This window comes from Vicia villosa, linkage group LG1, assembly GCF_029867415.1.
Source record: "Vicia villosa cultivar HV-30 ecotype Madison, WI linkage group LG1, Vvil1.0, whole genome shotgun sequence".
Taxonomy (NCBI): domain Eukaryota; kingdom Viridiplantae; phylum Streptophyta; class Magnoliopsida; order Fabales; family Fabaceae; genus Vicia; species Vicia villosa.
In genome coordinates this window covers 247,530,855-247,602,943 of record NC_081180.1, presented here as the reverse complement: position 1 = coordinate 247,602,943, position 72,089 = coordinate 247,530,855, and the positions used below count along the sequence as shown (strand labels likewise).

The 72,089-nt window shown below is 35.1% G+C and overlaps 2 protein-coding genes and 2 long non-coding RNA genes across 4 annotated transcripts; 1 reads left to right on the top strand and 3 right to left on the bottom strand.

Annotated features, from left to right (window-relative positions):
* Window positions 1–11,553: 11,553 nt before the first annotated feature.
* On the bottom strand, window positions 11,554–13,718 carry LOC131598621 (uncharacterized). The gene is made up of 3 exons (XM_058871205.1): window positions 13,507–13,718; window positions 12,265–13,296; window positions 11,554–12,145 (listed from the first exon to the last, which is right to left on the bottom strand). Exons 1-3 carry the CDS (start codon window positions 13,716–13,718, stop codon window positions 11,554–11,556), a joined length of 1,836 nt encoding a protein of 611 aa, XP_058727188.1.
* Window positions 13,719–44,740: 31,022 nt separating this feature from the next.
* LOC131625171 (uncharacterized) lies at window positions 44,741–45,453 on the bottom strand. Its single transcript, XR_009290767.1, has 2 exons — window positions 45,306–45,453; window positions 44,741–45,199 (listed from the first exon to the last, which is right to left on the bottom strand). It is a non-coding gene; the product is annotated as an uncharacterized LOC131625171 (long non-coding RNA).
* A 6,405-nt stretch (window positions 45,454–51,858) lies between these two features.
* On the top strand, window positions 51,859–53,465 carry LOC131598613 (uncharacterized). Its single transcript, XM_058871197.1, has 2 exons — window positions 51,859–53,200; window positions 53,380–53,465. Exons 1-2 carry the CDS (start codon window positions 51,859–51,861, stop codon window positions 53,463–53,465), a joined length of 1,428 nt encoding a protein of 475 aa, XP_058727180.1.
* Window positions 53,466–56,115: 2,650 nt separating this feature from the next.
* On the bottom strand, window positions 56,116–56,816 carry LOC131625164 (uncharacterized). The gene is made up of 2 exons (XR_009290766.1): window positions 56,669–56,816; window positions 56,116–56,562 (listed from the first exon to the last, which is right to left on the bottom strand). It is a non-coding gene; the product is annotated as an uncharacterized LOC131625164 (long non-coding RNA).
* Window positions 56,817–72,089: the final 15,273 nt, after the last annotated feature.

The window sequence follows — 72,089 nt, the reverse complement described above, 5'->3', positions numbered from 1 at the left end:
TTGTTTTAACGTTGTTATGTTCTGTAGATGCACCTACGAAGTCTACCGCATGTGCATCTACGGAATGATTTTGGTATTATATCTCGCGTCAGACCCTTCCTCTCCCTCATTCTCCTCATTTCAAACTCTCAAACTCTTAAACACATTTGTTTCTCCTGAGCTCCTGAGCTCAGGCTACATTGTCAACACGAAGTATCAACACATTCCATCAAGTTCAAATCTCTATTTAATCGGTAAGTTTTCGATATTTTGAGTTATTTTAGAATATTTATGAAATCGAATAAGAATTCGATATTTAGGTGTAAAAATTATTGGATAGGTTTATAAATAGTGTTTATAGACAATATAGGTAATGTTTTAGGTTTAAAACGTGCGATCAAGCCACAAAAATGATCATTTGTATCTACCTCTTTTTAGAGGTACTCTGATTTAACAGTCAATTATAAACACCAAACAAGGGTTAATTAAAATTTTGCTTTTATTTTTACTTCTAGTTACTTGGTACTCACTTTTGACATTCTTATACCCCAAAATTTATTATTCCTAATTTCAGTATGTTTTTTTGTTTTCTTTTTTATTTAGTTTTAAACATGTGTGGGGAGAAATGAGGTTTCATCTATTTGTGAAGAAAATAAGTAGAAAAAAAATCACATGGAAGCGGAAATTAAAGAGAGTATAGGTCCTGAAAGTGTTATGTTTTATATTTTTTAAATTATATTTTTTATGAGAAAATTTTCATCTCGAACAATAGAAAATCGAGGGTATAGGTCCTGAGAGTGTCATGTTTTTTTTAAAACACACAATTACTTTTTTTTCCTCGGTTTTTTTTATCACAACCAACATAAATAGTTGCTCAAGTTTTGAGTTTCGATTTTCAGCTCCTACAATTTTATGTTTATTTAGAACTAAAAAGGCGCTTTTATATTTTATAGATTTACGTCGGATGTTGTCCCTCGGTTTTTAAATAAACCGAGATAAAAATTCTCTTATTTTTTATTTCTTTTGGAACCAAAAAGACGCATTTATATATTTTATAGACTTTATGTCGGATATGTTGTATCGGTTTTTAGCAAAATCGAGATAAAAACTCTCTAAACTTTTCATTTACTTAGAGTTAATGTTAAGTCTAGCTCATTCACTTTTTGAGCCCTAGTAAAAGAACATCATCTTTCTCCCACCAACGAAAGAACACCATTCTTCTCCAAAGAGGAAGGAAGCTCGAACACATTTCTTATATGTACAAGTTCTCCTTTATACTGTTTTGTCTTGTTCTTGTTGTTGTTTTCGTCGTTGTTGTTGTTATTGTTTTGAGTCTATCTTGTTGTTTAATGTTTTGTTGGATATATTTTAATTCTCAGAAGCTTTATGTGATTATGAATCATAGTTGGATAAATGATAATAGATTAAGTAAAGTGTGTCATACCCCAAAATTTTCCTTCCATATTCCATTCACAATTATTCAAAGTTCAAGATTCAAATCCAGAGCTTTGCTCCCTCAATGGTCCAGGTAACCCACAGTCAACTAGTTTGACTTAAAAGTCAACCATAATCAAAGCACAGTAAAAAAAACTCTCAATTTTGGGTCAACATAAAGTGAATAAGAGTATAACCATCATTTTATCAAAGATTGATCATGATTCCACTAATAGAAATTCAGAGATGAACAAATACAAAAAGGTTCAAATTAGGGTTTCTTAGGAGAAAGTCAACCCAACTTTGACTTGACATAACTTTTACATGGAACATCATAAATCCCCCACTCAAAGCCTATTTTGAAGGAAATTGGATTCCCTACAACTTTGTCTCTCACAAGCCAGGGCTAGAAATGCTTCATTTGAGAGGTATGATGCAAAAGATTACAGGTCATTTTCAAGCATCCTTCAAAAGCAGTTTTTTGGCAAAGAGGATATGATCAAGATAAAAGCTCCAAATGAAAAATATGTTCTAAAGTGGCTTAAAGAGGACCTCTTGAGGTTTCCAAAAAGTCTTAGAACTCCCTCATAGCTTGAAAATTGAGTGAGATACGCTTAATCAAAGTCGAGCAATTTTTGGAGGCAAAATGTGAAATAAGAAGGTTCAAATTGGAAAATTTTGCAAATGGGCCTATGGTATTATGATGCAATCTTGGTCCACAAGTCATTAGCATGCCCAGAATCATATGCCACGAAATTAAACATTTTATTTGATTTAATATGATTTTTTATTTCATTTTTTAATGATTTAATTAAGATAAAAATCAAATATTTTGGTAAGAAAAATATTTTGATTGATTCCAATCAATATTAATGGCAAAATATAATACAATTTTCGTGATAATGGGATTGAGAAAGATTGACACAATATTGGTCCAAATATAGCAAGTTTTCATTCAAGAATAAAGTGAATTTTCTCAAACATGGCAATATTGGATGCAAGGACTTTGGGCTCTATTTGTTGACCTAATTTTGTTCTCCTATAAGTATACAACACAAAGCAATGGAATAGGGGTTAAACATTCGGTGCAGAGAGACATATCCAAGAACTCAAAATTCTCCAAAAAGCTTGAACTCGGTTTTAAAGAATTAAGGTGCTTCAACGAGATTCAAAGGTTGTAAAGGCTTCTTGGAGGTATTCTGAAGGTGTTTAGATCACTACGTTACATCAACAACCCCAGATTAATCTCCCTCAAGCCAAGGTATGTCATTTTCGATTTTGGATCGGTTAGAATAATTCATGCATTCTCATTGAGATTTAAGTTCGTATTCTGGTTATTGTTAATGCTCTGAAGGTTCCTGGGTGGTTTAATTGAAGTCTGTGTGGTTCAAACGCGTTTTGCCATTGTTGGCCGAGTTAGGGTTCATAAATTTAGACTTGGGGCTTTTCGCTATGGGTGAAATTAGAGGGATTTAAGGGCATGTTCATGTTCGTGGGGTTCAGACGAAGAGGATAGGGGTTCGCGAAATATTTATTCATAGGTATATGTTGTTCGTTGTGAACAGGCTGATTTGCTACGAGATACATCCGTAGAAAAATCGTAGCTAAAATTGCAGGTTTCTTATGAATTTAGTGGAGAAGATGATGAGGTGTATCCATGTTATTGGGTCGTTTGAAAACTGGCGCGCGTTTCTGTCATGCTTTCTTGATTCTTTACATAATACACTGAGCGCATTTGTTGAACAACTAACTGACTTAGTTGGAGTGGTAGAGAGGCGCGTATGTGAGGGGGAGGCCGTGGGTTCGAGCCCTCCCTCCAGCTATATTTTTAATAACATGATTAACTACTTGATCCCATGCGCTGGCGTTCCACTAGTTTACCATGTTCTCCCAGATCTGAGCCTTTGGATCAATAGCCATCTTAGATCTAACGCCCCAGGATGAATACCCATACCATGAACCTCAAACCAACTCTATTGAATAACAATCTCTACTTAACTTATTTATTTTAATTAATTTAAATATTTTAGTTAATTATGTTTAATGTTTATTTATATAATAATTTATTTTTATAAATAAGTTAATATATATTATAAATGTTAAATTTCTAATTTATTGATTCGTTCCGATTAAATTCATTAATCGTGATGGGCAATAATTGATTTTCTTAAAATATTTATTTAATTAAAATAAATAGTTTTATTTGGCTAAATGGTTTCAACCATTTTTATTGGTTGCGATGATTAGCCTATTTTCCACACCTCAATTCATTATTCTTTTTAATCGAATCAATCGATTGCGAGGAGTAATGATGCAAATTAGTTCATAAAAAATTCTTAAAAATACTATAATTCATTATTAGTGATAATTGAATCAATCAATTAGAATTGGTAATGATACAACTATCAAACTGTTAACTATGGTAATTGAATCAATCGATTATCGCGGTTAATAGTGCAAATTAAAACTCGGGTTGTACGCCCAAACCTCAAAACACTTTACAAACCTTTCAAAACTTCAATATCAAACTACGGATAATCACAACTACGATAGGCCATTCAAAAGCCTCCTAACCCATATCAAATCAAACTTCAAACCTTAAGGGCGTACAACCCGTCGCCCGAACTACGTTGACTCTGATTCTCCCTAAGGAGATACGTAGGCACTTGGATAACCAAGGCGAGTCCCCCTCCCTAAAACCTCAATTCAGTCCAATCTCACTTTTCACCCTATTCAACTCTCTAGCTATTAAACCTTAACATTTTTAGCCATAAACCTTACCTTAGATTCAAATCCATAGGAAATGGTTGAGGGTGCCTAACACCTTCCCTCAACCTGATTATAATAACTTACCCTGATCTCTAAACTGCGTAGGGTTTCCTATTCGCCCTTCTGAATAGGTGGCGACTCTAAAGCTTAATTTTAGGGCAGGTTGCTACAGCTGGCGACTCTGCTGGGGATAACTATAATGGTGAATACTATGCTCCTATAGGTTTTAGGTTTTGGCAGGGTTTAGGTTTGGCAACTTTTTAGGGTTTGGCTAATTTGCTTTTTTTTAGGGTTTGTAATTATTTTTTTTATTTTTTTAAAATTTTGATTATCTGTTTATTTTTATCTAAAAATATTTATGTGTTTATGTTAATATATTTATATTTAATTGCTTGGTTGTTATATTTTTATATGCATTGCTGGGTATATTACGTTGTGTTAAAACCTAAGTTTGGGAGTTATCCTTGAGATCAGGGGGGACTTGAATCGCCTACGAGTCTCATTGATAACTCCACTTGGAGTGGGTTGAATATCCGGAAATGTCCAATACGAGGCTTGACCTTGTTGAGGGCAGGACTTGGTAGTCAGCTGATCTCTCCGAGAACCTACCCCAAAAACTCGAACCTCATTGGATAAAATGAGTTGTTCTAAAATCCGAAGAGACAAACAGTCTCGAAGGCTACGAACGACCCCATGAGACCCGTGTCTAGGACATACCAATGAAATGGGTAGGCTCCCTAAAAGCCGCTACGTCGGACCTATGAACCTATGAACCTAGGGCCTATGTGACTATGTGCTATATGTATATATATGTGTTGTTCATTATTTGTTTTTTATTTCTTTTTTCCATCCATCATGCATCATGTGCATTCTTGCATCATGTCTTATTCAAAAAAAAAAAAAAAGAAAAAAAGGATATCATGCATATCATTCATGGCATACACGTCATTTTCATGGCATTAAGAGAAGATTTCTCTTCTATCTCCAGAACAAGGGACCATTGGGAAGGATAACCTAACATCCCGACCATATTATCAAACAAGATTTCAGTAGAAGAAATCAATGGATCAGGTGGAAAAGAATCAAGCCGCCCTTCGTGAGGAAGTGGATCAACTGAAGGTTAGTATGGAAGAGGTTAAAGGAGGTATGACTCAGATGCTAGGATTCATGAAGGCCCTCCTAGATAAACAAGACAAGGCAAAAGAGGTTCAGTCTGGGGATACCCTGGTTCAGGATGAGATCCCTAACGACGAAAACCCGCTGCTAGGATTTGTTTCAGGCTTTGGCCCGGCTAAGGACAAACCTCAGGTCCGATCTGTCACGAGAGCTATTCAATTCCAAGAGAAAGGAGAGACCTCCCAAGAAGGATTTGTCCCCACTCCACAAACGAAAGGGACAACCCGCACAGTTTGCATTCCTGCTAACAATGTCCCTAAGGATGAAGATTACCTGGATCTACAATGCGGAGTACAAGAGGTGGACAACACAGACCAAGCACCTCAGACGCATCAGTCTAATCCCAACTCTGGGGAAAACTCCAAGGACAATGAACAAATCAAGGCGCTAGAAGAGAGATTAAAAGTGGTAGAAGGGTACGATGTCTTCGACGTGAATACCTTCGAGATGAGCTTGGTCTCAGACTTGACTATCCCACACAAATTCAAGATTCCAGACTTCAAGAAATACAAAGGGCTCACGTGTCCGAGGAATCACTTGCGCATGTATGTGCAAAAAATGGCTGCTTATGCTCACGATCAAAAGCTGATGATACACTTCTTCCAAGAGAGTTTAAGCGGAGCATCTATTGACTGGTACATGCAACTAGAGAAATCCTATATCAGAAGCTGGAATGATCTGGCTAACACATTTTTGAAGTAATACAAGTATAACCTGGACATGGCACCCAATCGGATGCAATTACAAAATATGTCACAGAAGAAGGATGAATCATTCAAGGAGTATGCCCAAAGGTGGAGGGAAATGGCTTCTCGAGTCCAACCTCCCCTAATGGAAAAAGAACTGGTGGACATATTTATGAGCACTTTGCAAGGACCGTACTACGACAAGATAGTCGGAAGCATATCTTCAGGGTTCTCAGACTTGGTAGTCATTGGTGAGAGAATTGAAGATGGAATCAAAAATGGGAAGATACAAGGGGCACCCTCAGGTTCCTATCACACGAAGAAGTCATATGACGGAAAAAAGGAATCCAACACTGTGGGGGCAATCATGGGTAATCAGACCCCAGTATCACAGCAAAGGGATCAGCAAAAGCAATAGGGTGGCCAACGCACCTGGAAGTCCAAGCCAAAACGATCATTCACCTCGTTGTACATGCCACTGTCTCAAGCTTTGCAACGTCTGCTCAGTCAGAACTTGGTAACTCTGCTACCTTCATACTCAGCTTTAGCTAATCCCGCTCCTGGGTACAAGCATCATGCTAGGTGCGCTTATCATTCAGATAGTCTTGGCCATGATACAGAGGATTGTGGGCCATTGAAGCACAAGATCCAAGATTTGATTGAAGAAGGGCTCATTGAGTTCGAAGATCCTCGCAAGTCTAATGCCATAGGTGGCTAGAAGGAGGATTTCTTAGATCATTAGTTTTGTTTTAATTCGCAATTTCTTTCCGTTTGTTTAAACATTAGTCTTACGACATGTACTGTGTACTTTACAATAATAATTAATGCATTGCTTACGTTTGTCTTGATTTACTCCTAGTGTTCTCACTATATTTAAAACTGTGTGTTTACTCGGTTTTCTCATTTGTGATATTCAACTCTCGTTAAGAGTCGTACACCTTTAGAGGGAGAATGACGAAAACGATACCATAATTTCATACACTACGCTTTCGAACAGACCGTGTTGACGATGCACAAGCATTGTTTCAATTCCTAAATAACGGAGATATAAGGATGTTAATCCCTCGTCAACCCCTTTGAGCCTAAAGAAGTAGAGTTTTCCTTCATATAAAATAAAACCCTCCATACATAACCTAGGGTAGGGTAGTTGCTCAGTTAACTTAATTATTCCAAGTTGTTCCTTTGAACATAATCACCGATGGTTCCCCGTCATCATTAAGTTTGGCAGTCAATATCCGCAAAGAAAAAAGAGAAAGCAATGCAAGGGCCTGCTAAGTCAAAACCTATTAAGGAGACTTAGGCAAAATTGGGGCATCCCGCTGACTGTAGTTTTAAAACGAACAGTTCATGCAAAAGTTAGGGATAACAAAGTTGAAAAGAGGTTACTATATACCTTCGACAAATGGAAAATATTACAAGAAAGGGAGATGGCTGCCTTTGCAAATAAATCTTTGGTTTTTAAACCATCATGAACATCAGTATTCCCAAAGTCTCTTGGAGCTTAAACACATAGTTAACTGAGCATAGGACTGGAGAACATCACGAAGAGGGGAATGGGTACAAATAAACTTTGAGCCACTATCCTTTGTTTCTTAAAACCGCGAACCAGGCCACGTTACAACCCTTAAAAGTCCTAACTGAAGCATGGTTAGTTTGAAAGCATACCGTTACCAAAAGGTATCCCGACTCCTTAAGGTCTACCATAAATCTTGGGTTGATATCACTTTCTTACAAAAAAAAACTTTGTTTTACTCAAAATTGTTTTCAAGCTTTCAAGACAGACATATGCATTCGCATCTTATGAATTTTATTAGTACGCCTGTCTATGTAGATTCAAATGTTTAAACATCAGGGAGAAGTTGCATGGGCCATGGCTAATGGCTAGAAATCCTACTAACTGATGAAGTAGCTTTAAAATCTTGTCAAAAGAAGAGACATCTCTTACACATGACTGAGAAAGCTAAGGTGTACACGGGGCATAACCCGTCATTATCCCATTTACATGGGGCAATCTAATCAAGATCCATGGAATCTCTCAAGGACGCTGAATAGCCCATGGGGCAAGTCCATTACCTGGGGGCATGTTGCAAAGGTCACTCAGTATCAGACGGTGTCAATGCCACTCTTACATCCTTTCCAGGAACCTTTATAGGATATTTCTCAATCTGTCCATATAATCTTCTTTAAGACATGCGACAATACTTCTTACCCTTTCTAGGAGCCTTTTTCAGATAGTCTTTTTAAGACCCATCTTCTTATCCTTTCTATTTTCAAACCCTTTCAGATAGTCTTCTCCAAGACATATTCCTTTCTAAGAACCTTTTCTAGGTAGTCTTTTGTAAGACATCTCTTAACTTTTTTCAGTTAGTCTTTTTTAGACATGTTCAAGCTTCTCCTATGCTTCCAAGAACCTTATCAAACTTTGTTTAAAGTACAGAGTCTTCTCTAAGACAGTTCACCATCCTTTCTAGGGTGATCTTCTTCAAGATGTTTTTCCTAAGTTTTGTCTAAAACCCCACATTCCTTAAAACAGTCTTTTTCCTCTATAGGAATATTTTTGACCATCTGCACAAACATATCCCTTTGAGCTTTGTTTAGAGCGCAGTCTTGTTTAAGACAATTTACCATTCTTCCCAAGGACCTCTTCAGGTAATCTTATAGAAAACATCACCTCATTCTGAGTACTCAGCAAATCACCGTCCGTCGGATGCGACCGAAACGCATGACTCACTCTGAAAAGCATCTGCTTTACATTCAAATCAACACTTAGCATCAAGGATCCTATTGACTAGGGGCATATCTTTCAAGAATTCAAACACTGGGGCAATGCATATCAGGCAAGACATGGTGAAACTCGAGTTCCCTCTAAAGATCCCTCCTTCAGATTAAGGGGCACGTCTCTTAAAATTTCTGATATTTGGGAAGTCACACTAGTATCACACAAGGAGCATTGTTGCGTAATTGATCTTCCCACGCCTGTACTATTCGCATCCCGCAGTGTGGGATCGGCATACATGCATAATTCCCATTTATTTTGAGAATCTCATTACATGACACATGCATCATGACATTGCATAAAACTAACGCTGCCTTTTCAGGTCACTTCATAATCAAAAGGATGTTATCATCCAATTACAGTGCAAATACGATCGTATCGACGATTCAATCTTAACAGATACAATTCTAATACCTCATTCCAAGTCTTTCTCCAAAGACAATCCAGAAGCAATCAAAGAATTTCTTACCTCTCCAGGTAGTCTTATCCAAAACGATTATCAACCTTCTCAAGCAGTCTTCTCTAAGACCCTCCTTGATCTTTCTAGGCAGTCTTGTTTAAGACGTATCTTATCCTTTCTAGGTAGTCTTGTTTAAATCTCTCCATATCCTTTATAGGAACCCTTTCTAGGAAGTTTTGTTTAAAATGTATCGTATCCTGTCTAGGAACCTTTCTAGGTAATTCTTATTTAAGGTATCCCATATCCTATCTAAGAGCCTTTCCAGGTGAGTCTTGTGTAAGACGTATCACATCCTTTCCAAAAAACTTTCCTAGGTTAGTCTTGTGTAAGACGTATCCTAATCTCTCTAGATAGTCTTGTTAAGACATTTCATATCCTTTATAGGAACTTGTCTAGGTAGTCTTGTTGAGACATTTCATATCCTTTCTAAAAAACCTCTCCAGGTGAATCTTGTTTAAGATGTTTCATATCTTTTTAGGAGCCTTTCTAGGTGAGTCTTATTTAAGACATATCATGCCTTTCTAGGTAGCCTTCTTAAAATGTTTATCCAATCTTTTCTAAGACACACTTAGTTCTTTTAAAGAACTCCTTAGTTAGTCTTCTCCAAGACATTCTTCCTAAGCATTGTTTAAAGCCTAAGCTTCTTCGCATCAACCTTCGATATACCCTATTCAGGAACCTCTTCAGGTAGTCTTATGTAAGACATTACTTCCTCTCTCCTCAGATACAATCAAATGATCCAGGTCTGAAAAGCATATGCTTTAGACAAGTACCCTGCCATGCAAATAGGTGGCATCTATAAGCCCATCTCCCACAGAACTCCTTCCCTACGCAAGCAAATTTTAGGGCATTTCAGTGTCCAATCATCTTCTACCTCTTTAGGTTCAAGAAGATTGAACAGGGGCAGCTGTCATACCCCAAAATTTGCCTTCCATATTCCATTCACAATGATTCAAAGTTCAAGATTCAAATCCAAAGCTTTGCTCCCTCAATGGTCCAGGTAACCCACAGTCAACTAGTTTGACCTAAAAGTCAACCATAATCAAAGCACAGTAAAAAAAACTCTCAATTTTGGGTCAACATAAAGTGAATAAGAGTATAACCATCATTTGATCAAATATTGATCATGATTCCACTAATAGAAACTCAGAGATGAACAAATACAAAAAGGTTCAAATTAGGGTTTCCTAGGAGAAAGTCAACCCAACTTTGACTTGACATAACTTTTACATGGAACATCAAAAATCCCCCACTCAAAGCCTATTTTGAAGGAAATTGGATTCCCTACAACTTTGTCTCTCACAAGCCAGGGCTAGAAATGCTTCATTTGAGAGGTATGATGCAAAAGATTACAGGTCATTTTCAAGCATCCTTCAAAAGCAGTTTTTTGGCAAAGAGGATATGATCAAGATAAAAGCTCCAAATGAAAAATATGTTCCAAAGTGGCTTATAGAGGACCTCTTGAGGTTTCCAAAAAGTCTTAGAACTCCCTCATAGCTTGAAAATTGAGTGAGATACGCTTGATCAAAGTCGAGCAATTTTTGGAGGCAAAATGTGAAATAAGAAGGTTCAAATTGGAAAATTTTGCAAATGGGCCTATGGTATTATGATGCAATCTTGGTCCACAAGTCATTAGCATGCCCAAAATCATATGCCACGAAATTAAACATTTTATTTGATTTAATATGATTTTTTATTTCATTTTTTAATGATTTAATTAAGATAAAAATCAAATATTTTGGTAAGAAAAATATTTTGATTGATTCCAATCAATATTAATGGCAAAATATAATACAATTTTCATGATAATGGGATTGAGAAAGATTGACACAATATTGGTCCAAATATAGCAAGTTTTCATTCAAGAATAAAGTGAATTTTCTCGAACATGGCAATATTGGATGCAAGGACTTTGGGCTCTATTTGTTGACCTAATTTTGTTCTCCTATAAGTATACAACATAAAGCAATGGAATATGGGTTGAACATTCAGTGCAGAGAGTCATATCCAAGAACTCAAAATTCTCCAAAAAGCTTGAATTCGGTTTTAAAGAATTAAGGTGCTTCAACGAGATTCAAAGGTTGTAAAGGCTTCTTGGAGGTATTCTGAAGGTGTTTAGATCACTACGTTACATCAACAACCCCAGATTAATCTCCCTCAAGCCAAGGTATGTCGTTTTCGATTTTGGATCGGTTAGAACAATTCATGCATTCTCATTGAGATTTAAGTTTGTATTCTGGTTATTGTTAATACTCTGAAGGTTCCTGGGTGGTTTAATTGAAGGTTTCTGCTTTGCTGACTGATGCTCCAGATTTGGAAGTTTCAACCGATGTCATGACAATGTCTGGAACATGTTTACCCTGAAACAGTTTATAATGAAATGCCAAGGGACTTTCTCTTTTGCACACTACATCATGTTCATTGAGAATGTTTGGATAATGATCTAGAATTATACCACACAGGAGGGATGGAAAAGCAATTAGACCCTTAATACTGAAGCTTCCAGCATGCTTCATGGTTTGGTCAAAAATATATGTTCCATAGTCGAACTTTGCCTTTGTTCCTACAACATATAGAAATCTGCCAAGCAAAGTTGAAATAGTGGACTTGTGATTCGTTGGTACCCAATTAGCTGCTCCTATCTGGTGAAGCATTGCATACTTGATGCTCAGCTTACTTGCAGTTAGCTTCTCTTTTAGGGGCCAGCTGTTTACCTGCTTGGCTGTGAATACTTGAAAAACTTTGTTGTCTGTTACTTCAAGCTCAGTTTGAGCTTCATCTGTTCTTTCCAAGAAATTATTAATCACAGACGGAGAGAATGATACACACTTACCTCTCACAAACACCTTTTTGTAGTCCACACTCCTGTTGCTTCCACAGTCTTCAGATAAGTTTACCACAAATTCTTTGACCAACTTCTCATAACACTTGGAAAGATTGCAAACACTCTTCAATATTCCGGCTTCTTGAATTAGCTCAAATACTCCTTGTTCTCAAGAACATTTGGAGCCAATTCCCTTTCAAAAGCCAATCTCTTTTGGAGTACATACTTCCATCTGCTGGCACTAGAGGCATAGTGGAATGACACATTATCATTAGGAATTTCAGGAATACTTGTAGCAAGCTTGTTGGTTGTAGGCTTCTTCCTTGATGGGATGTCAGGGACATTCACTTCAACATCAGACTCAGGATCAACAATTTCCCGCTCCTTTCTTTTCTTTGGAATGACCTTGCTCCAAGATTTTGATGGACCAACCCCTGTACTCTTCGTTACAACTTTGCTCTTGATAGGACCAACAGAAGTACTCTTCTTCCTGACAGTGTCTTTGGCATGGCTTTTCACTTGTGTGCTCCTTTTAGGGGATCTTTGGACAACAACTTTGCCTTTTCTTCCTGTCATTAGCCTATTGGCTACACTAGGATTCAAGGAGGTAAGTAATTCGTCGTCAAAGTACTCATCTAAGTCTACAACATTAGTACTAGTTTCAGTATTTGCCTTAGGGTGCTCATTATCTTCTATGTCATTGACATCCTCAGTAACATTGATATTCTTAGCAATACCTTGTCCATCCTTGTTGATCTCCTCTTCAGTTGGGTCACTATCAACGGTGTGAACAGCTTTAGTCTTACTGGTGTTTTTGAGGGGATCAACCATTATGGTTTGAAGAGGAACAGATATTCCAAGTACTTGATGATTTTCCTTCAAAATGCGAGTAACAATCCATGTAATTGTGCTATCAACATATTTGGATCCTTCTTTAGTAAGTTCCTCCATGGTAGCAGATGAAGAGGGTTTGGTGCCCTTGTTACGAATACCCTCCTTGGGCCATTTTGCATGTGTCGTTTTAGACTTTGTGGCCTTTACTTCTTCACTGCTAATTTTCCTCAATGGGACAACCTTAAGAATCCTATTAGGGTTAGAGGACTCTTCCGGTGTTGCCGAGTCAGATACGGGAGATCCATCACTCGATTGCTGAGAGATTCTGAAACTTTTTGAGACAGAACATGTGTCACGCCTGTGAGAACAATTCGAGTAGTTCAACCTTAGTAAGTAGCAAGAATAACTAATAGGGAAGTTTTCCGTTTTTAGAATAATAGGGGATCGAGGGAGCTTTATAAGCACACTGAGTGAGGGAAGTTTCAAATCATGGATATTTAAAAAGCCCAAAAAGTATTCCCCCATGTAGGTTAATTGCTATAATATGTTTTGGTAACAAATACCTAACATACCCTTTACCTTTACAATATCTTCAGATGTTGTTAAAACATTCTCTGTGACATTACTTTCAGATAGACTTTTAGGATCATTGCTCACATTTGACTTGTCTAGTTTTCTTTCCCGATCTGTAACATCTATCATAAGGCTTACTCTTTCTTCTAGCAGAAATTTATTGATACTTTTGTACTCCTTTACTTTTGCACACAGTTTCTCATTCATTAAACAGGTCTAAGTGAAACCAGCAGATAGTTCACTTATGGTGAGGTCTCCAATATATGATTCTTCATCATATTCATAAGACTCATCAGACTCATCAGATTCATCAGATTCTTGATAGTAAACTTTTAGTTCTTCTTTGATCATGGAGTATTCAGAGGAGTAGATAGGGTTGTTAGGCTTCCATAGATAGCAATTATCCTTATACCTAAATCCCTTCATGACTTCCTCATTCGCTTCATTAGTGATAATGCACTCCTCTTTAGTGAACCTGACACTGAATCCTTCATCACATAGTTGACTGATGCTTATGAGATTTACAGCCAGTCCTTGTACAAGTAGGACATTATTTAGATTAGGAATACTCTATCCTTCTGTCTTTCCAATACCTTTGACTTCTCTTATTTCCCCATCACCCAGAGTTACATAATTGTTTCCCTCCAATTTGAGATCTACTAGAGAGTTCTTCGTCCCAGTCATATGATTTGAGCAACCACTGTCAAGGTACCAATCTTCTTTTGCAGGCATCCTTAGAGAAGTATGTGCTACCAGAGCAACATTCTTAGCTGCCCATTGTTACTTTCTGTTACAGGTGTCATATTCAAGTTTGGCTTGATGATTTTGGTATGGATATCCAAATAGTCTGAAATAGAATGGCTTTATGTGGCCAAATCTTCCACAGTGATGACACCTCCATTTTTGGAGTTTCTTCTTTGAAAGCCTCCTTCTTCTATTTTCTTGATATTGTGACATTGGAGCTGACTAGAGCTGTCAAATAAGCCCAATTTTTCAAAGCCCCAATTTTTTGGCCCCACTAAAACCCCACTTTATTAAGCCCCCTCTTAATGAGAAAATTTTTAGGCCCTATAATTTTAGGCCCCTTAATTAATATGTTATTTTTGGGCCCTATTGAAGGGGCTTATTCTATTTCAAAATTTGCACCTATGCACTAATTTCCACAGATTGCTTCGTTTTTCATCTTGTAAACTCCATCTCTATTATTGAGACATATTTAAAGTAGATGATTTTTTCATAGGAACTTTGTTATTTTCTTTCAGATGTAAGAGTTATATATAAAAAAATAATACTCATAAGACAATTGAAACTGGAAAAGCAATGAGAGTTGAAATTTATATATGCTCATATTCATGTTTTTCCATATTTATTTCATTCCTACATTTCTAGTTTGAAAAATGTATGAAAGTCGTTGGGACATTTAACTGTTTCTAGCAAAGCTCTATGTCCATGAGTTTAATGGATATATTGTATTATACTTAGAAAATAAAAGAGGTGATTTATGTGAATAGAATGAATTTATTTATAATGCACTAATTTACCTAATTATATAGAGTATCTTAAATGATTTATATGAATAAAAGTAATCCACATAATTTATAAAAAAAAATTTCTTTTTAAAATTTTATATTAATTTTTTTATTTGAAAATATTATTTTTTGAAATTAAAATATACTTTTTTTAAATTATTAATTTTTTATTTAAGGGCCCAAGGCCCCATTCTAAATTTTTAGGGCCTTATATTTTTGGGGCCTATATGTTTAGGGGCTCATTATTCTTAGATATTTTTAGGCCCACTCATTAAGTGGGCTAGAGTTCAAATTTTTTGGCCCCCTAAATTGACACCTCTAGCGCTGACATCTGGTTGGTCACACAAGTCTCAGACTTTGCTCTCCTGAATCCAGAGATGAACTCCTCTTTAGCCACAAATCTCACTACAAACATGTCTCCTGTTCTTTGTCTAGATTCCAGAATTTCTTCTAGAGTATCAATTCCATTGTTCAGCAATTTGAACGACTTGGTCATTTGATCAAGTTTGTAGTTTAACATGCTTACTTCACTACTGAGGGAGTCTATGGTTGCAAGATGTTTATTCTTCTTAGTTTCTAGCTCTCTTATGATTATCTCTTACTTCTCCACTTGTTTGCAGACTCTGGCATTCTTCATACACAACTTCTTGTATGAGGCAGCTAATTTATCAAAGGTTAGTTCATCATCACTAGAATCATCATTAGATTCATAGATTCTTGTTGAAACTATGACATATCTTGCAGTTTCTTCTTTTGAATCTGAGTCTTCGTCAGACCAAGTGACAGACAATTCTTTCTTTTGCTCCTTGTGGTAGGTAGGACATTCAGCTCTTATGTGTCCAAATCCTTCACATCCATGACACTGAACCCCTTTCCCTTGATTGGGCTTCTCCTCAGCTTTGAATCTTCTGCTTGGATCATAGGTCTGGTTGATGTCATTAGAAGCGTTCTTGACATTTGGTCTGGACTTCTCATCAACCCTCTTAATAAGTCTGTTGAATTGTTTTCCAAACATGGTTATGGCGTCCGACAAATTCTCATCACTTCCACCATTGCTTTGTCTTGAATTATCCCCTGTGTTGGAAACTAAAGCTATGCTTTTGTTCTTCTTTTCAACAGGCGCACAAATGCTTGACTCAAAGGTTTGTAGAGACCCAATGAGTTCGTCCAGCTTCATGTTGCTGATGTCTTGGGCTTCCTCTATGGCAGTTACCTTCATATCAAATCGCTTAGGCAGTGATCTAAGGATCTTACTTACCAATTTTTCTTCAGTCATATTTTCTCCTAAGGCTCCTGAGTTGTTTGAAATCTCAAGGACATTCATATAGAATTCATAAATGGTTTCATCCTCTTTCATCTTGAGATTTTCAAACTTAGCGGTAAGAATTTGAAGTCTCGACATCTTTACCTTGGATGGGCCTTCATGTGTTGTTTTAAGGATATCCCAAGCTTCTTTAGCTAGCTCACATTGTTGCACAAGCCTAAATATGTTATCGTCAATCCCATTGAATAAGGCACTTAGGGCCTTGGAATTGCCCGAAGCTAGCTCTTCTTTAGTTTTGCCCCATTGAGTTTCAGGAATTAGAACAGTGGTTCCATCTTCCAAAATCTTCTCAAGATGTTTCCATCCGTTTTCCACAGCTCTCCAGGCCTTGTTGTCCACAGATTTTATGACTGCTACCATACGAGGCTTCCATTAGTCATAGTTAGAGCCATCCAGGATAGGTGGTCTATTCCCAAACACCAACAGTTCCTTCTCCATAGTACCAGAATTTTGTTATCCCTAGATCTCACCCAGACGAAAACAGGCAGGGTGCCTGCTCTGATGCCAATTGAAAATTCTAGTAACACATGCTCGATGTCTTACTAGATGTTATGACATCCACAATTACACAACACAGATAATTATAACAGAATAACATAAAAACAATAAAGAACACACCGAATTGTTTACCCAGTTCGGTTAAAACAACCTACTCTAGGGGCTACCAAGCCAGGGAGGGAATCCAATATAAGCATAATTAATTCGGAGTTAAACTCCCCCGTTTACAACTCCTCACTTAAAACCTACCCAATGCAATTCCAACCTATTCCTATACCTGAGTATCTCCACTCACTCCCCTTCAATCACAGCAGTGATTACAAATAAACATATAACAATTACAGAGAGAAGACACTCTTCAAAAACACACCTTGATCTGCTTAAAAGCTTCAATCAAGAGACACACACTCGTACTTAAAAGTTTAGAGTGACAATAAACACACACAACCTATTCCAACGCAATCATCAAGGACAATTGTTTGGATCACAAGAGACATCTACAGAACTACGGTTCTTCACAATGCACAAAATCTTCTGTCTGCGTTCCAAATTCGGATTGCAGTCTTTTTATATGTAGCTCTTGGGCCTTGGGCTTTTTTAGAAACAAATTAGGGTTAACCAAGTTAACCTAATTTACACGCCTTCTGGTTGTTACAAAATGTGTTGTCAGCATGATCCTCTGGACGAAATATTCAACACACAATAAAAGGTTTCCTAAACTGATAATTGAGAGAAATCAGGAAACACATTTAATAAACAAATAACTGGTCCTGCGGTCACACACGGATGTCATGACATCGATCATGACATTCACTACAGAACCTGTATTAGCTTAACACAAATGTAGCCTGCATAACACAATATCAACCAGGTATGTTTTACCACAAATGCAGCCAACATGAAAACACCTTCACATGTGTTAGAGTTCGGGGTTCCTTTAGATACTTATGTATCTTCAAAGAGTTGGAGTAAGAAGAACCATGATTGTCCTATCAACAAGGGTTGTGGTAAAGTAGTCTCTAAGGGGAGTTAGGCGAAGATGAAAAAGTCAAATCAATATGGTTCTTATTTGATTATGTTAGAACAAGAAATGTTCTGATCAATATTCTTAGTTTTGATGATAACATTATGTATGAATTTTGTATAAGAGAATGTGGTACTCTAATTATTCACGTTTTCCATTTCACGAAAAGTATAAAAGAGTATTCACAAATCAGCATTCAGAAGCACTGACTCAGAAGTTTTGAATGTCTTCATCAGAACATGGTCTGGAAAGACATCAATAGATGGTCCTGCGGAATCAGAACATGATCTGGAAAGCATCAGAAGATGGCAGTCAGAAGCAAATCTCTGAAGCTCTAATGGTATCAAGCTCAAAGCACTTCTCAAGTCTGAAGACAGAAGTTGCATTCTGCACCAAAGTTAAAGACTCTGAAATTCAAACGTCTATTCTACACATTCTGAGTCCAGAAGAAAGTACAAGTACAAAAGGCTAATACGTCAAATCTGTGACTGACAAAAAGAACGTTAGAAGCTACAAAAGGAAAAGTCAGTAAAAGCAGTGAAAGCATGGCTCGAGGTAGTTGACAAAAGTGTGAAACATTAAATGCAGCGTTGTACTATTCACGCAAAGCATTAAATGCTCCCAACGGTCATTTCCTCTTAGCGCCTATAAATAGAAGTTCTGATTCAGAAGCAGTAATCCAACTTTTATGCGAATACACTGAAACGCTGTCAAACTAAAAATCAAAGAAGAACTTCATCTTCAACCTCACAAGTTTGTAATATCTTAGTGAGTGTTAAGAACTAGAACTTACGAGAAATATCACTTGGTGATTACAGCTTTATTAGAAGCAATCTATACTCTTGTAATATTTAATTTACATTGATTGTAAAAGGATTTCCTAGAGTGATCAAGTTGTGATCTATAGACTCTAGAAGACTTAAAGGGTATCTAAGTGGAGAACCATTGTAATTAGTTTGATTAGTGGATTAAATCCTCTGCTGAGGTAAATCACTTTGTTAGGGGTGGACTGGAGTAGTTTAGTTAACAACGAACCAAGATAAAAATAATTGTGTTCTTTATTTTTATCTACCATTTTTTAGAAGTTACACTTATTCAATCCCCCCTTTCTAACTGTTTTTCACTCCTTCAGATTATTCATATGAAGGATACTCTAATTCCCTTGTGTTCTATGATGGTTGTATGTTTACCAAAAACTACAACTAAGATGAAGGTGTGTGTGTCAGTATATGCCTACAAGCATATTCTCGAACTCCCCTTTGTAGGAAAATCCAATTTGTTGGCAGAATCAACTTATAATGTCCTCCGGGTTACTCCTATTTTGAAACAGCTTGCAACCAATCACATGGGCCTTCTATTTCCCAATTCCCCTTTGTCATACCATAAAATTTTCCCATTATATATCAATATATTTTGGCTCAAGCAGTCTCCTCAGACTCCTATACATCTCCATACTCCTCAAGGGTTGAGTAGACAAGCCCTCTCCTAAGCAATCAACCCACAACTAGGGTTTTACTTCTCTCAAGGTAAAAATGGACTTCATGGATTCTCATATGCTTCAAAGAATCCTCCTACCAAGTTTCAAGCTTTGGATCACAAGATTGCCCAGTCAAATGCTTAAAAATTCAACAGTCGACTAGTTTGACCTAAAAGTCAATTGTGGTCAAATATAGTCAAAACTCCTGATTTTTGGTCAACATCAACATTTTGAAGTTACATTCATCACTTGATCAAGGTTTGATCATGATTCATCAAGAAAAGTCCAGAAATCAACAAAACTCAAAGTTTCTAAATTAGGGTTTTTTGACTAAAAGTCAACTGAACTTTGACCAAGCATAACTCTCACATGGTTCATTATAAATTTCTCGACCAGAGCTAAATTTCAAGGAAATTCAATTCTCTACAACTTTGATGTTGGGCCCAAGATCAAGAAATGCATCATTTGAGAGATATGAGTCAAAACATTACAGGTCCATCTAGAAGTCCAGCAAAAGCTATCTTTTTTAGGAGCAATATCATCAAGATAAAATTTCCCAATGCAAAATATGTTTCAAAGTAGCTTGTAGAGGATATCTTGAGCTTTTCAAAAAGTCCTAAAACACCTTCACATGACAAATATTGAGTGAGTTATGGTTTGCTAAAGTTGGTCAATTTTGGAAAAGTGCATAAAAGCCAATAAGAGCAAATTGGATTTGTTGAACCAATGGGCTTGAGATATGGATTCCTAAAGTGACCATGGCCAATATAATGACTCTTAAACCTACTATCTTATTTTTATGATATTTATTTTTATTTATTTGAATTTTTATTCATTTAAGCATTAATAAATCATATAAAATATGAAATAAATGGTTTCAAATCAAAGATTAACTTTCCAATCAGTTCCAATTGATTAATATGTCAAATATATGGTCCAAATTTGTGCAAGGGATATTGGAAAGAGAGGATTAAGATTGAATCAAAAATAGAAATTTTTGGCTAAAAAATTAAATCATATTTTATCATTCAAGGCTTGATTCTTTTTCCAATCTTCTTAACCTAACTCTTTTACTCTATATATACTTAACACAATCAGAAGCAAATGGGACGATTTTGGCAGCCAAGAAAATAGGGTTCTAGTTTCAAATTTTTCAAGAAGAGTTGCACCATTGAGTTTCACATTGTAGCTAATCTCAATCAATTTAAAACGTACATTCAGACTCCTAAGGTAAGGTTGAGTAAGTATGGAACTAATTCCATGGCTATAACACACAGAACCATGCATACATGAATTCACTTTCCTTGTATTTTTCTATCAATCGTATTTTAGATTGTAACCTATTTCGATTGAAACTAACTATGCTAACAGCCTAATGAGATGTATTAAAACATGTCTGGGTCATCGTTTGCGAGCTTCCGTGGCTAGAACATGATATGCCATTGCTAGGGCTTCCAAGCTGTAAAGCTTCATAACACAACTTCAAGGCACTTTTAGTACGAACAAACATCACCATCATGTTCACCATACTCGAAATATGCGATTTAGGCTGTTATTTTGTGTTAAATGATTGAGTTTGCAGGTTTTTACAGGTGGAGGTGATTGGGGACAAAGACCCGAGCCCTAGCTCTAGTGACCGGCGGCTGCACTGACTCATTGACTGGAAGCGTGGCACATTGGTGACTTCTAATTCGAGCACTGACCTTGATGGGGTCCACATCAGCTAAGTGTTGAAGTCAAAACACACGCGTGGCAACTTGCTTTCTTTTGATTCGCATGTCAGCAAATGAGTGGGTCCCACCACTGAGTTTGCTTTAGAAACCATCAGGAATGTTTATCCGTCATCATCCAACGAACGCAAGAGATTGTCAACTAATCTACACAGCGCGCTTGGCAAGGCACACATGTTGGTAGTCTTTGGGACCTGGGTTCGATACCCAGCGTCCACACTCTTTTTCAGCATTTTTTCCAATTCTCTTCCTTTATTTTAATCACCCTTTAAGCAAACTTTCACTACTAAATACCTTAACTTAGAATTAATTTAGAATTAGAGGAAAAATAACCAACCATTTTAATTTTACCGCTTTTTATTTTAGATTTAGATTCTTCATTTGGTTTATTTTTAATTAGTTAACCAACCCTAAAAATAACTGACTGGTAGGTGTTGGCCATTAACATTCAATTAACATTAGGTTTTTTACCCATAACCTTCGCTTAGGTTTTTAACCATTTAGGTTTATTTTATCCATTAGGTTTTTTACCCATAAGCTTTGCTTAGGTTTTTTACCCTTTAGGTTTATTTTATCCATTAGGTTTTTTACCCATTAGGTTTTCACAAGGTAGGGGTTATCTATTAACTTTCATCTAGGTTTGTTAACCCATTCCTTTTTTTACCAACTTAATTTTTTCACTTAAATCTCATTAACTCTAATTTTCTTAATTGTTATTTTTTATTCGCGATCTTCTCTTCTCATCCCTAATTCTGTGATTGTCGCATGGCTGTTTAATTTTTATTTATTTACTTATTTATTTATTTAAATTCTAGAAATCGATGTATAGGTTGCAAGGGTTTTTTGTAATAGAATAGTTTTATTTCTTCGCCCTTTTATTTCCGCATCTTACTTTCCGCATCCCCCGGTTTTTGGTTATGTACCCCCTAATCCTGAAGCCCTATAATAGCGTAGATTTATTTTCCCGCATTTACTTTCCGAACATATAAACTGCTATGGAATGTGGACTTTAAACTGTTTAGATGCATGATTAATAGGATTGTATGGCAAGACTAAAATCAACCTAGAATGACCCTAATTTTCAGGATTAAATTAATCAATCACTTTTTTTCTCACACACTCACCTTTAAGGTAATCTCTCTTCTGTTGCCTTTCGAATAATAGTCAAGTCCCTCGAATTTAGGGATAACTTACCCTGTTGCCTTCGATTCAAAAATCACCATAAATATTATAGTCCCTTCGAGTTTCCTATGATAAAATGATCTTGTCCCTCGATTAAATGATGATAGTCCCTTCGATTGCTAAGGTATCCTTACTTGTTGCCTTTATAACTATTCTCATCAATTCATAGGACTTCCTACCCTCCTTATGGTATGGATAGCCCTATGGCAATACGATGACCCTCGATGTCCCTTTACATCCAATGAAAGGACTTCCCACTAACTAATGGTGTGGATAGTCTCTTTCCCTTAACGAAAGACTTTAAGAACAAGAAAGACTTTAAACTTAGGGTAGGTAGTTCTTAATTGCTTGCTCAATTCAAACAAATTCAAATGCTCTTCATACACTCTGTCATACCCCAAAATTTTCCCATCATATTTCAAAATATTTTGACTCATATGATCTTCAATTGCTCAAGACAATACAGGGATTGGGCAGACATACCTGGCTCCTAAGCAATCAACCCACATCTAGGGTTTCCCTCTCCTCAAGGTGAAATCAGTTTCTGAGGCCTCAAATGAACCTCATGGATTCTCATATGCCTCAAAGGATTCTCGTGCCAATTTTCAAGCTCTGATTCCCAAGATTACTCAGTCAATTGCTCATATAGTCAACAGTCGACTAGTTTGACCTAAAAGTCAACTATGGTCAAAGTAGAGTCAAAATTCCTGATGTTTTGTCAACATCCTTATCTTGAAGTAACATTCATCATATGATCAAGGGTTGATCATAATTCATCAAGGAAAGTTTAGAAATCAACATAACTCAATGTTTTTAAATTAGGGTTTTTGGACTAAAAGTCAACTGAACTTTGACCAGCCATAACTTTCACATGGAACATCAGAAATTCTCCATCCAAAGCTCATTTTTAAGGAAATTGAATTCTCTACAACTTTGTCTCTCACATGCCAAGTCTAATAATGCTTCACTTGAGAGATATGGATCAAAACATTATAGGTCCTTTTTGAAAGTCAACCAAAAGTAGTTTTTTCTCAGGAGCCATATCTTCAAGATAAAATATCCAAAGGTAAAAAAGGTTCCAAAGTGGCTTGTAGAGGACATCTTGTAATTTCCAAAAAGTCCTAGAACTCTTCCATATCTTAAGAATTGAGGGAGATATGTCTTGTCAAAGTTGGACAAATTTAAGTGAAAAATGTGAAACAAATATGGTTCAAAAGGAGTTTTCTTGCAAATGGGCCCAAGTTTTTAAGATCCAATATTGATTCTCAAGTTATATAAGACATCTAATTAGGTGGCCACGAATTATTGAGATTTACTTGATTTTATATGAATTTTTCATTCATTTAAAAATGATATAATTCATAAAAAATCAAAGGAAAATCAAATATTTGATTAGAGATATTGTATGAATCAATTTCAATCATCAATTACACCTCATAATCAATCAAATTTCGTGCAAAATATATTGGAAAGAGATAATTGACATTGGAACCAAAAATAGAAAGATTTTATCCAAATTGCAAATGATTGAAAACACAAAGATCCAAGCCCATTATCTTAACCTAATGGTATCCTATTATATACCTAATAATACTACAACCAGAAGGGACGAAAATTAGAGAATTTTGGCAACCAAGGAATAGGGTTTCAAAGAAGAAAATTTTGAAAAAACTGGGGCACGATCATCTTTTGTTTCTAGTAAGTTTCAGAGCTTCTCACTTGTTCCATTCTGCTTCTCATAACTCATACCATGCATTCTTCATATTCATGTGTGTTCTGTACTTTATATTTCAATATTTAACGCGTTTAAATGTGAGTTAACCATATGTGCAAGTTCTGGTGATGGTTAGATCAAGATTGAACCCTCACCACGAAGCTTGGGAGCTTGGATCATGAAGTTCCATTGTTAGGGCACAAGATTCCATCCCTTTGAATCTCTTCATGCAGGGGCTTTTAGATCAAACCCAGGACGCTATCATGCTCGAAACATCCCCATTAAGTGATCTGGGCAAGGTTTGGAAGCATACAGTGTCGTTCATGGACAATTTGGGATCACGGGCAAGAAGAAGGTGTACTTGCGGAAAAATCCGCAGGTAATTCCATGGGAAAAAATCGCAGAAGAAGTCGCAGGTGAGAGGAAGAAGAAGATGAACCGGGGATAGGGATCTGCGTTCGCAAGCGTGGACGCGTTTGGTTGGTCGGTCGAATTCTCATCTTTCTCTGTGTGCGCATGGGATTGCTTGATTGGCTGGTCAATTGGTCACTTCTTTATCTCCACATGCCATTGGTTGCAACAGGGCCCACTCACCTCACGCTTTGACTTTCCTATTTTCCATCATTATTCAAATATATTTATTTCAAGTTATTTTACTAACACTTAATTTCAGCATGATGGTAGAGTGTATTTTTGGTAAACGCATGATGTTGGGTTCGATCTTTGCAAAAGACATGATTTTTATCCTTTACAAACCTTGCGAATCCAGTGTGTGACATCTCAACGCAGTTAGGATATAGTCCATCAAAGCCAGCCGTTGGATCATCCCTGCTACACATCTTAAGGACCAATATTGAAGCACCACGGTACACCTCAAACAAGGGATAGCACCGGATCCCACACGCCCCAGGTTTGTTTTATTTTGTTTCTTTCAGCTTTTTACTTTTGTTTTTATTTTATTTTCTTGTTTTATTTTAATTTAATTTTTATTTCATTGTTAATTAATTTTACCTACTTTAAATTAGGATTAGTTTAAACCATTAAAAAATCATTTTTTTTAAATAGAACTTAATTATTTTAATTTTTAGGATTTAATTACTAATTAGAATTTTGATAAATTTAATTAGGTTAGATAATTAATTTTAGAGTATATAATTAGATAAATTTTCTAGGTTAATTATTCGTAGACTAATTTTAGGATAAACGACTTAATTTTAGGTTTTCATATTTAGCCTTTCTAATCAAAACCATTAGACTATCAGTAATGTAAGGGTTGTCTATAAACTGTAAGGCTTAGGTCTTCCCCTTGGATTTTTACCCTTAAGTTTTTTTTTAGCCATTAAACTTTAAAGTTTAGGTTTGCCCTTGTAATTAAACATTGAATTTCTTCATTTCCGCGAACTGCTCCTATCATCTCATATTCCCTTGATTGTAACATGTGCCTTTATCTTAATTTTTCCTTATTATTTTGAATTTTATTTTATTATTCACATTACTATCGCTTGCTATTATTATGTATCTGCCCCAAAGCCTGTAAAAAGTTTTCTACCTTTCTGCCTTTAATTTTTGTTACCCTCAGGGTTTTATTGTAATAGTAATTAGGTTTATTTTCTGCCTTTCTTTTCCGCACCTTTATTATTTTTGCACTTTACCTTTCCGCACTTCCCCGGGTTTTTGGCTATGTAATCCCCCATCCTGAAGCCTTGTAATAGCGTATGACTTTATTTTCCACATTTTTATGTTATTGTAAATATTAACTGTGTGGTTAGTAACATAGGGAGTGGCAAGACTAATAACTGGACTTAGATCACGAATTAAAAGATAAATATCTGAATTGAATCACGTGATTGCTGCACCCACACACTTTTATGGTAATCCCTCTTATTACTGCCTTTCGATCAAATAGTCAAGTCCCTCGAATGCGAGGATACCTAAGCAAAACAAATATTACTCTCAGTTCATCATCATAAGATCATAGTCCCTTCAAATTTACCTACGATAAATAAATGATCTTGTCCCTCGAAGTTGCCTCGGAATATGATGATTGTCCCAATTGCTAAGGTATCCTCGTTGGTTGCCTAAAAAAGATTAATGACTATTCTATCCTTCCCTAAAGACTACCTACCTCTACATGGTAGGGACAATTTTATGGCGAACGATATTTCCTCGATGACCCTTTAACATCCAATGAAAGGGCTTCCTACCCTCTTATGGTATGGATAGCCTCTTCAAACTGAAAAGCTGAAAGAACAGATTTCTTAAACTCAAGAGTAGGTGCTCCTGATTGCTTACTCTTTTCAAATCCAAATTCAAATATTTTTCCCACTCTTTTCGAATACTTTCAAAAAAGGCTACGCTTATTTACAAGCTAAAGTCCTTGTCTTTTTCCTATTCACACACTGCACTTCAAATATTTTGAAGACAAGTGAGCTAAGAAATTAAGAGCCCTTGAATAACCATGGATACAAAGGGTGCTTACACCTTCCCTTCGTATAACTTACCCCCCGTACTCAAAATCTTTTTAAGGTATTTTCTTGTTCTTTTAGCCTTTCTATATATTGGATAAAATAAAAGTCGGTGGCGACTCTTGCTATCCGCATATTTCAAAAATTCAGTTCTCCCACCGTATTACACACTCCTTCTCCAAACCTATTTTCAAAGACTATACTTTGTATACATCCGTACGAATATCATTACAAAGTTAAATTTCTTTTTCAAAACGTTTTTCTAAACACACACTACACACAAATCAAACATTTCAAACAAGAGTGAGCTAAGCAATGAAGAGCCCATGGATAACCATGGATACAAAGGGTATACCTTCCCTCTGTATAACCTACCCCCCGAAATCAATCTCTTTCAAAGGTCTTTCCTGTTCTTTTTGCCTTTCCAATTGGATAAAATAAAAGTCGATGGCGACTCTTGCTATCCGCACACATTTAAAAAGTCAGTTCTCCCACCGTATTACACCCTTCTCGAGAGATTGAGAGTTTGAAAGCTCACTATGACTTGGTCGAGGATAATATGTCTAGTTGCAAGAGGAAGTGTTATATGTTGTACGTCCACTTGAGCAAAGTTTCTTCTCTTCTGGATGAAGTGAAATAATTCAGGTCCTTAAAAGCCCAGGTTGATTGTATAATAGAACTTGAGAACCTCTTTGGAGACAAGGACTAAGATGTCTTCTAGAAGAAAGTTGATTTATAAGTTTTGTCTCATGTTGTTTGGAACCTCGTGTTAGAATTTGAAGAGAAAAAAGTTGATATAGATAGAGATATAGAGGCTCTTCTGGGAGAACAACCCACCTTAATAAACCAGTTCTTTCTCACGATGATCTAAAAGAGGTTATATTTATTAATATTTTTGATTAACTGGATTCTCTAATTCCTGTTCTTAGAGATTTCCACAACTCTTTCTCTTTGTCACAATCTTTATGTAATCTATAATTTTGATATATCATATAACCTTTATTTCGACGTCATTTTGATATTTTTTGGCTTGTTATATTGATGTGTTGTACTTAGGACTTTTGGATACCACCTCGCATTGCAGTGGGGCTTGGGTTCACCAAGATGTGGTTGTGCCTTTGGATTGTGCTCTATCACATAGGACTGTTCATCAACCACCATGATATGGTGCACGTAATGTGTTTAAAGTCGTATCATATATGAAATAATGCATTCAATCTGTATTGGATACACATGAATGTGAGAAATGCGTTTTAAATCATATCATATACGCAATAATGCGTTTAGTATATATCGGATACGCATGAAATGAAGGAGATGCATGAAATACTGTGGAAAGAAGTTTACTAAGAAATTCAATGAGGCGACACCTTGAATTATAGTTTACAATTGTGGTGCTTCTTGACTCAGAAAAGTTGATCTTGAATTGGTGTTACTAATCTTCTATTCGATGGATTAAAAAGGGGGTACTTGAATAGTTAGTACTCTAACACCCAAGTCAGTATAGGGTTCAAGATAATCATAGTGAGACTGGAGATTATAGATTGTGTACATGAAAACTCTTTGTGAAAGTATTTACACATTGGGCTTAATTAAGCTGGTTGGATAAGTGGGCTTCATGTTATTGGGCCTTTTGCGGACACTAAACAATTTCCCCAAGACTTATCGGGTAATCTGGATACTAAGGGATCCTTTATAGCATTTGTGGCCGACCTTTCATGAATGGATGTTCGTGCGTTGGTGTTCATGCATCTCTTTGGTTTAGCCAAGTATTAATGGGGAATAGGAGCATTAAATGTGATTCCATCATAGGAACATTTTGTTGTTTTTCTCTTGATGCGTTTCCTGAAAAGGTAGAGAATGGTGTGGCGTTGCTTACAGTGGACTCGAGTGCAGTTGAGTTCAATTGTGTTTCCAAGGTAGTATCTGACTTTTGATTGAAACCTCCTTTTTACTTTCAATCTGATCTGTCAGATCATCTTTTCCTATATAAGGATAAAGGAAAAAATGAGAAACTTTTCACAATCTTTTTGGACTAAAATTTCCTTATTTCCTCTGACTCTTCCCTCTTCTCTAAGAGCGTTTTGCATGAGTAACCATCTTCATATATTTAAAGCTTCAAAGATTCAAAGCTTCTATTCTCAACCTTATTTTTTCTTTCTTGCTTTTGAATTTACATTTCAAGGTACCTTTTCTTCACCTCAGCTTTTTATTCAAGCATTTTTTTCTAGCTTTGTTACGATGAACGATAACCCTATTATCATATAGAGTAATTTGGAGGATAGTGTTTCCTCTCATTCGACAAGGAGAATGGAACCTGAATCACACTCTCTTCCCTCTACTAGTGCGTATTTTGGATCAGAGATCACTTATCAGCTTGAGGGTTTCAAAACAGAAGGAGCGTATGAGTATTCCTTTTAAGAGGGGACTTCTTATAGTAATATTTCAAGAGCTCTTCCTTTAGGAAAAAATGGCGGGGTGAGGATATTATCAAGAAACCGATGTTTGTCCTTGCCTTAACTGAGGCAGAGATAGAAGTTTTCCATCAAAAGAGGGAACATATTAGTAACTTTATCAAGTTATTTCGGGGAATGAATGGTCATGAGCCTAGCTATGCCAATATCCCTTGCCATTGGGAATGTTAAGGACAATCTAATGTTGTGTCTTGGATCAATCCCATTGATCATTTCAAAGCTAGTGATCTGGAAGGGACTTTAGTTAGTTGATTAAGCTAACGCCAATAGATATCACTGAGTGGTTACCGAAGTAGTTTGGACTCCTTTCACCTTGAACACTGTTGAGGTTATAGAAAATGCTGACATCATGGTTGGCAACCCCATGGATTGGTTGATTCTCCTAGTAGGAGCAACAGAGTGGATATGCAACTATTTTAAAGGTTTCCCCTTTTCTCTATATGAATGCCTCTTCACTGAGTTGGTTATATATTTTCCCTTCTTTGATTTTGAGGTGGTTGAGATGGACCGCTTGAGAGTTACCCCCTCGCAGCTTCATCCTGAAACTTTTGATTTCATGAAGGTGTTCAAATTCTACACCATGTATAAATCTAGGAAGCCTTATTTTGAGCTCTTTTTCGATTATTTTTACGTGGCCCGTACCTCCCAGGATGATTCCCGGGATCAGGGATTGGTTTTCCTTCGTTCTTGGGTACCATGGTTTGACTCTTTTACCATCGATTGGGGTAACTTTCTTGAGCGTTTCATGCTGGCAAAACCTATTACTCCTGAGGCTCACTTTGCCTTTTGTTTGTCTTAGGCCCGAGTGGGATGTGCTCATTCTTGCAAAAGTGGTTTTCTAAAGTACTAGTTTGGAACTCATTCTCGTCAACCTCTTTCTTCTTACCACTCTGGGTTAAGTTCTATATCTTCCAAGGAAGTGTAAATGAAAGAGGATATGTGCGCTCGCTATCAAGGGCTCAACTAAGAAGAAGTATTTGGTCCTGGTGAAGAACCCCTTCTTATCGAAAGAGGAAACAAATAAATAATGTGATTATTAGTATGCCTGGAAATTCTGAGAGACAAAAACATTTTGTTTATGATGGCGACCCGAGTCACACTCTTTTTTTAACAAGTGTAACTTGTGTCTTGCATATAACATGGATTATTTGTAAAAGGTTCTTAGGTACGCAAGGATTAGGATCTTCTGGATGGCTTATCTGGTCGGCTGAAGGAGACTCATGATACCACGACTACTCCTACCCTTGTGGTATGAGACCCAGTTACACTTAATCCCCCTGACACAGTTACGACTACTACCTCACATATAATTCTAGAGGTGGAACAATAGACCATTGTGATGACTGACTTCTGTCAGTGAGCTTTCACCATCTCCTTCTCCTATCAAGAGGAGTCATGGTGATAGCCCATCCACTCTTGTTGAAAGAGGATACTCTAAACGAGCTCATCTATATGAGGGTGCTGATTTAAATTTTTTACTATTTTATTCTTGCTTCATGCTATTCTTCCATCTCGGGCGCCTAACATCCTGGAGGAATTCGCTATTATCATGGATATCGAGGATCAGTATTTCGTTTGGGTCTATCTACAACTGATAGGTGGGGTCTTTTTGCAGATGCTTCCCATACCTTGTTCAGGTCTATATCCTTATTTTCTATGGTAGCTGCTAGCCAAGATAAAGTATTGGGCTTTAGTGGCCTTTCTAGGGAACGGGATGAGCTGAAGGAGAAGTGTAAGACCCTTAAGCGAGAAAAATCCACGGCTGAGAAGGAGTTGTCTGAGCTGCAGGCAAAGGCCATGATTTTTGACTCTTTGCATGAAGAATTGGATTGGTATGATTCACTATCAATTTTAACTACTCAGATAACGAAGTTGAAGGCTTTTCTTGTCGAGGGAGAGAAACGTTGGAATAAGTCTTTTGAAGATGTGGTGTAAGCATGTTGTAAATTCAAAGAGAATCAGAAAGCTCTTTAGCATAAAAAGGATGATAGGGCTAAAGTTTTGAAGGGTCTTAAGGAAGATCATATTGTTACACGGCAAAAATCTTGGGAGTTCCTTCAACTGGATATGGATACCAAGTATTGAGTTTGAGATTAGACGTTTGAGCAGGCACGATGATGTTGCCTTGACTTTTCTGTCACTGCCAACCAGTTGGATCTTTTCCGAGTTGTTCCTAGAGAGGGCACTGGGTAAGGTTTAGGCGCATTGGATCTGGAAGTTGGCGTTTATTGTCTTTCTGCCCTATTTCTTTTGTTCCCATAAGATTTAGTCGGGCTTTTGGTCCTTGGCTTGTAAACAATATTGATATTTATGTATATTATTAACTTTTGCATGCTTGTGCTTTTTGGTTTCATAATACGCTCTTTTTAATCACAATTTTCCAATGATTGAGAGCCAGAGAATGCCAGAGTCTGTTTTTTAGCCCTACAATGTATAGAGTTTGTCTGCTACACAAAGAGGTAAAGAATATTTTCTTAAAGTGTAAATAACCTTAAGTTATTTGCAAAGATATGTTAATATGCTTTATTTGTGAGCATGTTGTGTTAAGATATACGCGTTTTCTTGGAATGATGCTTGGCTGGTCGATTGTCACTACAATCGAAACGTTCTTGCGCAGGTAAAGCATTGGCTCGACTTGATGTGCATGTACGTTGATTCGTAATTGCGAGACATGAGCTCAGATCCAGGCATTTATTCTTTGAATCACACTTGTAGTAATTTTGCATTGAACCAATTATACACACATATGCTTTGAAATTTGAATCATATCATTAAGAATAAAGTATGAGTCTAGTTAAATGTGGTAATGATATGAATCATACTTAAAGAAGAGGGACATGAAAACGGCTAGATGTGGTCATGATTTTTAAATGGGTTCCACATCACAAAGGATTATTCCTCGACCTAAGATAGATGATCCTTGTCCCTCTCTTCGAGGTAAGAGCTTGGATTGAGGTGGACGTCTCCAGGCTCCACCACTCATGTCCCTTTGATTGGCTATATGTGGACAGGGTGCACCAGCTACACAGAAATGCGTCTAGTTCTTTGACAAGGGGGTATTTGATTGTTGTATTCTGACTTGCAATGTGTCTTCGATTGCACCCCTATATGAACTGGTTATTATAGTTAGATGTGCAAAGCGTCTCTAACAACACATTTGAAATCTTTAGGCGCGCCTGGAATTGAAGGGGATTGATTGCTTTAGTCAGACATGTAAAGCATCTTTGACAGCAACCCTGAAGTCTTTTGGCACGCTAACAACTAAAGGTAATTGAATTCTTTGGCTGAACGTGCAAAGCGTCTTAGACAACAACTTTGAAATCTTTAGGCGCTCGAAGCTTCCTAGGAGATTCATTGAGGCGACACCTTGGATCAAAGGTTATGATTGTGATGCTTCTTGAATTGGAGAAGTTGATCTTGAACTGGTGTTTCTAATCTCTAGTGCAACAGGTCAAGTGGCGGGGTAACTTCCTAGTTAGCTCTCCAACATCCGAGGTTGTTTAGGGTTCAAGATAATTGTAGTGAGAATGAAGATTATAGATTGTGTACCCGGAAACTCTTTGAAAATGTATTTATACCTTATGCTCAACGAAACGAGTTGAATAAGTGGACCTCGTGTTATTGGATCTTAGGTCAGAATGAAACAATAGGTATTAGATGGCCGCCAACTGATATATCCTTTGCAGCCAACCTAACATACACATACCGCATATATGAAAATGCAACTTAAACATTTCTTAACACACAATTTATATATTTTTTTCAAAATTCACATGAAAGCTACATTCACAAGTGTATCACCATGATGCAAATCCAAATTCCAAAATGGGCAATAAATAAATAATTCATTGAAATTTGGGTAATGACGTGTTTCTATCTCATAAATGTGTGGGAGAGGCTTTCAAATACGGAAGCCATGTTCTCCCGAATATGTGTGCATCATATTAAACAAAAAGCTAATGATACTATTGAGAACTACAAATCCGACTTTATAGCTAATGTCTACACTTAACAAGATGGAGTAACATCCTTTCTTTTGATTTTAGCTAAATGTCATTTGTCTTTCACTTAACATTTGAGTCACTATGGAATTAGTTCTTAAAAATTTGAATGGAGATTTTTTCACAGTGATTTAAATGAAGAAGAGTATATAAAGTTTCTACTCGGTCTCCTTCCTATCTCGCTTTTGTCTTTGATCGGTACTGTCTTCCTCCCCCTTTGGGAAAGTACTAATTGGATATGAAACCATCAAAGAGCAACTTACACAAATCATTAAGAACCTTACATAAGCACATCATCAATTAGAAATTCTTTAAAATTTTATGAAACGGAAATTTAGTGATGAGCTATCTATTTTCAATAACAATGCATCTATAAATTAGTTTTCATAGTATTTTTTTATGTTAATAAGTGAAAGTATAATATTAATTTTTTTTTGCGTTAAAAAGTGGAGAAATGATACTTGTTTTTCATGTGATAAAATGGATGTGTGATAAGAAGTATTGTAGCTGCTAAATAATTTAACCATTATGTTTGACATTTGAAATTATCAATTTATTGTAAAACATTTTTTTAGTTTTTAATATTGTTTTGAAATCATCAAAATTTACTAATATAAAATAAAAATAATTGATTGGTTTAAAAATAAAAACTATTTAGCCACAGTCAGCCCGTGGTTAATAAATTCTATTTAAATAGTTTAAAATTTGATTAACAACTAGTAAGAAACCCGTGCGACACTAGTAAGAAACCCGTGCTGTCGCACGGGTCTCGTTTGGATCCACATTACACGTTTCAATGATTACATTGTGACCAGCTTATAAATATTCACGTAATTTTAATTATATACTAATAATATATACTAACTTTTAAGTCTTGATTCATATTTATAATAAATCGTACAATACCAACTTTTAAACATTGATTTATATTGATAATAAATCGTACAGTCATTTTTATAACTTCAATTATATAAAACAACTACAAAAAAAATAATTAAAAGATAGATATTAAAATGATCAATAAATGATGCATATCATAGATATGTTCACATCTACCCGTGAATCCAGATTAGTTAACAAATCCATGTTGAATCCAAATGATTTAACTTAAAAAACTTATTAACTTATTTTAGATATTACCCCATTTTTTCAAACCTAAAATGTATGACAGCTCCCGTCAAATTTCAATTTTAAAACTTTCTTATTATATTGTATTTATATTTTTTTTACAATCTACAATGTATGACAGCTCCTCATTAAATTAAAATTTTCATTTTTCTCATTAGATCATATTTACAAATTTAGAAATGTAAAAGTATGATAGTGACTACATTGTGATCGGTTCATAAATATTTACGTAGTTTCAATAATATACTAATAATATATAAAAAAAATTAAGTATTGATTCGTATTTATAATAAATCGTACAATACCAACGCTTAAGCATTGATTTGTATTTATAATAAATCGTACAACCATTTTTAAAACTTCAATTATATAAAACAACAACAAAAGAAATACTTAAAAGATAGACATTAAATGATCAATCAATAGTTGGTATATCATAGATATGTTCACATCTATCCGTGAATCTAGATGAGTTAACAAACCCCAGTTGAATCCATAAATTTATTAAACCTATTTTAGATATTAGTCAATGTTTCCAAACCTAAAATGTATTCCCGTCAATTCAACCTCACGATCATAGGCAAAAAGGCTGATAGTACATTTTAGGCCTCAACCACAAAAGGGTTAATAGACATTTACACCCATGTAATGTTAGTGAATTTTGATTTTCCCTCCTCCGTTGTCAAAGGCAGGTTTTGGTAACGATTTTTTTGAAAAAACCGTATAGTGGTAAAGATTTAACTATAATAAAATAATTAGAGGTCCTATTTAACTCCATTTTAATAGTGGTAAAGATTTATGGGGTCCTATTTAGTTACAATTTAATTGTAAAAAATTTGAGGCCCTGTGCAGTAACCCGCCTTGCACGCCCTGAAAGACGGCCCTATAAATTTCACTACAACACGGAAGACAAACAAAAGCGCTTTTTTTGGCCTTTAACAGCGCTTTAAAGCGCTGCCAAAGCCAGCGCTGGCGTAGGCTACGAAAGCGCTTTTAAAAGCGCTCTGGTAGACCCCCCTATAAGAGCGCTTTTTCCAAAAAAAGCGCTCTGGTAGACCCCCCTATAAGAGCGCTTTTTTCAGAAAAGCGCTTTCGTAGCCTCCTCTATAGCAGCGCTTTTTCTAGAAAAGCGCTCTCGTAGCACCCCTATAGCAGCGCTTTCTTAGGCCTACTTTCACTAAAAAAATGTGGCTGATTTGCGGGGTTTTTTAGCCTTTTTGTGGGGGTTTTTAACCTCCCTTATATATTGTAAATATGTAAAAAAAAGAATACTCAAAATTTTATTATTTTTCTTTACTTGTGAATATTGTGTTGAACATGAATGTAAATTCCTTTATTGAAACAATACTAGTTACAAATTCCAAGTACTTTTCTCCCTGTTGTTAAATATATAATATAATATTTTTATGATCTAAATCTTCACAGTCTTCATCTATATGCTATGCTTTATAATACATTTGCAAAACTTTAGAAACTCTAATTATTCAGCATCAGGCTGCTGCTCATATTCAACTTTCAAATTCCTTCAATCTAATTGTTCATCTTCTGCGTTCACACCTTACATGCTCTGTGCAAATTCAAAAAATTGGATAAGTCAGTAAATTGGAACTCTGCATAAAAGGCTGAGGTGTAACATCAAATTAAATCAAGTAAATTTGTAATAGTGTAATGAGATATGGATTTCAATGACAAACTTATCACAACCAATTTTCTCATGTTCTATATAACATGTAACAATTTGAAAAAATAATCACTTCTATAAACTTTAGTAACATCTAATCAAATAAATTAAGCTTGTAATAGTGTAATGAGATATGGATTTCAAAGACAAACTTATCACAACCCATTTATTAATATTCTAAGTAGCAAGTGAAATCTTACCAATCCACCTTCATAATCATCAAATTTGCAGATTTTGCAATTGTATCTTAACTTCCTACATGATCTCTAACAGATGAAACCTGAGATTGATGGAATTTGCAGATTTGACCAAATCCAGTTTAACAAAACCATAAGCGAAATCACACTAACACCACACGAAGGGTCGATATTCAGAAAAAAGTGGAAGAAGCGAAGGAACTGAAGTGTAAAGAAAGATTGAATCGTACCCTTCGGTTTTCTTTCAACAATCTGCACTTCGTGCTTCATGTATGTTTCCGAGCCCTATCCATCTTCATTTCTTCCTTCTGTTCTTGACACTATGACATAAGCTTGGATTCTCTGAACCAGTCCCCCATGGTTATTACTCAAGAAGCTCCGAGATTTTCGTTCAATTTCAGATTTAGGTTAGGGTTTTCTGTGATGTTACCAAATTAGAGAGAAGAGTGAGATTGTGTTGAGGTCTATATTGAGGATGGAAACGAGATGGAGGTTACGAAGGAAGGGTGGCGTTTCGAAGACGTTTCTGGTGAGCTCAGGAAGCGCGCCGCTTCATCGTTTGAGAGGAAGAAGAACTTCATAAATCCAATCGACACATTATAACCCTAGTCCCCTTTTCTTTTATTTTTTAATTAATTTGTTTTAAAAAAATTAATTTGAAAATGAGCTACGCCAGCGCTTTTCAGAAAGCGCTCTCGTACCCCCCCTCTTTACCAGCGCTTTTTAGAAAGCGCTTTCGTACCCCCCCCCCCCCTTTACCAGCGCTTTTTAGAAAGCGCTCTCGTACCCCCCTTTTACCAGCGCTTTTTTTCCTTGTTTTTTTGTTTTATTTTTTGCGCAACCTATAGCAGCGCTTTTCCCAAAAGCGCTTTCGTAGATGCGCTGTTAAAAGACAAATTTGTTGTAGTGTTTGGTGGACAAAATTGAAATTAAAATCGGTGGAATCTTCATTGAACATATAAGATAAAACATGGACCTAATTTTAGAGGATCTAGAGTAAGATTGTTTTAAATATTATTATTTATTAAATTTTAATCCTTGTTTGTAAGTAAAATGTTATTATATAAAGTAATTCAAGTTTTGATTGGCTTTGTTATTTATAGGGTAAATAGAGTTCACTGCACGTAGTGGAACCATTAAGGCATTAAGCAGAAACCATAGAAACTTTTTTTCGGGCATATAAAACATTTGACCCATTTATCTTAATGCTTCAGCTATGTAAAATGAAAATGTTTCTTTGTTAAAAGATTTGGTGAATCTTTTGTTTTGGTTTATAGAAGTGTATTTAATAATTAGATATATAATTATTATTCGATATAGAATATTTTTATTTACAATTGTCTTTTCAATGTACAATTTTTAAAACAATTTCAGTAATTAATGAAATTAAGCCATCAGATTTGTTAATAAAAATTAATTATTAATTGATTTCAATAAATAATAAATTTATATTAAGTGGATATTAATTTTGATTAAAGTATTGAGCTTTTTGTAGATAGACTTATTAGTCTGATTGCTTAAATTGATTAGCAGCAATGTTACTCCATCCTACAAAATGGGAAAAAAAAGAAAAGAATGCTGCTAAAATAAAAACGGAAAATACTAATGTCTAATCTGCCAATTATAATTAGTTTAATTGTTAGTTTTAATTAGAAGGTAATTAATGAATTTTATAGTATTTAAATTTTTTATAGATATATATTAAATTTAAAAATAGAAATAATAATCCATTATTGATTGTTAGTTATCAATTTAATTTTGCAGTAAAAACTACGAATTTTTTAAAAATCCGGTGATGATGATTCCGACTCTACTATTCTTCCAGCAAAATACAATAACTATCTATAATAATAGTATTAATTAATAAAAGTACTATTTTTTACACTGAGCTATTATGCTTGGATAACGGGTGGTCCTAAAAAGCCATTGTAAGTAGGCACCAATAAATATTGTCAATGGACAAATAGCTGTAGAAAAAAAAACCTTATAAAGTACTGTATTTTGTTTTGTTCTGGAAGTAAGCTTGAATCGAGGGTTTTCTTCCTAAAAAGTCTGATATCACTTCAGTAGAATCCTTCGCTTCTCCCGGGGCCAATACCTGCAAAAAAGCATCAACTCAAGCACATGAATATATACAAAATTTCTAATAACAATCTCTGATGTCTGATTCAGAAAAATTGGAATGTCATTGTCATTGATTACCTGTTCCTAAATTGCATGCCGGGAAGCTGGTTTGAAACACCATTGCAAAATATTGAAGCGAATATTATATTTGCAGCAAAAACATGAAACATTGCCTGAGTCATTTTTTATTATTCAACTCATTGATTAAGGAAGACTCTCAGAGACAATAATCTTAAGAAAAACTACAGGATGATTGGAATTTTGAATATGTTTGCAATGAAAAATAATTATCATGAAATAAGACCACTATTGTAAGGCATTAATGGAAGAACGGCGGAAGGGGAATGATGTTGATTAGCCATGGGTTATGGCTCCACAGAATTTCAGAGCCTAAAAACAATTTTCCTACTCAAGAGTTTTATGAAAGTTGTACCTTGGTGCTATTTTGACACAATTTTCATACACCGTAAATCTTACACCGTATATTTCAACAAACAAAAATGATCATGCACAAAAACCAAGGTTCAACTAGTAGGAAACCCGTGCTATCGCACGGGTCTGGCGGGACTTCACATTACATGTACCTAATTATGACTTGAAAAATTCCTTTATATATATCAAACATATATATTTAACCAAAATGCAACCCAAACTTAGTCATGTTAATCTCAAAAACTTAATAGTTAACAACAAAAGTGCTAATAATACATCTAAACTTTTAGCTCTTTAAATAAAACAATAAAACATATAGATGATACAATCTTCAAATGCTATATTCTTAAATTATCAGAACCAATAAGTAACAAAACCTGCATCATATACCTGCATAGTAAAATGTATAAAATAAGATTTATATTTATCAAAACTTTGGAAATAAATAAATAAAGTGTGTAACATATATAGATACAAAGAATGAGTAACATTAATATATTTATAACTTATAATCATTTATCAAATTTTAATTCACATGTTAGAAATATCAAACATAATATAACTTATTATGTCGTTCATAAATATTCACGTAATTTCAATTATATATTAATAATATGTACCAGCTTCATATTTATAATAAATTGTACAATTATTTTTATAACTTCAATTTTATAAAACAGTAATAAAAGAAATAGTTAAAAGATAGACATTAAAATGATCAATTAATAACTGGTATCTAGATACGTTCACATCTACCCGTCAATTATTTTTATAACTTCAATTTTATAAAACACTAACAAAAGAAATAGTTAAAATATAGACATTAAAATGATCTGTCAATAACTGTATCTCATAGATACTTTCTCATCTACCCGTCAATTCAGATGAGTTAAGAAATCTCAGTTGAATCCAAATGAGTTAATTCTAAAAAAAAATTAAACGTATTTAAGATATTAGCCCATTTTCCCAAATATAAAAGGTATGACAGCAACCGTTAAATGCTTAAAAGTTTCTACATTTAATGCATATTATTATAATATAAAAAATATAATTTATAAGTTTAAAAATATATAATTTTAATTAAGAAATTAAACATAGTTAGAGAATATAATTTATCAAACCTATTTGAGATATTAGCTCATTTTTTTCAAACCTAAAATGTATGACAGCTCCTGTCAAAATGATCTGTCAATAACTGTATCTCATAGATACTTTCACATCTACCCGTCAATTCAGATGAGTTAAGAAACCCCAGTTGAATTCAAATGAGTTAATTCTAAAAACAATTAAACCTAATAGTTAACAATGTTAATCCCAAAAACAAAGTAGTTAACAATGTTAATCCCAAAAACAATTCTAAAATTCTAAAAACAATGTTAATCCCAAAAACATAATAGTTAACAATGAAAGAGCTAATAATACATCAAATTTTTTTAGCTCTTTAAGTAAAAACAATAAACATATGAATTCATATTACACGTATCAATGACTAAATTATTAAATATGACATCATATTTTCAGTTAGATAACATTAATATATTTATAACTGAATTTACTTAAATTAAATATGACATCATATTTTCACTTTACATTAATATATTGTTCATCAATATACTTAAATTCATTTATAAAAGTCTATAGTTGTAACTTCTATAAAATTACTTGTGATTTATGCCCGTTTATAAAAATAATTGTATCAACAATATATTTTTTTTGTTTGTAAAAATATTTGTAACTTAATCCCGTTTATAAAATATTTGTATCAACAATAATTTTTTTTCCATTTACAAAAATATTTGGAACTTATTTCCATTAAAAAAAATTATACCAACATTAGATTTTTCCCGTTTATAAAAAAAATCGCAACTTATTCCTGTTTATAAGATCAATTGTATCAACAATAGACTTTTTTCCGTTTATAAAAATATTTGGAACTTATTCCCGTTTATAAAATCTATTGTATCAACAATAGACTTTTCCAGTTTATAAAAATATGATTAATATTGAAGAATAATAGTTTTAATAATACATTCAGTTTTGCATTAATATAAATTTATTATTAATAATAAAAATTTACAATATTAAATAATAATATAATATTTATTATTGTAGATATCATTACGGAAAGAAATAAAATATTAGATTTAAGAATTTTGAAAAATCAACCAAGCGGTTGAGCTCCATTGGCAAGGAGCCCCGTTCAAGGACGTACTCGGGAAATACCGAGTTCGATTTCCAGACGGAAAAATCTTGCTTGACCAGTGCGCATGCCTCTCCGCACGAGCCGGATTAGTGGCCCACCTGTGGTGGGTCGACACCGGTGCGAATAGCAAAAAAAAAAGAATTTTGAATAATCAATTATAATATTAAATAATAATTTAACATTTATTATTATAGTTATTGGATTTTAAATTTTTCACGTTGATTGTAGTGTCATATTGATTGCAGTGTAATTGGTAGTGGCTCATTTAAATGGTGACTCAATAAATATCAGAATAATTTGAATTTGAAAAAATAAATTAAATGATGGCTCAATAAATGTCAGAATAATTTGAATTTGAATAAATAAATTAAACGGTGGCTCAATGAATGTCAATATTAAATTTAAATCAAATATACAATAAAGGTAATTACTATTTTTAGTGATAATAAATATATAAATTTGGATATTAATATAATTTAAAATTTTGGTTATTTTTAGTATTATTATTATTTTTGGGTAATGCTAACTTGTGCCCCAAGGGCACATGTTAAGAAAATATAAATGGAATGTTTGTATTGAAAAAGTAAATAAATAAATTAACTATGAACTTTTAATCAAATCAATACACAATTTTCAAACACAAAGTTTCTATATCCAACACAAACATTCCATTTATAGATTTCTAAACATGTGCCCTTGGGGCACAAGTTAGCATTACCCATTATTTTTATATTAGAGTATTTTAGTTATTATTAGGAAAGTTATTATTATTAGGTGGTTCTTTTAATTATTTATTATAAATTTGATTGTAGTAGCATTATCATTGGTATCATTATTTACCATAATTTTTATTATTTTTATTAATATAAAAAAAAGGACAAATCATATCCTTCCTCTTCTTCCCATATAAGTTTGTTAAAACTTCATTTCAAATTAAAATTTTTTAAAATAGTATCACAAAATCTCTGCAAAATCAATTTCCAATCTTCCTGAAAGACTAAACCAAAATTAATGTCATTGTTATAAAATTTTCAATCTTCCTAAAAGAACCCTAAACCAAAATTAACACTAAACCAAAATTGATGTCATTGTTATAAAATTTTCAATCTTCTTAAAGGAACTCTAAACCAAAATTAACACTAAACCAATTCAAAATGTAATTTCACATTACATAAGCATCATACACAATTCATCCAATTCAATCCAAACCATTCACAAAATTTAATCAATGGTCACAAATGTTATAAAATAGTTCACGCGGATAGCTTTTGAAAACTCAATAAATTAAACTTCAACAAATTTTGGTGCAGCTTCTAAATGAATTTCCCACCCTTTTCACACATAAATTTTCTATCCATCTCCCTATATAAGTAACTGCATCAATGCCAAGAAAGGGGAGGAAAAATTGCAGAGTTATGCTCCCATATTAATTTTAAAGTTTTCTCCAATTCATATAAAAACCTTCGTCCAATTTACCTTAAACAAATCATAATATCACAACAAATTCTTCAGCACTTCATACAATCATCATCTCCAATCCCTGTAAACATAAACCAACACACAACACATCTGAACACACTTTATCCAAACTGTGCAATCACAACACAGCGTAATAAATTTGCAAATTCTGCAGCTGACCTCAACAGACGCGTAACAATTTCGCAACATCGTTCTTCATCAGCACAACATCACATCTTCATCAGCATCGTTCGCACAATCATCTGCAACAGTTCTGACCTCATCACTTCACAAACCTATAATCGCACATCTTCTCCCTACATCAGTGAAACATTCTATGACAAAAAAATCAATTAATGAAAAATTTGTTAAATCAAACCTACAACAATCAAATCTATCAGACTTGAAAATGAAATTCTAAAAATATAGAAATCAAAACAGAAATTAGGTTCTTAAAAGAGTTTAAAACACACAAACTCTAAATCATGTTAACTCGTGTTAACTCTTACATAAAGCTCAAAAGAATGGTGGTAGCCTGTGAGATAGAGATAGAGAAGAATCGAACACTATAATATCCAAGATTGAGGTTTTCATTAACAATTCCAATACCACTTCTATTCCGCATCGGTCCCGTCCAAATCTGTGAAATTTCTGTGAAATTCCATTTAAATAACGCAGATTAATTTTAAAATATAAAACAACCCAAAACCTCATATCCAGTCCCTTCCACTTTCTCTTCCCCTTCATCGTCTTCTTCTTCTCCCTCGTCTCTGTCCTTCATTCTTTTACAAATTCAAACAACGAATCAAGAAAAAGATATATGAAACTGCATCAATTTCGTTCCATAATTTAATTATAGAGTTCAAATCAGGGTTTTAGGGTTGAAGGAAGAAAATTATCTGAGAAATTAGTGAAACGGCTAGGGTTTTTGGATGAACAACAAATTATGGAACCATCTTTATATCCTCTGCAGAAAATCAATGGGTTTGCTCTTGGGAAATGATGGTTTTAGTGGAAAATTGTGAAACGTGGGAGAAGTTCCAAATTTTTGGCTGGCTGCTCATATTCCGCGCGAATATTAATGTTGATAAATTGTTTAGCGTGTCAACATTAATCAGGGTTTATTGGAATATTTTATATAATTAAAATAATTTAAAAACCATCAAAAATCAGAGTTGTGCCACATCACCCCGTAATAAATGTCAAATCAATAATATTGAGTTATTTTGTCAAAAGTCTTTTTTACCCATGGAATAAGAAAAGTTTAAGTTGTTTCATTAGAGGGCTTATAATGTAAATTTCAGGTACTTTTGTTTTTATATATTAATAATAGATGAATCATTAAAAAAATAAAATGAGTATCTTATATACATACTTATACGGTGTAAATGTAGAAAATGGGTGTATAGATAGCTTTTCTCTTTCCACATCTATGCATGTACATGATTATTAGGTGTAAAGAATTCAAATTAGCATTATTACTTTTGTTACTTGAATACTAATAATGATGATGTGATTTTAGTGATAAAAAATAAATAAATATTGTATGAAAATGTAATGTGTTGACACATCAGATGCAATAAATGTCAAATCAATATGGTGATAGTTGTGTTACAAAATGTCTAATCTACTCATTGTAATTAGTTTAATTGTTAATTTTAATCAGAGGGTAATTAATGGATTTCATAGTACTTAGATTTTTATATATGTATATTAGATATTAGATAGATATTAGATTAGATAGATAGATGTGTTGACTGTAGCGAATCTGAACCGTGACAAAATATGCGGAAAAATATACACGCGCATTTTTACTACAGTTTAACTCTGGCTAAATGTATGTTTAGAATTTTTAATAGGGTCATGCTAACATGTGCCCTAAGGGCACATGTTAAGAGCTAAATGTAGAAATTATTTCTAAGAAATTGTGCATTGTTTTCATAAAAAATTTATAATTAATGTGTTTATTACGTTTTCCAATACAAATTTACTATATTTAGGTTTCTTAACATGTGCCCTTGGGGCACATGTTAGCTTTATCCTTTTTAATAAACTGTTTTACTACGGTACACTCGTGGCTAACATTTATTACCACGATTAAAATTACAATGGAATAACTTTATTAAACCGTAGTTAATAAATTGTAACACCACTTTTTCCACAGTTCTGACTGTAGCTAATCACATACTTTTTGTAGTATTTGTATTATTTTTATTTCAATCATAAGTATGTCAATCATCCAGTAGAAAAATAAATTTTATAAATTACAATTTTCATGTTATTTCAATACCAATACGTAAGATAGAGGGATGTTACAGTATAGATGTTCTTTACTTTTTTTATTTTTTACAACAATATCACCTTAAGTTTGTGTTCAAATATTGAGACCTTTCTCTTTAATTTTTCTCTAAAATAGCATGTCACCTTTATGACAAAATATAATAGTGAGGTTAGGTCTTAGAATCATGACCAAAATAAAATCCTACTTAGATATAGTTCAATTCGCAATCCTATCTACCCATAATATCAACGTTGAGTGCAACAATGTTAAAACTATTTTTCAACCTAATAAATATTAAAAAAAAATGTTGGAAATATATTATAAATTAAATAAATTTTTATTTAATGTTCTTGATTTATATATATCAAAAACTTATTGACATTAGTACATAAACATAAATTAAAATTAAGGTAAGGATTGAATCCTGTACCAAACATTTACATTCATAATAACTCTAAATGAGGGAATAAGACAATTTAAATATTATATTTTATTGTGTTACCATCATTTTAGAGTTGAAAATCATAAAAGCAAAGTTTTGACTTATAAAAAAAATATAAAAAGTTTATTACATATTAAATAATAAGATATATTATTTTTTTTCTGACACCGTAACTCATTCTTACATTTTTGTAAAGTTATCATGGAATTTCGATCCACCCACGTCTCCCTTTAACCGAACAATAGCCGTACTTGCATACATTAATTTCACCATCAGAATCCGATTTGGGACAATCAGCATCAGTTTTACATCCAATTTTAACTCCTATAATAAAAAACAATGATAAGACAATAGTATAAAAACATGTTAAAAGAATATGTACATATTATAAATTAAGTAATAAATATAAAATAATAAAATAATAATTTACCAGCCACTTGTGTTGCGATAAGAATTAAGGAACAATATAAAATAAAAAAATAGAGAAGTTTGAGAAAGAAGTTCATGCTCTCTTATAAATAATTAAATAGAAGACTTTGCAATTTAAATTTGTAATAGTGTGTTGTGTTTGTTTTCTTACTTCATCATGTATATATAAGGAGATCACATCAATAAATAAATAAATCTTTTGACCTTTTAACATAGTAAAGGAAAATTTGTCTTTTGAGCTTTTTTTTATTACTTTTAACATTTCACTGTGGTAAAAGAGAACAATTTTGTTTTTAGACTGTGGTAATGTTATTTGGATTTAGTGTCCCTCATAGAGTCTACATCTGCTGATGAAGCATTTCTGGGCACTGAGTGGAATCTAGCAATGCAAAACTTTAATCAATTCTCTATAAATTATGTTTAGAATCTTGTGCCTAGACCTAAAGGAACTCATGTTATTGGAACTAAATGGGTCTACAGAAACTTGCTAAAAGATAAAAAAAGAATCTAAGAGTGTATGTTTCTAAATGTTGAGACTTCTAGAGTGTGCAGGGCTCATGTATCAGATAAACTTACTACATTAAATGTTGTTATGAAAGCGAAAATGTTTGTGGTTCAAAATAAGATAATTGCCTTTCTTGAAACGCGCCAAAACATTTGAGTGGCACATTGGATACATTAATTTATTGGGATTAGGTTTAAATCTCTCACGCCTTTCCCCTTGTCAAATATTGTTTGCACTATTCAAGATGTTCTCTTTTGCATTGAATTTTTCTATTTAAATTCACTTCACTCACCATCACACACTTTAGCCTTTATCCTGCACTTTCATTTTAGTAAACACCCAACTTCTCTACAACCAAACCCTTCATCTTCATCATCACCATGGCTGAACTACAATCTTCATCTACTCACCATCAACATCAACAAGAAGAGAAAGCTCAATAACAAGTGAAAGATTGTATTCCTGAGATTACTCTTTTCAAAGAACTGGAAGTGTTAAGCGAACTAATGGTGGATTTCAAAAAATCTTAAGACTAATGGGTTTGACCTCAGTGATGATTTAAAGACTGAAGGATGGGAATATTTATTTGATTGTCTCAAAGGACCTGTTTATCTTGAGTTGGTTAGACAATTTTGGGTAATCTCTAAGGAATCAAGTTTACAGGTTTCTTAATGGAAGTAGTAAAAGGTATACGATATGCTCTCCAAAGGCGCTAAGATTAATCATATTGCTTCAAAAATCTTTCATAACTGAAGGAATTCTAAGTTTGCCAAGGACCTTCATCCACGACTCAAAGTGTGGCTTCGGATAATTCTTGGATGTAATCATCACAGACCTTTTGGGAATTTATCTAACTACATCACCGCAGATCAGAAGTACATGTTGTACTATCTGACCTCTAGAATCAAGATGAACTAATGCATCCAATCAATTATATGTGAATCAAGCATGAAATACATGAAAATAAAAAGGCACAAAAATTTGGGGCGAGGGGGATTCGAATCCTAGACCTATATATGGTGACATGCGCACGCTCTTAACCACTGGGGTGGTGATACATCTATTATTTTGAACGAATTTGTGAATTATATTTAAAACACGCTTCTAAAAGCGAAAAAATTGAAAAAACCGTATAGTGGTAAAGATTTAACTATAATAAAATAATTAGAGGTCCTATTTAACTCCATTTTAATAGTGGTAAAGATTTATGGGTCCTATTTAGTTACAATTTAATTGTAAAAAATTTGAGGCCCTGTGCAGTAACCCGCCTTGCACGCCCTGAAAGACGGCCCTATAAATTTGGTGGACAAAATGTGACTTTCCATTTTCCACATCTATGCATGTACATGATTATTAGGTGTAAAGAATTCAAATTAGCATTATTACTTTTGTTACTTGAATACTACTCCCTCCGTTCCTTTTTAAGTGTCGTTTTAGCAAAAAACTCTTCAACCAAGATAGTGGATTATTAGAGTTACTTTTCCTAACATACCCTTATTTATTTTTCTCTTTCCAAATAAATTCAATCATAAACTCTCTTTTTCCAATAATTAATTGAAAAATTTGAGGTGGAGTTAATGAAAAAATAAGGGTATAAATGACAAATTATAACATTAAATTATAAAACGACACTTAAATAGGAACAAAAAAATTCTTCTAAAACGACACTTAAAAAGGAACGGAGGGAGTAATAATGATGATGTGATTTTAGTGATAAAAAATAAATAAATATTGTATGAAAATGTAATGTGTTGACACATCAGATGCAATAAATGTCAAATCAATATGGTGATAGTAGTGTTACAAAATGTCTAATCTACCCATTGTAATTAGTTTAATTGTTAATTTTAATCAGAGGGTAATTAATGGATTTCATAGTACTTAGATTTTTATATATGTATATTAGATTAGATAGATAGATGTGTTGACTGTAGCAAATCTGAACCGTGACAAAATATGCGGAAAAATATACACGCGCATTTTTACTACAGTTTAACTGTGGCTAAATGTATGTTTAGAATTTTTAATAAACTGTTTACTACGGTACACTCGTGGCTAACATTTATTGAAAAAAAAATCCAAATAACCATGTTTAATAAATAAATTACACCAAAAACCATGTTTTCGGCAAAATTACGCATATGACCAGGTTTCAGAGGTGGTCTCCACATAGGAGCCACCTCAGGTGGCGCCAACCCCCATTTGTCCATAACATATGCGCCACCCAGGGTGGCATCAATATATATTTTCCTCTTTTAAGCCACCTAGGGTGGCGCCTAGGTGCTTTCCCTTTTTTTTTTATTTTTTTTTTTGCTTTTTTTGTTGTTGTTTCTTTACTATTTTTTTTTTAATTTTTGTTTTTAATTTTTGTTTTGTTTTTTTTCTATATATTATAATTATATATTAAATATATTAATTATATTTTGTTTTTGATTTATTTAAAATTATTATAACATAATGAAAAAAACAATTAAATAAATAATTTGACACGTAGTGTTTAATAATATATTTAGGGAAGAAACAGTACAAATACGAGAAATGCAAAAACAACATTACAAATACACAAAGTACGGGACAAACATCACAAATACGAAAAAAAAGTGAATATTTTTAAAACATGGATATTATGCTATTCATGACCCCTCGGACCACGACCCCCCCGACCCGGACCATGACCCCTCCGACCGCCAGTTCCGCAATCTGGAACTGTTCGAATCCGATTGGAAGGATCTCGACGACCCACTTCTCCACGCCCCCCCTATTCCTTGGTTGTTCTTGCTGTGTCTGGGTAGGTGGGCCTCGTATTAGCCCCTCCATGCGCTCGTAGGACATGTATTCTTGTATGTTGCTGTCAAATAGTCGGGTCCCCATGCCCTCAAAGATTTGTCTTGGCGGTGGAGTTGCGTCACATGGTCGGTAAAACCCAGCGCTTGATTGACCTTGAAAAAATGGCATTGTTTGTTGGGGTGTGGTGTACCCATATTGTTGGTGTTGTGGAAATTGGGGTGTGGGGTATCCATGTTGTTGGTACTGTGACGATTGAGTGGTCATTTGCTCGTTTGGGTCGTAATTGTCATCTAGACCCATGTCGGGGCTGGGTTGCCTATTGTAGCTGGAGGGGCCGGCGTCGCCGTGTTGTTGGGTGAAGGCCCATGATTGTTGCTGGATGGGTTGCCTAGTGGAGGAGGAGGGGTCGGCGTCGTAGTGTGGTTGGGTGAAGCCCCACGATTGTTGTTGGACGAGTAGCCTAGTGGAGGGATCGGCGTCACGGAGTTGTTGGGTGAAGCCCCATGATTGTTGTTGGATGGGTTGACTTTGGTAGGGCGTTGTTGGTGTTGTTTGATATTCCTCATGGTCAGGTTGTTCGGATGTTTGGCGTTGTCGGCGTTGTTGGCGTTGTTGGCGTTGTTAGGGTGGTTGTTGGGGTGGTTGTTGTGCGTATTGTTGTTGGCGGGGGTCGTGTAGGTAGTAGGGGTCGGACACATACATATCGGGGGTTGTGACTGTTCTATACCAAGCAAGGTATCCCGCGGTTGGAAACATGGGGAGTTGGGCAACAGGGAATTGTAGCAGACGGCTGCGACGCTGCTTCCACATCTCACAAAATTCAGGTGCGAATGTACGATAATCTGCGTGGTCCCATTGATTGTTAACTCTTTTAATATGCCAGCGACCCAAATCAGTGGGGGGATCCGGGATCGGTTGATGCATGCCAAACTGCAGTCTCACACGGTCAGATTGGTGCATCTCCATGATGTTGAACCTTATTATCGGTACTACTGCAGTCCAAACTTCCCGGTCACTCTCGTTTGGCTCATGGTCCAGCAACAAGTATGGTCTCCAATTAAACTGCGTAGGAGAAAAAATAACATATTATTAAAAAACATGATGAATTGTAATACATCTATATGATCATATAAAAGTTTAGGGGTAATACATCTTCAGCTCGGAGGTGATCAATTAGGTCCCAATACAAAACAACACTCCCCCTCGGATTCTTACTGTAATCCAATTTAGGACCACAGAACCTAAGAAAAAAGAGCAAAAATGTTATTTCAGATTTTTATGTAAAAGAGAGTTAGCGTTCAAGGAATAGCGTTGAAAAAGAGAAAAAGACGTACCTTGTTGCATAAGGGAACGTGTAGTTGTTCCTGCCTGCAGGGGATAGCGTCGGCATTCTCCACCAACCCCATACTTGTAGGAGGAACGCACATCCATAGAAGGTGCACTTCTCGGCAACCGCGTTCTTACAAAGAGACTGGTATAACATCGCCAAAACGGCGGACCCCCAACTATATTTCCTAATCTTGCTAATACTATCAAATTTACTTAAATAGAAAAAGTTGATAGTGTTACCTGTCGACTCCGGGAATAAAATTTTACCAAACATCAGCATTATATAGACCTTAGTCATTAACCAAACATGCTCCTCGGTAGAGTTGTCCATAAAGACGAGTTCATCATAGTAAGCTCTAAGGGAGGACAGACTGATACCCTGGCCTCTTGAACCTTGAGTAGGCACAACTAGATCTCTTCCCAACACTCTCTCACACATTGAATTAGCATGTTGAACAGATCCATTAACAGCCTTGCCATCAATGGGCAGACCAAGTAACATATAAACATCCTCTAGAGTAACAGTACACTCACCTATTGGAAGATGAAACGTGTGGGTTTCAGGCCTCCATCGCTCTTGTAAGGCAAGGATGAATTTTCTGTCTATGGTGTTGTTGCTGACTTTTATGATATGTCCGAAGCCACATGCTTGGAGATTCGGAATAATCCTCTCGTCGGGTTCAACATAAGCGTGAGAACGTGTACGGAATCGGTCAACAGCCTAAGAACCACAAATAAATCGATTAAACTGGATATCATATACGCATAGATGTTTAGAAATAAATAAGTATAAACTTACATAGGTCGCCAAATTCGCTCTAGTTCCTCTGTGTGTTTCACCCATGGTAAGAAGTTGTTGTTGAGCCATTTTCAAGAACTCTTTAAGTTTTCTGCGGATTTGAAAATGCAAAGTGGTTTTTTGAAGAAGAAGAATATATGTTGGTGAAAAGAAAGCAAGTCTATGAGAGTATTTATAGAGGGTTGGTGGTTGCTGATGTTAAGTGCATGAGGGCCAAGTGGTGAGCATGCATGTGATACAGATATCAAAGTGATAAAGATGGGTTCACATGCATTCTGTGTTGAAATGACCATGCATTCCCGTGTTTTGTGCTGACTTTGTCTAAGCATGCATGCATTAATTGTTTCTGGCAGAATAGACTAGGCCTGCATCCCGTGTTCGGTGCTGAATTGTCTAGGCATGCATGCATACAGTATTTCGATGCAGGTAGATCACATGCTGGCGGATCAGATTAGGGTTTTGGCAGTGGGGACCACTAGACAAAATTAGGGCAAAAAAAAACAAAAAAAAAAGAAATTTCACTAATGCGCCACCCCAGGTGGCGCCATGCTGGGAAAAGTTACTCTAATGCGCCACCCCAGGTGGCGCCTACATGCTTCTGTTATTTTTTTTTTTGAAAATTTAGGGTTAGGGTTTGGTTAGGGTTTTCTATGTTATTTTTTTTTATTTTTAGGGTTTAGGGTTTTTTCTAGTTCTGTGTCACCGAAAATAATTAGCATACAGTCTTCGCATGTGATTGTACAGTGTACACTGCTCAGTATGGTTGTGTCTGGTCAAGTCGGCAAAACTGTAGTTCACCAGTGTCAAGCACACCTCAAATCAACTCAGGCATTCATTTTCCGTCAACTTTATTCGCATGTGATTGTACAGTATGGTTGTGTCTGGTCAAGTCGACTGTGCAGCAGCTCAGCAGTGTCATGCATACCTCAAATCAATTGTGAAACAGTCTGGTGTGCAGCAGTGTCATTTATTCATCAAATCAACTCAGTACGCATGTGATTGTATAGTATTCGCCTTCATAATTGTCATCACTCAATGTTCGTCTACATAAAGGAAGCCTATAACGTGTAAAATAACACAACACATTACACATCTGATTACACATCTGAAATAAAACTCTCTACCCACTCAACAATGGCCCCTCCACAATACATTATCAACGCTCATGTTTTTGGCGAGACCTATGACAACGAAGAAGTTGGTTTTTTGTTTAGAAACACTGAGGTTAAACGATTTTGTTTAAGCAGAAAAGCAAATTTCAGTTACTTCAAAGGGAGATTAGAGACGAAGCTTGCAATGGGTGGTGTATCCCAGATTTTTTACCAATATCGATTTCTTCGTGGAGACAACCCGGTCAAGTTTATCCAAGTTGAGATCAAAGAAGATGAAGACATGCAGAATATGTTTGCCAATCATGAGTATTCTGGTTACGAATGCATAGAACTGTATGTTACTCTACCAGAAGTTCAACCCACACAAATGGTTGAGTCACAAGTCATTGATGCACTTGGAGACGAGCAAGCAGAGGTCGGCGTTGTAGATGAAGAAGAAGAAGCACTGGAAATAGAAGTTGATAACCTGGTAAACGAGGAAAGTGAAGATGAACCGGAAGTTGTTGTACCACGAGATCAAGTGCATATGCCTCCAGTGCACATGAGGAACCTGAATTTTGATGGGGATGACGAACCATCGACTGATATTTTCTATGATCCATACACCCAAACAGATCAACGGTTAAAAGTAGGAGACAGATTTCGTTCTAAGGAGGCATGTATCATGGCCATAAAAAGATTTCATATGGCAAACAATGTTGATTTTAGAGTTGATCGCGCCAATGTCGAAAGGTACAAAATTTACTGTAGAAACACTGATTGTGGATTCAGGTTGCATGCATCATACAGGAAGAGAAGTGACTCATGGGTTATAGGATATATTTCCCAAGATCACACATGTGTTAACACAAATGTTTCACAAGATCACCGTAAGCTCAGTTATGACATCATTTGTCAAGAAATCTTGCCTCTAGTTGAAAAAGATCCATCGTTAAAGGTGAAAACGATAATCTCTCATATCGTTGCAACGTACAACTACACTCCGTCTTATAGAAAGGCGTGGCTGGCGAAGACCAAGGCGATCGAAGTTGTGTATGGAAATTGGGAGGATTCGTATAAACGACTCCCACATTTCTTATATGCGCTTCAAATTTATGCTCCTGGAACTGTTACTATTTTAGAGACCCTTCCGGCGCAATCTCCAGACGGAACATCACTTCAAGGAAATGTGATATTCCACAGGCTCTTCTGGGCTTTCCGCCCATGTGTACAAGGATTTTCATATTGCAAACCAATTCTTCAAATAGATGGAACTTGGTTGTACGGAAAATATAAAGGCACCATGTTAATGGCTGTGGCTCAAGACGGAAATAGTAACATATTTCCTGTTGCTTTCGCTCTTGTGGAAGGAGAAACTGCTGGAGGTTGGGGTTTCTTTCTCAGAAATCTTCGGACACACGTTGCCCCCCAACCTGGACTTTGCTTGATTTCAGACAGACATGCTGCCATCGAGAGTGCGTACAACAATCCAGCAAACGGGTGGCAAAACCCTACATCAACGCATGTTTACTGTATTCGACACATCGCACAAAATTTCATGCAGGAGATAAAGGACAGGGCTCTTCGGAAGACTCTTGTCAATGCCGGATATGCGTTGACTCAACCGATGTTCCAATATTATCGACATGAAATTGTAGCGGCAAATCCAGATGCAGGCAGATGGGTAGACAATCTTGCTAGAGAGAAATGGACCAGATCATACGACAACGGGAAGCGATGGGGGCACATGACTACGAATCTTGTGGAGTCTATGAACGGGGTGTTTAAGGGCATCAGACACCTTCCGATTACTGCCTTGGTGGAAGCAACATACTATAGGATGGCTTCTCTTTTCGCAAGAAGAGGTGAGCGTTGGAATGCAGTTATAGAATCCGGACAATTATGGAGCGAAACATGCGTCAAATTCATGAAAGAGCAATCTGCCAAAGCCAACAGCCACATTGTGACATCTTTCGATCGATTCAACCGGACCTTCAGTGTTAAAGAAACGATTGACCATAACGAGGACCTTCCGAGACAACAATACAGGGTTCTTATAGATGAAGGTTGGTGCGATTGTGGAAAGTTTCAAGCCTTTCGGATGCCATGCTCTCATGTAATTGCAGCATGTTCGTATGCGCATCAAGATCCGTTAGCACTTTTATCTCCCATTTACAAGGCGGATACCTTGCTCGGGGTGTACAACAACTCATTTCAAGTGATGGCAAAGGAGGATTATTGGCCTGCGTATGAAGGGGACGTGGTTTGGCATAATGATAACATGCGGAGAAAGTAAAGAGGTCGTCCGAACAGCACCCGGATCACAACCGAGATGGATCATGAGAAAATGGTACGAAAGTGTAGCATATGTCGTGAAGTCGGGCACAATAAAAATACCTGTCCTAACCGTGGATCAAATTCCACCAACAATTAGTTGTATGTCATTTGTATTTTGTATCTGTATTTTTATTGATAATGTTTTTGTATTAGTATTAGTATTAGTATTAGTATTTGTATTTGTATTTGTATTTGTATTTGTATTTGTATTTCTATTTCTATTTCTATTTCTATTGGTTATGTATTTGTATTATCCTTTATTAAATCAACTAGTTATGTCTTTGTCTCGTTGTGTGTTTGTCCTCATGGACCATACTGCCACTCTTTATTTTGGACAGTCAAATACGCATGCTTTCGTCTAGTCCCATCAAGTCAGTCATTGATCAGCGTGTCTGCATTTATCATACATGTTAGGCGTGCTTGTAAACAGTACGCAACATCATTACTTTTTTCTACCCACTACTATTATAAATTAGGGGCTCCTATGGTTGAGTTTACACACAGATACACAAACTCCAAATACCAAACAATCACACAAACACAACCATGCCTCGCCGGACAACCATTAGGCCAGATGGATGTCACCGGACAACAGAGTTGCCGCCCCTGAGATCAACATGGCGTGCCGAACCTGAACCGGAGTATCGCAGAAGGAACGGACATGTCATATTCTCCGCCGTCAAACCTCCCATGCCGGTTATGTTTTGGAATATCTCTTCCGTCGAGCAACTCAAGAGGACTCTCCTGAGATTTTTAGAGGGGGAGTACGAGGCCGGCGAACAGATAAGAAGCATCAAGAGGCTTAAAACAAGGGCTGATGATGTGACGGGAACAACGATAACTTTCTGGGACAACGTGAATACGACATTGATGTCATTCAAATGATGCATGGACCTAATGACATTGTTTTAACCGTGGTGATTTCTTAGATGTTTTACTTTATCTTTTTCTGTTGGTTATTTTCTATGTACCTTTTAATTAATGAATGAACTACTCTTTTCCGTGGACGCTCGAGTTAGCTGATTCACTGATTTTATCTGTTGCAATTTAATATATATATATTTTTAATACTTTAAAATAAAAACAATTTTATTAATAAATAAAAAAACAAAATAAAATTTATTTATTTATGTTAAAAATAATTTTATTAATAAATAAAAAAATTAAAAAAAAATAGTATATAAACATTTAAAAAAAACAAAAAAAAAACAAAAAAAAAAAAGGGAAGTGTGCATAGGCGCCACCCTAGGTGGCTAAAATTGAAAAAATGTACATTGATGCCACCCTGGGTGGCGCATAGGTTAGGAGAAATTGGGGGTTGGCGCCACCTGAGGTGGCTCCTATGTGGAGACCACCTCTGAAACCTGGTCATATGCGTAATTTTGCCGAAAACATGGTTTTTGGTGTAAATAAATTATTAAATATGGTTATTTGGATTTTTTTTTCACATTTATTACCACGATTAAAATTACAATGGAATAACTTTATTAAACCGTAGTTAATAAATTGTAACACCACTTTTTCCACAGTTCTGACTGTAGCTAATCACATACTTTTTGTAGTATTTGTATTATTTTTATTTCAATCATAAGTATGTCAATCATCCAGTAGAAAAATAAATTTTATAAATTACAATTTTCATGTTATTTCAATACCAATACGTAAGATAGAGGGATGTTACAGTATAGATGTTCTTTACTTTTTTATTTTTTACAACAATATCACCTTAAGTTTGTGTTCAAATATTGAGACCTTTCTCTTTAATTTTTCTCTAAAATAGCATGTCACCTTTATGACAAAATATAATAGTGAGGTTAGGTCTTAGAATCATGACCAAAATAAAATCCTACTTAGATATAGTTCAACTCGCAATCCTATCTACCCATAATATCAACGTTGAGTGCAACAATGTTAAAACTATTTTTCAACCTAATAAATATTAAAAAAAAATGTTGGAAATATATTATAAATTAAATAAATTTTTATTTAATGTTCTTGATTTATATATATCAAAAACTTATTGACATTAGTACATAAACATAAATTAAAATTAAGGTAAGGATTGAATCCTGTACCAAACATTTACATTCATAATAACTCTAAATGAGGGAATAAGACAATTTAAATATTATATTTTATTGTGTTACCATCATTTTAGAGTTGAAAATCATAAAAGCAAAGTTTTGACTTATAAAAAAATATAAAAAGTTTATTACATATTAAATAATAAGATATATTATTTTTTTTCTGACACCGTAACTCATTCTTACATTTTTGTAAAGTTATCATGGAATTTCGATCCACCCACGTCTCCCTTTAACCGAACAATAGCCGTACTTGCATACATTAATTTCACCATCAGAATCCGATTTGGGACAATCAGCATCAGTTTTACATCCAATTTTAACTCCTATAATAAAAAACAATGATAAGACAATAGTATAAAAACATGTTAAAAGAATATGTACATATTATAAATTAAGTAATAAATATAAAATAATAAAATAATAATTTACCAGCCACTTGTGTTGCGATAAGAATTAAGGAACAATATAAAATAAAAAAATAGAGAAGTTTGAGAAAGAAGTTCATGCTCTCTTATAAATAATTAAATAGAAGACTTTGCAATTTAAATTTGTAATAGTGTGTTGTGTTTGTTTTCTTACTTCATCATGTATATATAAGGAGATCACATCAATAAATAAATAAATAAATAAATCTTTTGACCTTTTAACATAGTAAAGGAAAATTTGTCTTTTGAGCTTTTTTTTATTACTTTTAACATTTCACTGTGGTAAAAGAGAACAATTTTGTTTTTAGACTGTGGTAATGTTATTTGGATTTAGTGTCCCTCATAGAGTCTACATCTGCTGATGAAGCATTTCTGGGCACTGAGTGGAATCTAGCAATGCAAAAATTTAATCAATTCTCTATAAATTATGTTTAGAATCTTGTGCCTAGACCTAAAGGAACTCATGTTATTGGAACTAAATGGGTCTACAGAAACTTGCTAAAAGATAAAAAGAGAATCTAAGAGTGTATGTTTCTAAATGTTGAGACTTCTAGAGTGTGAAGGGCTCATGTATCAGATAAACTTACTACATTAAATGTTGTTATGAAAGCGAAAATGTTTGTGGTTCAAAATAAGATAATTGCCTTTCTTGAAACGCGCCAAAACATTTGAGTGGCACATTGGATACATTAATTTATTGGGATTAGGTTTAAATCTCTCACGCCTTTCCCCTTGTCAAAATTTGTTTGCACTATTCAAGATGTTCTCTTTTGCATTGAATTTTTCTATTTAAATTCACTTCACTCACCATCACACACTTTAGCCTTTATCTTGCACTTTCATTTTAGTAAACACCCAACTTCTCTACAACCAAACCCTTCATCTTCATCATCACCATGGCTGAACTACAATTTTCATCTACTCACCATCAACATCAACAAGAAGAGAAAGCTCAATAACAAGTGAAAGATTGTATTCCTGAGGTTACTCTTTTCAAAGAACTGGAAGTGTTAAGCGAACTAATGGTGGATTTCAAAAAATCTTAAGACTAATGGGTTTGACCTCAGTGATGATTTAAAGACTGAAGGATGGGAATATTTATTTGATTGTCTCAAAGGACCTGTTTATCCTGAGTTGGTTAGACAATTTTGGGTAATCTCTAAGGAATCAAGTTTACAGGTTTCTTAATGGAAGTAGTAAAAGGTATACGATATGCTCTCCAAAGGCGCTAAGATTAATCATATTGCTTCAAAAATCTTTCATAACTGAAGGAATTCTAAGTTTGCCAAGGACCTTCATCCACGACTCAAAGTGTGGCTTCGGATAATTCTTGGATGTAATCATCACAGACCTTCTGGGAATTTATCTAACTACATCACCGCAGATCAGAAGTACATGTTGTACTATCTGACCTCTAGAATCAAGATGAACTAATGCATCCAATCAATTATATGTGAATCAAGCATGAAATACATGAAAATAAAAAGGCACAAAAATTTGGGGCGAGGGGGATTCGAATCCTAGACCTATATATGGTGACATGCGCACGCTCTTAACCACTGGGGTGGTGATACATCTATTATTTTGAACGAATTTGTGAATTATATTTAAAACACGCTTCTAAAAGCGAAAAAATGGAGCTGATGAAATTCATCTTCAACCATGGGACAAATCAAAATTTTAAAAATCGTATTCCTTCATTTCTCAACCAAATGCAATGATGTAAAACCAAAGTTGCTCTGAATTTTACCACTAGTTCAAAAATGTCAATATCATAAATTTATTTGAATTATAGCTCTTTAATTTCTTAGAAAACCTCAATTACCGTAAAAATTTAAAACAAAATTATATGACAAATAACAACAATCAATGGCAAATAGGTTAGGGGTTTTAATTCTAACATCAAACCAAACATAATAGAATCGAGAAATTCTTAAAATGATGCTCTTAACATGAAGTTCAAAGTCAAGAAGACTTACCTCTAAAGTGAGAACTGGATATGAAGTTAGATCACTTCTACAAACGACTTGATGATCCCTACAACTTGAGTGAGGTCCTAGGAACATGTATCAATGCTCACTTTAAACTTAAAGTACATCAATCTTTCTAACCACCTCGAGTTGCAACTTGAAGAAAGTGAGATTATAAGATGTTGATAAAGGTGTTATAGTTGGTGTTTAATGATTACAATTGCTTCTATATGATATATGGAATGTGTTTGGATGATAAGATTGCAAGAAACTTGCAAGAGGAATGAAATTCGAAGAAGTGGTTTCAAAGCTTGCATTAATGTAGTTTTTGTGCAAATTTTGGTGTCTTGAATTTTAAGACTGGCTTCTCTATTTATAGAGGTTGCAAAGGATTCATATAACTTACAGAAATCAGTTTTAGTTCATATGGAATGATGGTTTGAACATTTGGTTTCAAATTGCACAAAAAAGCATGCTTACTTCATGATGAAGAAAGGGTGTGAATCAAGGGATTTGCCATGCTTTATGCACTTAGGAGGTTTCTTCTAAGTGTTTAGATATTGTAGGATCTAATTAGAAGCAAAGTTCAAGCCTGAATGAAGAGTGGTTGGAAAAGCGATCCTGCATGCAAATGTATATCAAGCTTTTTGTAAATTCTTCCAAATATGGTATCATGAATTGGATAAAGCCTCTAATCCTTGTGTAATGCATTAAAGGTATGTGTAATTGCTCAATTATGTGGAGATTTGCAAGTAATATGACTTGTAAAGTGAGATCTTGTGGTAAGGCTGAAGGTTTGTTCATGAACTTGTCACAAAAATGGACCTCTAATACAACTTCATGGTGCCATCTTCTCAAATTTGTTTCTCTTTTCTCAAGTATGATAAATTCATGCTCTTGGACTTTTTGGAAAGGTGAGATTACATACTTCAACTTTCATGTTATGTACTTGAATAAATTCAATATGGATCATGGAGAAAAATTCCTAACAACTTTGGAAAAAAAACTATTTTGACACTTAGAAATTTTTCTAAGTGTTAGAACTTTTACAACTTTGAAACTTCATTTTTGATCAATCCATATCTTCCAATCTATGCACTTTTTGGAATCCATATCCTATAGAAAAGTTGTAGTATGAAAGATGATCTTCAATGTGATCTTTTGGGCAAGAAAAAAGGTGGCTTGATGAAGTTACAAGCCTTCAAAGTAAGTTACTTGAACATGAAATTTTGTGTATCAGATGAAATTTGAAAGTTAATGATCTTGAATTAAGGCATAATTGAGGTTACAAAATTGAGTCCCTTTGAGAGTCACAAAATCTTGATTGCTTGAGCTCCTTGATCCAACACACCAACCTTGTGAAAGAAGTAAACAAGCAAACACATATCTCTTGTATTTTGAGGTTAGTGATGATGCATGAATGATCTTTATATGAGATGAATGATGATGATAATTATCAAACTATTTTAGATTCAATGGAAATGAAGTGGTTTCTCGGGGTCAAAAAATTGGGGTATGAAAGTTGCCCTTATTTAAGTTTCTTCTATTTGAAGATTTGATGATTGAAATCTTCGTCTCGACGTGATAGGAGGGACCACAACCATGATCATGATATGATATGAATGCAAGACTCTGGCTTTCACTAGGAATGGCAACAAATAACATCCTTAATTCAAAATAGAAGAAAGGAGAGTAGATTCACTAAGGAAGAGATAAACAATACTTGTAGAGAGATTACAATTCCACCGGGAAAGATCACCTACTATAAAACAAGTGATTGATTAAACCGAAGGTTACACTAAAGACAATGCATATTACCTACTATCAAATAGATGATAGACTAGGCAAAGGTAATATAATGAAAACAATTTATCTACAACCATACCAGTGGTAGCTTAAGCAAGATAAATGACTCCAAGGGTGGAAAATATATCACCTACCACCAAACGAGTGATAGACTAAACAAAGATGATATAAGAGATAAGGAAAAAAATCATCTACTACCAAAGGTGACACCAAAGACAATGCATATTACCTTCTATCAAACAAATGATAGACTAAGCAAAGGTAATTTAAGGAAAACAATTTATCTACTACCATACCAGTGGTAGTTTAAGCAAGATAAACGAATCCAAGGGTGGAAGATATATCACCTACCACCAAACGAGTGATAGCCTAAACAAAGATGATATAAGAGATAAGGAAAACAAATCATCTACTACCATACCAGTGGTAGCCTAAGAAAAGATGAAAAGACTCCATGATGGAAAAAAATATTACCTACTACCAAAGGAGTGATAGCCTAAACAAAGATGATATAAGAGATGAGGAAAACAAATCATCTACTATCATACCACTAATAGCCTAAGCAAAGATGAAAAGACTCCATGGGTGGAAGATATATCACCTACTACCAAACAAGTGATAGCCTAAGTAAAGATTATACAACTTCAAAAATAAGCTTCCACATAACAGGGTTCGGCTTCTTCTTTAACTAAGTCTTCTTCATAAAAACAAAATAAAAAATAAGGAGGGGATAATTCTCAAAAATATAATTAATAGACTATCTCAAAGAAAGTAATTTAACTCATACACAAGGGAAATTAGTCCCATAAATCTCAGAAAATAAAACATACATTCAAATGATCCCCTCCCAGTGTTACATATCAGAGAGATACCGTGAAACTAAGAAAAACTAAAAAATAAATAGAAAAGAGGAAAATATGCGACATTCCTCAACACTACAACTACTTCTCGCTAATTGTGTCTACAACATAGGCATAACAAGCCACACGACAACAAAAAGAGGGTGAGAATAATTCCACAAATGTTATCGATGAATAAATTAGTGTAGGTAGTTTTTAAAACAATGATATCAAACAGAAAATCACTTCAAATTCATGAACAACTTGTTATGCATAATTGTTTAAGTTAGCTTGTTCCCTAAGTTAGCTTGTGTAACGGGTCTTTGTGAAAAGTCTATTAGTTTATTGTGTTAGTTTTCTTGTAAATAACATACTAGTCTCTCATTATTAAAGAGTGAAACATCTTAATTAGGGTGAGAGAGGTCATTTGTTATTCTGTAACACTTGTAATTTTGTTTCAAGAGAAAGTAATGAATAACAGTTTATAACCAATTCATTATTTTCTTCTTGCTTCCCTCTTTTCTACCCTTGTGTGTTTCTTGCTGATAAAGAAACTGATTATACTGTCATTCCAGCATCATTTTTACTACTAATTGGCGTGGTGAGTATTGATAATAATTTCTTAAATAAAGTATGAGATTGAAAAGTTCACTAGAGTGAACGATTTCAGTCTGTGGCGCTAGAAGATGAAATCCCTACTAGTTCAGTAGGGTTGGTTAAAAGGGTTGAAGGGAACTTCAACCACGGACGTTGTGTTAATGGAAAAGGAGAAAACATATATGGTAGAGAAAGCCCATAGCGCCATCTTATTAAGCCTTGGTGATAAGGTTCTTTGACAGGTTTTGAAAGAGACGACGGCAACGAGTTTGTGGTCGAAACTAAAAATTTTGTACATGACCAAATCGTTGGTCAATCGCCTCTACCTAAGAAAGCTATGTATTCATTCAATATGAGTGAAGATAAAGTCCTGGATGAGCAGTTGGATATGTTCCAGAAGCTGATTCTTTCATGGTGATTTATATGAAAAGTGTATATAGAGTTTCTACTCGGTCTCTTTCCTACATCTCCTAATCCACTATGTCGTGTAAATAAATCCCTTTACATTCTTCGTAAAGAAGGTAGGTAGTGTAGCGGTGAAAAATTGAGACCGAAGCTATTGGATTGACCCGAATCGTATTTTAGTGAAAGTCGCCACCGCGCTTTATTGTTTCCAAAGGAAATGGGAAAAGAACGAAGTAAAACCCAAAGAATTTTTTAAATCAAAACTAATCAAATAAATATAGATCTTAGATTCGAGAATTGGTTATGAAAGGGGAATGTATTAGCACCCTCACATTTATAGTACTCTACAGGAAGCTCTTTGAAAATATATATTATTGTTTTATTGTTTTTTTATGAAAATAGAATGGGATAGCGAGCAAAGTTTTATTATGCTCGATAAGATATCGCATCTTGTGCGTACATACCTCTTTTATGAAATAGGGACGTAAGAGCATTTGTAGTTCCCCTCAAAAGGAAAATAATAAGCGAATGTGGAAAAAATATTTTTGGGTGCTAAGCTTCAATAATACACAACAGGATTTTAAAATGCTAAGCTTTAACAATACAAAGCAAGTTTTAAAAGGAGCCAGGCTTTAAAAATGAAAGGCAAGGGTGGCATGCTAAGCTTTAACAATGCAAAGCATGGTTTATTTAGACATGGTTTAGTTTTAACAATACAAAATCAACTTTAAATTAGGAGGAAGTGCTGAGCTTTAACAATGCAGAGCACAAAGTAAAGAGGAGGAAAAAATGTGAGTACCTTGACAATTTTAATCAATACTATCCCATTCATTTGGATTTGGCGACACAATTAATATCAATTAGGAATCATACATCTCAAACAAGTATTCAGGGTAAGCATCTCAAATAATTAAAAGGGATATGGCAAATGTATTATGATGAAAGTCAAAACATGTTATAAACAAAGATATCAATGTATACAAGTAAACTCAAGTATAAGGGTTATGAAATAAAGAGAGAACATACATCAATATCAATAACATCATGTATGTATGAGTATGAATGTATATGGACAAATATTCTCATGGATGTATGGTTAATCAACAATGTATATGAAGACAAAAGTATATAATAAAAGTATATGGATCAATCAAGTATGTACACACATAAACAAACAAGATATGATCAATCAACCAAAACGGGGTCACAAATAATGTGTATCAAGTATAAACATGGTAAAAGACAGACATCGTGTTTATGTAAACATTTAATCACACAAGTTTAAATTTCAAAAGAAAGTATGGTTGATTTTATAATTGTATGGACATGGGTATCAAGATGTGATCAACATTGATGAACAAGTGAATGTTAATAAGGTGTTGCATCAAAAACAAAGAGAAGAACATTTGATCAAGATTTAGGGTTTTAAGGATATAAACAAAATTCATTCACTTAGAAGGAAACTAAACCCTAGGTGTAAAAGCATTGGGATCATGTTATCAACTTCAAAAGAAGCTCATCTCAAGTATGTTAGGATCACATAAGCAAAAACAATTAGAAATTGGAACTTGTTCATGTAAAAAAAACTTTGTATGATTTATGGATGAAACTTGACTATTCTTGAATGAATGAAAAGAAATGGATTGAATTTCTTGAATGATATTTGGTTATTCTTGAACAAATATCATGAATTTATTTGAATGATCTAAAAAACTTGGAATGACCTTTTGTTTTGGTAATTCTTGAATGGAAATGATGGGAATATCCTTGAAGTAAAGTGAAACTTGAGTTTTAAGTCTCGATAACGTTATTGCATCATTGTTATACCCCAAAATTTGCCCGCATCTTTTTCAAGAAGAAGACAACAGACTTCTGTCTAAAAATTGGGATTTTCACATAAACTTGGATTTTATTCCATAAATATCCTGATTTTTATGAATACTCGGTTTTTAGAATTTTTCTTATACGGTATTTTGGTTCGCTGTTGAATTTATTCTTATAAAAACGCCAATTACTGTTTATCACTTCACACACGCTGTTTATTTGAGATTTATTTGCAGATAAATAGTACTGACGCAATTGGTACAGAATTAAATTTTGCAGGCGCAGAGTCCGGGGATTCAGACTGTATTGGTAACGAGTAAATTATTATTAGTTTTTGTTTCCCACTAATTTTTGTACTATATTCTATTATTTTCAAAATCTTTTCCTTTCTTTTCAAATCTCTTTCTTTCAAAATCAAATCCTAACTTTATTCTATACATCTCTCTTTTCAAACCCTACCATACACTTTCTTTCAAATCCTACTACCACTCAAATTTTCCTTTTTTGTACGGAATCACTTCATTCCCCAACGTCTCTATCCTTCTTTTCACTCTATAAATACCTCTCATTTTTTCCATAAATTCTCACATCAAACTGTTAGAACAAGATTTGTTCTGATCAATATTCTTAGTTTTGATGATAACAAGGATATGAATTTTGTGTGAGATAATGTGGTACTCTAATACACTGCAATTTCCCTTTCAGGAAATATATAAAGAGTATGCACAATTCAGCGCAAGAAGCACTGACTCAGAAGGTTCAGCATCCAACATCAGAACATGGTCTGGCAAGACATCAGAAGATGGTCAAAGCAGAATCAGAACATGGGTCTATGGAAGCATCATAAGAACTTGAGTTCAGAAGCAGAAGCACTGAAGTTCTCATGGTATCACGCTCAGAAGCACTTCAAGGTCAGAAGACAAGAAGATGCTCTGCACCAAGCTGTTTGACTCTGATGATATTCAAACGTTGTATACATAAACATCAGATCAGAAGGAAGTACAAGATGGCAGGCTACGCTGACTGACAAAAGGAACGTTAGAAGCTATTAAAGGCAACGTCAGTAGACACAGCGTGAACAAGGCTCGAGGTAGTTGAAAAAAGAGTGAAACATTAAATGCAATGCTGTACGGAATACGCAACACATTAAATGCTCCCAACGGTCATCTTCTCAAGTGCCTATAAGTATGAAGTTCTGATGAGAAGCAAGGTTACCGAATCTGTGAATACTATCAAAGCTCACAAACTTCATCTTCATCAAAGCTCACTACATTGCTCTTGTAATATATTAGTGAGATTAAGCTTAAACTTTAAGAGAAATATCACTGTTGTGATTATAGCTTTTCAGAAGCATTGTAATACTCTTAGAATTGATTACATTAATTTGTAAGTAACTAGAGTGTGAAGGATAGAAAAACACTTAGAAAGGGGGGGATTGAATAAGTGTGACTTTAAATCTTGGACGATAAAAATAAATTGCACAATTATTTTTATCCTGGTTCGCTGTTAACGAAGCTACTCCAGTCCACCCCCGCAGAGATGATTTACCTCAACTGAGGATTTAATCCACTAATCGCACGGATTACAATGGTTTTCCACTTAGTCCGCAACTAAGTCTTCCAGAGTCTTCTGATCACACACTGATCACTCCAGGAACAACTGCTTAGATACCCTCTAAGACTTTTCTAGAGTCTACTGATCAACACGATCACTCTAGGCTTAGTTCACTCCTAAGACTTCCCTAGAGTATTCTGATCAACACGATCACTCTAGTTACAAACTGCTCAGCCAACTGCTAAGACTTCCTAGAGTATACTGATCACACGATCACTCTAGTTCCTTACAACTTAATGTAATTCTAAGAGTATTACAAATGCTTCTTAAAAGCGATAATCACAACTGTGATATTTCTCTTAATCGTTTAAGCTTAATCTCACTAATATATTACAACAACAATGTAGTGAGCTTTGATGAAGATGAAGATTCTGAGTTTTGATTTGAACAGCGTTTCAGCAAGTTAATTTGAATTGTCTTGGTGCAGAATCGTTAACCTTGCTTCTCATCAGAACTTCATATTTATAGGCGTTGAGAAGATGACCGTTGAGTGCATTTAATGCTTTGCGTGTTCCGTACAGCATTGCATTTAATGTTATACGCTTTTGTCAACTACCTCGAGCCTTGTTCACGCTGTGTCTACTGACGTTGCCTTTAGTAGCTTTAACGTTCCTTTTGTCAGTCAGCGTAGTCTGCCACGTGTACTTCCTTCTGATCTGATGTTTGTGAATACGTCGTTTGAATATCATCAGAGTCAAACAGCTTGGTGCATAGCATCTTCTGATCTTCTGATCTTGAAGTGCTTCTGTTGCGTGATACCATCTTCTGATCTTCAGTGCTTCTGATCTCATGTTCTTCTGATGCTTTCATAGACCCATGTTCTGATTCTGCTTCGACCATCTTCTGATGTCTTGCCAGACCATGTTCTGATGTTGCATGCTGAACCATTTGAGACACACCTTCTGAGCGCTGAATTATGCGTACTCTTTATATATATTTCCTGAAAGGGAAATTGCATTGGATTAGAGTACCATATTATCTTAAGCAAAATTCATATTATTGTTATCATCAAAACTAAGATAATTGATAAGAACAAATCTTGTTCTAACAATCTCCCCCTTTTTGATGATGACAAAAACATATATAAATGATATGAATTTGCGATCAGAAAGAGTAGACGGCAAAAGACAAATTACACAGCTATAGCATAAGCATATGAATATGTCTCCCCCTGAGATTAACAATCTCCCCCTGAGATAAATAATCTCCCCCTGAAATAAATACTCGAAGAACTTTGATAAAAGACTTCCCTGATTATTTCGGTAGAGACGATCATATAAGCTTCTGCCTTCAGAGAATTCATAGCTTCTGACTTCTGCTTCCATTGGACAGCTTCAGAACTTGAATTTCTTTAGATCCTTAGAACACTCACAGCTTCTGATTCTTGCTTCCATCGTGGACAGCTTCAGAACTTGAATTTCTTTGATCTTCAGAACATTCACAGCTTCTGACTTCTGCTTCCATTCAGGACAGCTTCAGAACTTGAATTTCTTTGATCTTCAGAACATTCACAGCTTCTGATTTCTGCTTCCATTCAGGACAGCTTCAGAACTTGAGTTTTCTGGATCTTTTAGAACATTCACATCTTCTGATTTCTGCCTCCCTCGGATAGCTTCAGAACTTTGAATGTCTACCAACATCACTTCATGCTAGATTTGTATCAGAACATTGTTGAATGTACCAGAGCATCATCAGAGCATCTCTACATCCTGAAATGTTACAGAACAAAAACTAAACGACAAAAGTCAGCATGAACGAGTTAGAACATAAAATGTATGTTTGAACACATTATATGTATCAGAGCCATATAGGCTGAAATAATGTATCAGAGCAAATAATGTATCAGAGCCATAACATTATATGTATCAGAGCAAATAGAATTTTGTCAGAACAGGATAGACAATGATATTCAAATTCTATTATCAGTGCTTCTGATTCATTCTTCTTTCTTGCTTCTGATCTCTGAAGCTTGACAGCACTCAGCTTGCTTCAGTTTCCAAGAGCTTATTCCTTTTACAGAATAACGCTTCTTATGGTTTTGCTTCTAGTGTTTGCTTCTGAAGATTTACTTCACTTCTCTGTACCTGCAAAACACTTAAACCATATAGAACTTGCAGTTCTTGTTAGTGAATGTGTGGGAGCCTTTACCCAGCAACTGATAGATTTAATCAAATCATTTATCATTTATCTTCTCCCCCTTTTTGTCATAACATCAAAAAGAATATTTAAAAAGATTCAGATGTATAAAACGACAAAAGAAAACATTTACTAGAATGTAAAACATAAAGAAACTTTTCATTGATAATCAAAAAGGTTTACAAGACAGGAATGCAGGAAAACAGATGCAACAAGGAAGGGAAACAACAAAGACCAAAAGACTAAGATCCTAGCCTACGCAAAATCCGCGCCAGAACATCATGAATCCCGTCAGTGCTTGTAGCTTGCCTTGTCATGAAGGAACGAAACTCAGCATTGGCTGCTTCTTGCGCGTCCAAACGAGAAGCCAGCATAGCTTGATTCTGATGAAGAGTTTCCAAGGTCTCCATCAGAGCTGAGGTTTCACCAGAAGAAGAAGCACCAGTATTTCTGCCCAGAGGGACAGCAATCTCAGCAGGGTGATCTTCTGGAAGATCTTCAGCTTGTGCATATTCCATTTCCTCATCTGAGTCTGACTCAGAAGGAGCCTTGGCATATTCTGGTTCAGGCAGCTCAGAAGTTCCATCTTCCAATGCTTGAAGAATAGCTGCTAGGTTTGTTGGAGGAGTAGGACCAGCAACTTCAGCACGATAAACCACTACTGGAAAGACCATGAGAGGTGCTTTTTCAGAAGGGTTCATTCTGAACCAGTTGAACAGCCACTGAAAATCTCCAGTCAGCACAGGAAACCAGAGCACAGAAGACAGGGGTTTCCACACCACGATATCTCTGCAGAGATTTTCTTCTTCCAACTCATCTGCAGGTATCTTCTCTTCAAGAACGCTTCTGTTCCTGATGAGACAGTGGTGGCTGCTTTCACCCACTTCCAACTGACGACCACGAGGACCAGGAGCTTCAGACAAGATCCTTCTCTTAGTGTCAGTAGCCTTCACCAGAAAGTCCTGAAGAAAGGTATCCCAGAGGTTGCTCATAGCATACATATCCAGATGGTTAAGGTAGGCAGCACCCAGGATCTCCAACCAGCCGTTTACATCAGAATGTAAACGCTCCAGAGAGGATTGAGTAGAAGGGGTTGGAGGGATTATGGTGAATCTGAAGTCTGGACGAACAACACTATAGGGATTAGGTGTTCTGGTGGGAAAAGGGTGTGAGAGAGGTGAAGAAATATCGGATGGAAGGGTTGAAGGAGAGGAGATATCAGATGGTGAAGAAGGTGGTTCTGAGAGGATGAGTGAGGAGGAAGAGGTGGTGGAGGTCTTTGAAGAGGAGGTTGATTGAGGGGAACCGTCAAGGGGTTGATACACTTTGAGAGGGTCATAGGAGATCCTAACTCTTTTAGGTTTGGTTTCTGGTTCAGCAGATGCCTTTCTCTTTTGTTTCCTATCATTGTCTTGATTCCCAGAGCTTGACGATGGATTCATGATGAATTTTCAGATATTGGAAACTGCTAGGGTTTATGATATGAAAAGAGAGAGAGAGACGAAAAAGAAACCGAATGCAGAGAGAGAGAGAAATATGAGAGGGAAAAGAAACGTTTGAAGAGTATAAAAAGAAAACTGAAAGAGAGTAAATGATGAAAAGCATTTAATGTTACGTGACTTGAGGAGAGATAATAATGACAAAAGATGTGATTTGCACAGTTACCTAAGTAGACGTCCCCTCAACTGCACGCACGCTTGTCCAGAAATAGTGAACACGTGTTTACCATCTGGATAGCCAGTTATAGCTGTCTTGCTTTTAAAGAGATTCTGAATCAACTTAGACAATAAAACGTTAGTAATAACTGAATCACAATTTCTAATTGATTTCAACCAGAACTTCTTATAAAAGTAATTTCATTTCAGAAGATACTTATATATAAGAGTATCTTATCTTCTCATTTTGGGCTTGTTTCTGAAGATTTATTTTGTCCCGATTATATTGAATCCATCTGGTCTAGGAACAAGATCCCAAACATCATTCCTTGTAAACTGATTCAGTTCTTCTTGCATAGCAATTATCCAGTCTGGATCTTCTAGAGCATGATCAACAGAAGTTGGCTCGATCAAAGATACAAGACCTAATTGACAGTCTGCATTGTTCTTAAGGAATGCTCTTGTTCTGATTGGATCATCCTTCTTTCCAAGAATGACATCTTCTGAATGACCAGAGATGAGTCTGGATGATCTTCTGACAGATGGTTCTTCAGATATGCTTAGATTCTCCAGAGAAGCTGATACTTGATCTTCAGATTCTTTGCTTCTGAGAAGCTCTGCTTCTGATGCGTTGCTTCTTGGCTCAACAACTTCTGAGATGTCAATATCACAATCTGCAAAATTATCAAACTGCTTTGGTTTTTCAGAACCAAGCTTATCATCAAACCTGATATTGATTGATTCTTCTACAACCAATGTTTCAGTATTGTATACTCTGTAGCCTTTTGAGCGTTCAGAATATCCAAGAAGGAAACATTTTTGTGCTTTGGAATCAAACTTACCAAGATGATCTTTAGTGTTCAGAATAAAACATACACATCCAAAAGGATGGAAATATGAAATGTTGGGCTTTCTATTCTTCCACAATTCATAGGGAGTCTTATTTAGAATAGGTCTGATAGAGATTCTATTTTGAATATAACATGCAGTGTTTATTGATTCTGCCCAGAAATGCTTAGCCATATTGGTTTCATTGATCATGGTTCTGGCCATTTCTTGAAGAGTCCTATTCTTTCGTTCTACAACCCCATTTTGCTGTGGAGTTCTAGGACAAGAGAAATCATGGGCAATACCATTTTCTTTGAAGAACTCTTCAAAGGATCTGTTCTCAAAATCACCACCATGATCACTTCTGACCTTTATGATTTTACACTCTTTTTCAGATTGAATCTGAATGCAGAAATCAAAAAACACTGAATGAGTCTCATCCTTGTGTTTCAAGAATTTTACCCATGTCCAGCGGCTATAATCATCTACGATGACTAATCCATATTTCTTTCCTCTGACAGATGCTGTTTTGACTGGTCCAAACAGATCAATGTGCAAGAGTTCTAATGGCCTTGAGGTAGAAACAACATTCTTAGACTTGAATGCAGGTTTGGAGAACTTGCCCTTCTGACATGCTTCACAAAGAGCATCTGATTGGAATTTCAGATTAGGGAGTCCTCTGACAAGATTCAGTTTGTTAATCTGAGAGATCTTTCTCAAACTAGCATGACCTAATCTTCTGTGCCAGACCCACTGCTCTTCAGAAACAGACATAAGACAAGTCACCTTCTGACTCATAAGATCTTGCAGATCTGTCTTATAAATGTTGTTCTTCCTCTTGCCTGTGAATAGGATTGAGCCATCCTTCTGATTTACAGCCTTGCAAGACTTTTGATTGAAGATTATATCATAACCATTGTCACTTAATTGACTGATAGATAAGAGGTTATGAGTTAATCCTTCTACAAGAAGTACATTAGAAATGGAAGGAGAGTTACCAGACTTTATAGTTCCAGAGCCAATTATCTTGCCCTTCTGATCTCCTCCGAACTTGACTTCTCCTCCAGACTTAAACACCAGGTCTTGGAACATAGACCTTCTTCCTGTCATGTGTCGCGAGCATCCAGAGTCCAGGTACCATGACATGTTGTGCCTTGTCTTTTTTTGCAGTCAAGGATATCTGCAATAGGAATAATCTTATCCTTAGGTACCCACATCTTCTTGGGTCCTTTCTTGTTAGATTTTCTCAAGTTCTGATTGAACTTGGGTTTGACATTATAAGCAATAGGAGGAACAGCATGATAATTTTTAATATGAGTTTCATGATATTTCCTAGGTTGTGTCACATGCTTCTTGGTGTGTGTTATGTGAAAACTTTGTGCATGTGAAGTGTGCCTAATATCATGAGAGTGGCCATACTTGAACTGATCATACAATGGCTTGTATGTGATTTTCATCTCATCAACAGGTTCAAGTTTGTATGGGATTTCACCCCCAAAACCAATGCCGACTCTTTTGTTTCCAGACACAGCATATATCATAGAAGCTAGCTGACTTCTGCCAATACTTCTAGATAAGAACTTCCTGAAACTTAAATCATATTCTTTCAGAATATGGTTTAGACTGGGAGTGGATTTTTCTGAATCAGAAGGAGATCCAACATTATTGGATAATTTTAAAAGTTTTTCTTTTAATTCAGAATTTTCCAATTCAAGCCTCTTTGTTTCAAATTCAAATAGCTTTTTCAGCTT

Bases quoted from the DNA above. Each gene is read 5' to 3' on its own strand.
- LOC131598613 (XM_058871197.1), top strand. From the start codon at position 51,859: ATGGCCCCTCCACAATACATTATCAACGCTCATGTTTTTGGCGAGACC. The intron at 53,201-53,379 runs GTTGGGGTTTCT...AATTTCATGCAG, and splicing joins GGAAGGAGAAACTGCTGGAG to GAGATAAAGGACAGGGCTCT.
- LOC131598621 (XM_058871205.1), bottom strand. From the start codon at position 13,718: ATGAATGAGAAACTGTGTGCAAAAGTAAAGGAGTACAAAAGTATCAAT. The intron at 13,297-13,506 runs GTTAGGTATTTG...TTGTTCTCACAG, and splicing joins ATTGTAAAGGTAAAGGGTAT to GCGTGACACATGTTCTGTCT. The intron at 12,146-12,264 runs GTATTTGAGCTA...TGGAAGCAACAG, and splicing joins AATGTTCTTGAGAACAAGGA to GAGTGTGGACTACAAAAAGG.